This window comes from Trichosurus vulpecula, chromosome 8 (assembly GCF_011100635.1).
Source record: "Trichosurus vulpecula isolate mTriVul1 chromosome 8, mTriVul1.pri, whole genome shotgun sequence".
NCBI lineage: Eukaryota > Metazoa > Chordata > Mammalia > Diprotodontia > Phalangeridae > Trichosurus > Trichosurus vulpecula.
In genome coordinates this window covers 122,731,088-122,800,222 of record NC_050580.1, presented here as the reverse complement: position 1 = coordinate 122,800,222, position 69,135 = coordinate 122,731,088, and the positions used below count along the sequence as shown (strand labels likewise).

The window sequence follows — 69,135 nt, the reverse complement described above, 5'->3', positions numbered from 1 at the left end:
TACTTCGATCTCAGTGCATACATGCTTGTTCTGTCTTCTGAGGACCTGACCCTCATCCTTTCTTTTCCTTTTCTCCTATTACATCGCTGAAAGAGAAGAGAAGCTTTAAAAAGTGGATTACCCTGTACAGAGATCTAGATAACTAATTAATATTTACACTCATGTCCCAGAGGGAGCAGAGAAGTGGATCAGGCCCATTATAAATTAAGTCCACTCCATTTGTTATAGTAAAATAAACTCCCAAACAGCTATACAAAGCAGAGAGAGTGATGTGAATTTTGTGAAGGCAGCTGGTCACTGGGCTTGGGATGCCTGACTCTTCAAAGTCATAAAGGTACAGAAGCCAATGAGGGGCAGGTTAGCAACAAGCTTCATGATAAAATCAGCTGCTGCCCCAGAGAGTACCTTACTACTGAGGCTTGTGGTTATGTCCTTTCTGCAACCTGAATGGATCCAACCCCTTACTTAGGTCACAGATCACAAAATTTTAGGACTGGACCCACTGAAGGTATCCAGGGCAACTGGTTAATTTTTTATATGAGGCCCAGAGAGGTTAAATGATTTTCCCAAGACCAAGCAGCTAGTTGGCAGTAGAGCCAAGTCTAGAACCTAGATCTCCTGACATGCCAGTTCTTTTTTTTTTAAACTACATCTCTCCAGATAAAAAAGCATGCATCCTAGCCTCTGTCCCCCACACCTCATGGATCTTCTTACTGCCAACACAGCTGGATGGCTGGTGATACAATTATACAAATACCACACTCTTTTCTTCCTCCTTTGTACCAACCCTCCATGGGAAAAAGTCGTACCAGGCTGAGGATGTAGTTGGAGCCAATGAGGGAATACGTCCCATTAGTACTGTGCTAAGCCATAAACTGGCTAGAGCTGGTGCTGTTGGATGCTCCTTCCACCATAACATGAGCATGGCATGCGCACTCACCGTTGCTCAGGCTGGAGACTCCTAGGGCTTGAGCGGTGTGCAGGGTGAGGCGGCTCTGGCTATCCTGGATGTAGGCCATGGCTGGCATGGGGTAAAAGTTGGCCTGCAGTGGAAGCTTCTTCAGATACCGACGGGGCTGTATCTGGAGAAGACGGTAACACATGGCCCATGAGAGGCAGCCGGGTATTTTTCTGGACTTCAGACTATTTGGCTCCCCTGTGCCTTTTGTCACCTCTACAAGAGGCTTTCTTGGGTCATGGATCCCTCTGACAGTCTGGTGAAGCCTATGAACTCTTTCCAAGAATAATACATACAGTAAAATACAGAGAATTATAAAGGAAACCGATTATAGTGAAATAGCTGACTAGATTTTTGTCTAAAGCTATTGGCTGGCTAATACGGATGACTTCACAAGTATAACTGATATCATCTTCTTGTAGCCTTCTTAGTAGGTGGAGGAGGGGCTGGTGGAGAGAATTTGGAACTCAACATTTTAAAAAATGAATGCCAATAAATAAATAAATGATGGAAATAAAAGCTCACTGACCCCAGGTTAAGAACTCTTTGCTTGCCCCCTCCTCCTTAAACTAGGATTGACAACCAGTGCCTTCAAGAGGAGTAGGAGAGATGGACAGCCCTGTCTAGAAGGACTCCCAAAGCCCCATCCCAAGGCATCATACCTGGAAGCCATTGAGGTCTGTGAAGAAGGTGCCTTCACTTTCAATGTCTGTCTGGATACGAAGTGCCAACTCCTTATTTACATGATCTCGGATGTCCACGAGAGAGGAGATATCTAAGGAGAGGCCCTCGACCCCTGGGGGAGGTGAGGCGAGGCAAACAGCATGGGAAGAGGAAGGGAATGACCTTTCAGCCGTGAAAGAGGTGACCTGCCTGGCCACTGTGTGGATTCATTTTGCTTGACTTTGTTTATTTGTTACAAGGTTTGGTGTTGTTATGTTGCCCCCTCCACCACCTTTCTTTTCATTAAAGGACGAGGAAGGTATAGAAATAAGGATCCCCCCACCAAAAAAAAAAAGGCATTATAATACTTTCAGAATAAAATTCAGAAAAATTTTAGAAGCCATGTCCTGGTTGATATGACAACGTTAAAGGTAGGAGCATAGGCCTGGGAGCAGCGGGTCTCCCTTGGCGATGCCACCCCACCCTCCAAGGACTACTTCTAATCTCAGGGCAGACATTTGTCCCTTGGGACTCACCCGGCAGGTTGTAGAGCCGAACCACTTGCTGCATATGTTGGTAATAGGCAACGACCTCTGAGAAGAAGGGGCCTTCAGTGACCCGAAGCACGGGGGGCTCCTTGGAGACATAGGGCTAGGAACAGAGCAGGCAGGGGCTGAGCAACACAGCACAGTGAATAAACTAAGGGGAGTGGACCCCTTAACCTGGTTAATAGCAGTAACAGCAACTTACATTTATATAGTGCTTTACATGTTATCTAACTGCATCCTGAGGAGACCTCTGTGGGACAGTCAGCCCGCACATTATTACAGATAAGGAAATGGGCTCTGGGAATACGTAAGAGACTCGTGAAGTTAGTCAGGGGAAGGAGAGATTAGAACCCAGGTCTTATGATTAAAAATCCAGTGCTCTTTCCAACAGACCACACAATCTCTAGCTGTAATCAGTAAGACTGTTCTCCCACTTTACACAGGAGGAGACAGGCAGAGGAAGGTTAACTAAGTTATAGGTGCTACGTGGTTGGGCCTCACAGCAATCCTGGGAGTGAGGTACTATTTTTATCCCCATTTTACAGATGAGAAAACTGAGGTTGAGAAAGGATAAAATGACTGGTCCAGGGTCACACAGCTAGGAATTCTCTGAGGCAGGATTTGAATTCAGGTCTTCCTGATTCCAAGTCCAGTACTCTACGTACTGAGTCATTTAACTCTGGCCCTGTGACCGCCACCTGTGTTTTGCCTCTCCATGAATATTTCCTGATCAGATTACCCAGGGTCAAACTGAAGGTGTGGTGGTAAGCGTGGATTTTACTAGGGACTTGGTTTGAGCAAAGGGCTCAATATCTCACTGGCACAGCTCTAAGACTGCCGTGCACCTGTACCTTGGCCTCGCCATCAGGCAGGAAGAGGTAGGCGCCACTCTTGTCTTTGGAGGTTCGAGTGCCGTAGATGAGGAACTCAGTACTTAATCGATGCTCCTGTGCTTCATCCACCCTTTTGACGCTCTGCCAACAAACACAGCCCTGACCCCTGGCCCCATCCCAGAATATCAGACCTGCCCACCCAGGGATAGACTGACTAACATCTTAAAGGAATTGCATTCCAGGTATTCCCTAGCACACTGTGGTCATTCTATCCGCTTATGAGACCCACATCTCTCTTTCTCTATCAGTCAGGGGGCCCCTCTCTCCCCAGCCCTGGTTACCTTTAGAGCCTGGTGAAATCTCTGACTCACCCTTAGGGACCTACCTCCCCATTTAACTCTACTGGTCCTGGCCCCATTCTCCCCAGTTCTCCTTTCCCTCCCTTCACACCTTCCCCCAGCCCTCTCCTTTACCTTGAGGAGCCCAGTTTGGCCCGAGAACCAGACTTGCATGTAGCGATTGCTGAGGGCAAAGTCACTGGTCCCAGCCTCATCGACACGCACGGGGAAGATCTCATGCTTGCCGACAGACAGCTGGCGGCCATGCAGGTAGATACGCACAGAGGAGGGCAGAGTGCGGCGCCCATCTAGGCCTGGATGCAACTGCAGGATGCTGAGACCGAAGGCAGGTAAGCGGGCTGGCACAGATACCTGCTCAATGCAAGGTGAAAAGTAAGACCAGAGCAGCCTCCTCACAAGTTCAAACTCTAGGAGCTGATAAGCTCTCAGCCCATAGCCTATCCCCCAAAAAGGGATGAAGCAATGCAACAGAACAAAAGACGGATGAGTGAAGACAGGAAGACTCATGTTGACGGTACTGGTATAGGGAGAGGTTGAGAACTCCAGGAAGAGGCAAGTGTTCATCACAGAATCACAAGATTCAAACTTCAAATTACTCCATCCCAACTTGAAGCTTCCTTTCAGATCCCCCAGAGCCACTCTGGGTCCCTCCCTTGGCACCTACCTGGTAGACATCAGGTACAATGTCAGTGGCAGAGCTCCAGTGGGCACTGAGCTGCACGGCCAAGGGCTGGCCCTCCTCAGAGAGGACCCGGATCCGGGGAGAGTTAATAAGCAAAGAGACAACACTGAGCCTCTCCTGATCCAAAGGGTTGAACAGAACCACAAACCTGTCAGGCAGATGGGTAAAGCTAGACCAGAGAAGCTATACGTCCACAGGAAAAGGTGGAGAAGGGAAGGAGCTTTCCAAAGGGAGTTAAACATGAGAATGGGTCTTTGAAGATGGGAAAGGGCTGAACACCATGGGGTTGGGGTACTAAGAGTAAAAAGAATTCTGAGAGAAGCCTAGTCTAACTGCTCACCGAGGGGAAGAATCCAGCCGAATCACAGTCTGCTCAGGCAGGGCATCCTGGGTTAAGCGTGTGTCATCCTGGAATAAGGCTATGTATTTATTTCATATATAACTATATGTCTACAGGTCTTTCCCAATAGAATGTGAGTTTCTTGAGCGCAAGGCAAGGACTTTCATTTTTGTCTGTGCAACTCCACTAACTATCACAGTACCTGACACATAGTAGGCACTTCATAAATGCACACCAGTTAAATGACTAATGACAGTAAGGAAGAGAAAATAGCTATGGAGACAGAAAAGGCCAAGATCAGATCAGATTCCTGTATCTACCCTATGTCTAATTTCCTACCAGGCTTTGCTGTTCACTCAGGCAAAGGCAGATCGACCCAGGACACCTGCTCTATGCACAGAGCTCAAAACTCAGAGCAAATATGATGAGGGCAGGGCAGCTCTCCCATACTACTCTTAGGACAGGATTCCCAATGGCGGAAATAGGGAATGATAGCTCAGGGGCATCTCTCACCATGCTGAGGAAAGGTGTATTGGGATCAAAATGGTAGGCTCCTTTGTCCCCCAACACCAGGTAGTGAGCAGCATTGATGATAACCTGTTTCAGGCTCACAAGAGAACGCAGGAGCCTATAGAGCAGAGAAAGGCGAGGCAAAGAAGGAAAGAGAGAAGGAAAAGAAATCAGTTCAGGAAAATGTCTTGTTTCTCAAGCTTCCCACTTTTTCCCTGACTCTGCCTACTTCCCACCAAACCCATCTATTTAGTACTAAGTTTGCCCCCAAAGGGAAAGTATTGGGGTCCCACCTGACCCCGTAGTCCACCACCACTGCCTCCTTGGCAGTACCAGTGATGGCATCGTGATGCTGGAAGAGACCTAGGGTGCGACGGGCATCAGTCAGCAGAGTGTAGTCTGACAGTGGGTACTGACTGGTCATGCCAGAATGCCGGATGTGAGCAAGTGCCAGACTGTACAGGATCTCTGCGCCCCTGCCCCAGAGAGAGATGTTACCATCCCTTTCCTCCATACCACCCACACAATTGCCTGGTTTCTTCCACCTTCCCAATTAAACTGGACCCTCCTCCCCTCTGTAGCTCCAACCCTAGCCCTGCTTTTTCATATCCTTATGGAGCTTACTATTTAAATGGCCAATGAGATCCTTTCCAACTCAGATCCTATCCCATAGCATCTCATCCTACCTTAACCTCCTTCCTATTCCCTTCTAATTTCCAATGGTCCACCGGGCCCTCAGTCCTATCCCTTCTTTGAATCCCAGGCCCCAATCATTCCTTTATTGCTAAGCCTGGTCTCTCACCGCAGATGGGCCTCTAGGACCCGGTCCAGACTCTTGTAGAAAGGCCTGGAAGTGTAATAGCCTGTCCAGTAGTGATCCTCCCGGTCAGCGTAAGAGAAGAAATCCCCACTCAATACAGGAAAACCTGGAGGCTGGGCACCAGGTTCCACCCCTGTCTTCTTGTACAGGGCATCAAAATAGTCAGATAGCGTGCCAAACTGTGCCTGTGGAGACATATGATCCCAGCTCCCATTAGCATTGTAGGTAGCAAAGCTCCAGAGGAATTTTAGCCACCTGCAAATGGCTACAGGTAGGGAAGGTTAGTTTTTCCATTGCAGACAGACCAACTCAACCTATCCCAGCTGTTCCCAGGGAAACATTTGGGTATTTTGATATAAGTTGGGAAACCTACCACACGTAATGCCTTTCTGTTGAGTCAATAGTAAGGTGCGCTGTCCTTAACAGGGCTGTAGCAGCGCCAACTACCCCATATACTAATCCAAACCTTGCATTCTCCGAGTCAACCCTAACCCTCAGCTCTTTGTTGCAGCCATCACACCTGCACATGGAGGTCAGGCTGGCTATTGAGGAAGTCAAAGAGACGCTGGTAATTGAAGAACTGGGCATCCCATTCTTGGGGCTTATCATAACGGAAGTCATCACCAAGCGGCACCAGTAATACATTGCTTCGAAACAGCTTGGATTTCTTTCGGTATTGGTCCAGAAGCAAGGCTGCCCTGTGGGGAGGCAGAGATAATACTGTATAGGGCCAAGCACAGGCCCATTGTATAAGAGGAAAAGCAAGGCAACTTGGCAGGCTACGACTGGAGGAATTATGGAGTCACTAACGGATGCGTTACAGGAATCCTAAAATAAAAAGCTGAATAGCTGTTCAATTTGCTACATTCTACCGCGGTTCTTAACTTTTTGTGTGTCACAGATCCCTTTTGCAACCTGGTGAAGTCTAGGTACCCTTTCTCAGAATAATTCTTTTAAGTGCATAAAATAAAACATACAGGTTTACAAAGGAAATCAATTAGACTGAAATACAGTTATCAAAATATTTTTTAAAAACAAGTTCACAGAGCCCAGGTTAAGAACACTTATTCTAGTGACTGTTCTGGTTTTGGCAAAGACCACTTGGGTTTGAGTTTGGACCAGTCCCAATAAATTCCTCAAAAGGTCTGGTTCTATTAAAAAATGACTCTGGTCCCAAAGCTTTCCAAGTCCATCTCTGAAGAAATCCATTGTACGACTCCAATCCTAGAATAAATAAAACCCCTAGTTCTGTTGAACGCTGAGAACCCAATGATCCAGATTCCCTATGAGGAGGTTTGGGATAACTAGAAATTGATGGTTTATAAGGAAGCGTACCAGCTCTGGAAATGTTTTGCCTCAGAGTTAGCCAGCTTCTTAAGGACCCTCAGGGCTGCTAGCAGAAAAGCACTCTGGGAAAGGTCTGCTAGAGCTATTCCAGAGAACCTCAGCTAGGCTTTATAACAACAGATCCCCAGATCCCCAAGGGGTATAAGCAGCTATACCATATAAGGGAGGCCCTGAGGTTCAGAAAGGTACCTCTCAGCCACATTGGTCTCCGTGATGGCTCGGGGTGGCACCTTCCAGGGGCAGTTGATTCGCCCACCAGGTAAACGCTTGAAATCAAACTGGCAGCAGATCTTGGGGTCAGGGCCACAGGTGTGTGGCACATCATAGCTGTAGAAGGGCATCATGTGGCAAAAGATGTCTGTGCTAGCATCTGGGTCTGTAGAAGGCAAAACCAACAAGTGTTTACTAGGTATTTAATTAAATGACAAACACTGTACGTACTGGGGCATTCATAAGGTTGCTCATGGGCAAAGTAAGACCTGGAAGAAAGCAAGAAGCTTCCCAAGATGAGAAATCAATAAGAAGTAATGAGAATGTGGACCAGGAGTCAAGACAGTTAGTTAAAGCAACAGAGAAATGGAGACTGGTGAGCCATTATTCCCTAGGTTGCAGCAGACTACCTCAGGCAAGGAATCATTTGCAGTCCTTGATAAGATGATGCTTTAATTCACCACCTGGCAATTTACTTTCCAAAGTGGGACAGGTATGCCTGCCAAGGCTTATCTTTTGGAAAGAAGGTCATGGGATAGCTGGATGGCCTAGTGGATAAAACACTGGACTTGGAATCACGAAGGCCTGAGTGTGAATCCTGCTATACACACTACCTAGCTGTGTGACCTTGGGCAAGGCACTTAATTTCTCTTAGTCTCCATTTCCTTATCTGTCAAATGGTGAGCATAAATAGCACCTACTTCACAGTGCTGTTGTGAGGACCAAATGAAATAATATATGTAAGGCATAAATCTTAAAGCAATATACAAATGCTTTACATATAAATTATTTATTACATATTATATTACGTATAAATTATTATACATATACATACATATAAATGATTTAAATTCTCAGAAAATCAAGGATGGAAGGAGGACTATCTGGAGGCCAGGAAGGGGGGGGCTGAAGAAAAGCCAACATAATAAGCTCTTATGCAGAAGAAAACTGGTTCTAGTAACAGCCCTCCATGCTGCAGATGGTCTGATCCCAGGGAGAGCTGAGAGAGGGACTCAGACCTTTGTTGCCTTTTTCTCTCTGAACATGGCCTCTCTTTTTTTTTTTGCCACAGGAAAAAAAATGCCAGTGACACCCCTCTCTCAGGATTGAACTCCACACCAACACCTACCCCATGTCTGTCTCCACATAAACTCCAAGCTGTGGGTAGCAGCAAAGTGCTTCTTGACAGCATAATGCACTCTCTGAATTAACATACTGGTTAGGTTTGAGCGGCGGAGTAGGTAAGGCATGGTTGAGCTGTGTCCGAAAGGGTCCACGGCCCAGCCTGAGCGTGGGGTCACACCTGAGCAGGAAAAGGGGAAGAAGGCCAGAGGTGATGAGTACCTTTCAGAATTCTGTCTTTTCCATTTGGGACACCACCACCCCACTACTCTCGCCAAGTGTTAAATGAGACTGGAACCTCTGAAAATGTTCTGGGTGAATGCCACCCCAATTAAAGGAAACTGATGTCTACGAAAGGCACTCCTGACCCGGACACACTGTCCACCCTTAACCCCTTTCCATCAATACCCGTGACTAGCACCATCATGCTTTCCTCCAGCTCAGAAGGTGAAGTTGTCTCTGGAAAAACTTACTTCCACAGGACTGACAATGATTTATCCTACCCATGTCTCCTGACAGAGTGGTGATGGACTTGAGACGCAAAACGAGACACATATTTTTGGATATGGGCAATGTGGAAATTTGTTTTGCTAGATTATGCATATTCAGTTTAAGAATTTTGTTTTTCTTTTTTTTCCCAATGTATGTCTGTGATGGAGGTGGGAGAGGGTAGAGATGGGAGGAAGAAAAAATAAACTTTTAATTGAAAAAAGATTAATTTTTTTTAAAAAGTTAATACCCCAACCTGGCCTTACCAAGGTTTTTGTCCAGCCATTGGTGCCCTTCGATGAGCTGGTCAATTAATGCGAAGTAGTGGGAGTTGGCTTCATCAGGCATCACCCAGCCTCCAGTTGCTATCTCCAGCTGCCCATTTCCCACTAACCTGCGGGCCAAGGGCTCCCACTCAGGATGGTTCAAGGTCCCAGTGCCCATCCCTACTGTAACACTGTCTGCCAAAGCCAGAGAGAATGACCACCTTGGCCTAACAAAACCCTAGTCAGGCCAACTTCAGTTATGGACAACAGGGGGCAGGAAAGAGGAATTCACTCTTCAGTGGTACCAAGGTCACTCATTTTCTCCTTCCTCCCAACACTGGGCTTCTGCTCTCTACTCAAGGTTTCCTTCAACCTCCAACCCTATAGTTTCCACTACCTCTCCATAGTTCCTTGACGTCAACCTTTCTGATTCATTATTTTCCTTTACATTCATCGAACTCTGAATCCTCTCTTTCCATATGTGACACATACCTACTTGGCCAACTCTTCTTCTCTAAAAGTCTCCTTGGCCACCACTCTACCATCTCACTTTTCCTCTGGTACTCTTCCTTCCCCTGTCTTCTGCAGCACACGGTGTTTAGGGAAATCTCTTTCCATGTCCCCTCTCCCTTGGCCTTTTTCCAATCTGCTCCCCTCTCCTCTAGTTCTGTGCACTCTAGCCCCTTCCTCTGGCTACCAAGAGGCCCATGCACACTTGCCTTCGTACGGCTGCCCTCTTCTGAGCATTGATGTTCTCCCACCACTTGGCAAAGAAGGAGACCTCCGCCCAGAGGAAGCGTCGCCGTGGGTCCTCCTGCAGCTTGGGCACCATGCTGTTAAGGATGTGTTGTGTCTGTTCTGTGTAGTACTTGTCAAAGGTCTTGATCCAGCCTGGGAAAAACAACAGGAGAGATGCTCCAGGAGAGAGCCCTGTTGAAGACTACTCCCAAGGACTAGGGCTGCTATGCGGTAGTGGGAAGAAGAATGGACTTGGAGTTAGAAGATCTAGGTTTGAGTTATGACAATTACCAAGTGGGTAACCTTGGGTAAACCATTAATTTCCTCATTTGTAAAATAGAGATAATTACCCGCTCTCTCTAACTCACAGGGTGGTTGTGAAGATTAAATAAAAATAATGCATATAAAATGCTTTATAAAGTGTAAAATCCCACCCAAGTGTCAGCTACTATTACTATTATTATTATAAAAGAGATTCTCTATCTCAACCCAAGGAAGTGCTCCCTTCCAATCACTGAGCAGGGGGCAACTAGTGGAAGTCCAGTTATACAAAGCCTCAGACGAATAATCCCTTCTACCCTCCCTCACCCAGGGACTTCCCCTTTACCTGGGTCATTGTGGGAATGGGGCACCACAAACACCTGGAGGTTATCTGAGTCCCAGTCATGGGGGCTGTAGGGGATATCAAAGCCCTGCTTCCACACCCCACCATCCACATTGTCAAAGGGCAGCTCCTCTGACACCGTGAGCATCTGTGGGGTAAGCGAATGGCTAAGTATCTTTTATCTGTGATCGCTCCAGTCCCCAACTATCACACTACCTCCCTGATGCTCACCTGGAGCTCTGTCTTCTGTCCCTGCCCCCCTAGAGCAAACTGGCAGTCTTGGGGAGAAATGGAAAAGAAGCTAGGCCGGGGTTCGGGTGGTACCACCCAGGAGCCATTGGGGGTGTGGTAAGGGAGCAAAGCCGGAGGGCCATCCGCATTGGCTGTCAGCTCGAGCACTGAGTCCTTGATGTGGCTGATGATCTCATGATTCTCCTCCAGCAGCTGTTCCAGTTGTTCAATTCGGTTCTGCAGCACTGAGATCTGGCTCTGCCAATGAGTTACCATGGGCAATTAGTTACCATGTCCTAGGCCAGGAATGACAATTACTTCATGGCAACCACCTGAAATTTGGCCATGATCCTTTCTGCTCCAACTGGGGCACAGAAACACAAGGATACAGGGAAAGATGGACTCTACTCAAGATTAAGGGTGAATTCAAGATGAATCTTGGTTGAGGTTTACAAACCATGCAGTTCACAGAACTCCTTATTTTGGGATCTTCTGGCCTAACACCAGTATTGGATAGACAAGGTAGGGGTGATACTGCATATTAGGCTAGAGCCTTCTCTTGGGGACCTACCCCACAGACCTTGGACCTAAGCATGCCTCCTTTAATACCTTCCCTGCTATGAATATTCCCTCTACCAGTGTAAAAAGTCAGGAAAAAGTCAACACCCTGAACTTCAGAGAACTTCAGAGAAAACACAAACAGAAATTACAAGCAGAAATTATATAAACAGAGCAAATAACACAAATCAGCAGAGAATTACTGTGGCCTCAAAAAAAGTAATCAATGATCAATCTGGCATGAGGCTCTCCAAACTTAGCTTGGCTGGTCCTTGAACAACTGACATGGTCTATTAGCATTGCCACAGTTTGCGAGGACCTGTCAGAGCTTATTTTCCGCTGGCATGGCCTTCAAGGACCCAGAGTCACTTCTGAGAACCAGAAGAGGACATCAGGAAACCAGCCTGAGAGTCCTGGACTAGTGAGTGGTAGGGTCACTAGCTCTGGCAATTATATATGTATCCATATGTGTGAAAATTATTTGGACCCAGAGAATCTGGCCAATAAAGATCCTAGTCATCAGGGGGCAGGACTCACCCGGGGGAAGTTGCCACCATTCTGGTGCCGGGTGGGATCATGCTGCACTCGGTCTAGCATGAGGTAGAGGGAGAAGACCGCCACACAGAAGATGGCCGCCCCACACACTGTCACTTGCTTCTTCAACTTCATACCGGTCCCCCTGCACGAACCTGTACAAGGGGCAACACTGTCTATATATCCCAGTGGCTCCTGTCTTCCCATCAAGTGCCATGATGAGTAGATGAGAAATCAGACCAACAAAGTCAGTTCTGTTTTCCTGGCCCCAAGCAAAGCAGTTCTCAAGGCCAAGGAAGGCATCAGTTCCCAACTTGGCCTGGGAGCCTAGTTCTCAGCTGATTCTGTTCTCATGAACCAGAACCAAAACACAAGTGTGTGGCATCTTTCTTAGTGTAAGCCTAAGAAGGAACTCTTTGTTTTCTCCACCTAGGGGTGAGGAGCAGTCAGGGAAGGAGCTAAGTCTTTCCTGCAAGCTCAGCTCTAGTTAAGGTCAAGCAATTATTAAGTATTGGAGCTGGGATTCAATCCCAGGTCTTGCCTGTGCTCTTTACACTACTGGATACCACGCTGGCTCCCTTGAAAATACTGGACAAGCTGCTTGGTATACTGCCAGCACAAAGCATATCTATTGTCATCACTCTACACTGTGATGTTCGAAGCACAGAATAAAGTCTGACAATGCTAGAAAAAATCGCCGTGAGTCCTAGAAAGACTTCTCTGGCTTCCCAGGTCACCATCACTGAAACTGGAAGCAAATCTAGTCTCTGAGAAGTTTCAAGCTTCCTGGTGTGTGTGGGGGTGGAGGGGGAAGGGGAGGATAGGGTGAGCCAAGCACAACCTCTGTTTTGGAGTGAGAACATTTACATAGCAGGCCCCTCCCAGGGATTATGGGTGTTTTATTCTCTGGGTAGGAGGACAAAAATCTTGGCCTGTGTGCTGATATTGCACATAGGCTGGAACACTACACCATCAGGACTGGACCCGGAAGCTGGAAAGACTTGGAGCCGCCTTGATACAGAAAGAAGGAGCTGTGTCCTACTTAATATAATCCAGGCTTGGTGCCTCCAGGCATTATTTTTAGCCCTAGGAGGCTGGGCCCCGGCCCGGGCCAGTGACTGAGCTGTGGGGGGTAGGGGTAGGGGTGGGGGTGGGGGTGGGGGTGGGGGTGGGGGTGGAGCTGGGGGAATTGACTGATTACTGAGGCACCTGTAATCCCCCCCATCCCATAAGCTACCAGGTAAGAGCAGCAGGCCAATCACCCTCCTAGACCCAGGATCTGTTTGTCCAAGACCCCGAGGGTCCGTACTCTCATAGCTGTGTGGGTCTCAAAGCGCAACTGGAACGAGCAATGCCCAGGAAGCCCCCTGCCATGCAAACACTCACATTAGCTCGGGTGCCCCTGTTTCTGACCTCCACCACTCCGCCTGCCAATCATCTGAGCATCCCACCAGCACCTCCTCCAAACCTCCCTCCTGACGCCACAAACAGCTGGTTCGGCAGCCCCAGCCCCCAAGTGACTCTGAAGCTGCTGCAGCCAGCGAAAAGGTCTGGGCGCTGCGCCCCCGTCCTTTACCCCCGTGGCGCCCCTTCCCCGACCTCTGGGACTCCGGGCGCAAGCACCTTACCGTCCTGGGGCTCCGGCTTCCTCCTCCTCGGCGCCTCTCCGGGCCCCGGACCGGCCCGCTTCGCCGCCTTTCACATCCCCAGCGCCGGCCGGCCTCGCGTCCGGAGCGGGGAGCAGAAGGAAGGGAGGCAGAAGGAGGGAAGGGCGGGGGGCTGGCGGGGCCCGCCGGCCCTGGCGCCTCCGGGCTCCGCACAGCGGGCTCCGTACAACGCGCCCCGCTGCAGCCCCACTCCGCCGCGCCGCGCCGCGCTCCGCCCCGGCGCTTAGGCCGGACAGCGCTCCGCCTCTCCCAGGCTCCCGGAGCCGCCGCGGCCCGGGCAGCGAGCTGCGTGCGGGGCGGGGACAGCCGCGGCCCCACCCCCAGCCCCAGGCGGCCGGCAGGGCTTCCCCCGCCCCACTCCTGCGTCCAGGCCCTATCTGGCCCGGGCCAGCCTCGGCCCCTCGGCCTCTGTCCCTCCCCACGCCGTCCCACCAACGGGCCGCTGCTCCCCATTCTCAGTAGCTGCCTGGCCCCGATCTCCAGCCAGATACTGAATGCAAGATAATTAAACATACGTTTATTAAGCGCCTGCTACATTCGTGGCACTGGAAATAGATTAGAAATGAAACAGGCCCTGCCTGCCCCCAGGAAGCTTACATTTTACTGACCCCAAGGACCCCTTTCTCATCCTCTCCCCAAGGGCTGTGAGGTGTCCTCTGGGCGCGTCTGAGCTTCCCTCACCTAGATTCCGCTTCTCTAATGGCCAACCTGCCTGTCACCCCATTACCTTGCCCCTGCCCATCTCGAACAAATGGAAAATGAGGCTTAGGTGGATTTCGAAAACCACAGCGCAGTAAAATTTAAGGGCCTTTGGTCCAAAACTCACCCCCACCCCCAACTGCTGACAGATGCTTGAAATCCTAATTAGACCTTCAGTCCCCCAAACTTTGTAGCCCAATTAAAATGCAACTACAGTACTGCACAATCAATCATTAAAATATATTGTTTGTTTGTTATGTTGCACATGTTTGTGTTTGTATGTCTAATCCCTCCAGCTGAGCTGGAAATTTCTTGAAAGCAAGAATCAGCTCATTTTCCTCTTCTAAATCCTACAATACCTAAGACTGCTGAGTATATGGCAGATAATCAATAAGTAATCCTTAATTTTTGGATTGCTCTAGGAGGGATAATACTTTTAACCTATCAATCACCTGCATCTTAGCATAAATGCATTTCATATTCTTTTATGAGAGCTGGAATGAGGGGAGAGAAATAAGGGATTTAAGCAGCTGTTGGAGGGGGATGATGCAGCACAAAGGGAGAAAAGGGGGCAGAATGCAGATTGTTTCACTCCTGTCTTAGTTCTCCTACCTATCTGACTACTCCACCTCCTCTGCTGTACCACCCTTCTTCTCTGGTCTGTTGTGCTGGAGGTCCCCAAGACTATATCCTGGGCCATCTTCTCTACTTTCTTCATGCTCTGGTTTGTTGATCTCATTAGCCCTGAGGATTAAATTTCTATTTCAAAAACTCCTAGTTCTATGCATCTAGCCCTAACTCCTTTCCTGATATCCAGGCCCTGCATCACCAGCTGCAGAAATCTCCACCACAGGCATCTCAAACTCACCAGGTCCAAAATGGAACTCATTAGATTCCTCCCTCCCCCCACCCCATCCCTCCTCCAGGCTTCCTCATTTCTGTTGATGCCACCACTAGGCTTCCAGTCACCTAGGTTCACAACCTTGAAATCATCCTTGACTCTTCTTTCTACTTCAAACCCCATATATCCATTCAGTTACCAATCTTAATCAATTAAATCTTCACAACGTCTCTTGTATCCATCCCCTTCTCTTCATTCACTGTACTAATCTACTTCTGGTCCTCATCATTTTGTACCCCCTTAGATGGTATTCTTGTTTCTAGTCTGATTCATCCTTGATAGAGCTTCCAAATTAATATTCCTACAACACGTATCTGGACATATTAATCTCTCTTTCTCACTAAAAAAAACCCTAAATGACTTTCCATTGCTACCAGGATGTCATACAAATTTCCCAGTCTGGCATTTAAAGATCTCTATTGTATCCCACCAGTAGAACGGAAGCCCCTTGGGGCTAGGATTTAATTTTTGTCTCTGTATTCCTCCAACATTACATGTAGTCGGTGCTTAATAAATCTTTGTTAAACTGAAAAAGAAAACTTCACAATTTTGGCTATGGGTGTGTGTGTGTGTGTGTGTGTGTGTGTGTGTGTGTGTGTGTCTGTGTGTCTGTGTGTCTGTGTGTTGGTGCAGTGAGGGAGGGAGGTGTTATCACAGTCTGGATTCTGCTGCTAGTGTGCCAAATATAGAATAAAGTGAGATTCTTAGTAAATGCTATTCAATGATGATGAAATAATAGGGTGACTGAGGTTAGAGGCTCGTTCAGAGAATTATCCATATAGAGCTGGAGGCAGCCTTAGAGATCATTTAGTCTGGCCCCATCTGGTAGAAAGACCCCTGCACTTGGAGTCAAAGGCTGGTTTCACACTTGTCTCTGCAGCTTAGAACTGGAGCGTCCTTAGGAATATCATTTTACCTCTCCAGGTGATAGTTTCCTTATCTATATAATGAGGGGGTTTCACTAGATGACCACCAAGGTCCCATGTAGCTGTAAATCTCAAGGTCCCTCATGATTCTCTGATCATTCCCTACCTAAATCTCTGCAGCCATATTCAAAGTCCTGCAACCACTCAGTGTCCCTTCTGGAGTCATTCCCAGGGCTCCACTTCCACCTTTTCTTACTCTCTAAGTGAGGAGGTTGAGTCTGGGAGAGAGAGAACCAGGACCAGTGCTCTACCTACTGTACCATGCCCATTATATGGTAAACAAATTCAAGCTTCCTGAACTGGTACTATCTTTTCAGATGGAGGGTTCTGCTCCAGAGGGCAGAACCAGGGCTCTCTAGACTAGGAGAAGCTATAAGGAACCAGATTTTGGCTCAATATGAGGAAGAACTTCCTAAATATTAGAGCTATTTAAATCAACCAGACTGCTTCACTAAATGATGAAACTCTCTGTCACTGAAAGTGTTCAGTCAGGTGCTTGCTTTGAGAATATATACACTAAAATTGGAATAATACAGAGATTAGCATAGCCCCTGAGGAAGGATGACATACAAATTTATAAGGTTTTCCAGATATACTCTTCAAATGTCCACACCCTTTGATCCAGAGATCCCACTACTAGGAATATACTCCCAAGTAGGTCATTTATAAAAACAGAGTTCCCAAATAAACCAAAATACTTATCGGAACACTTTTTGTGGTAGCAAAGAACTGGATACAAAGTAAATGCCTATTGATTGGGGGGAGGTTGAACAAACTGTGGTAACATGAATAAAATGGAATATTACTATGCTGTAAGAAATGACAAATATGAGGAATCCAAAGAAATCATGGAAAGACTTGAGCAAAATGATGCAAAATGAAATGAGCAAAACCAAGAAACCAAAATACACGAGTACAACAATATAAGTGGAAAGAACAACAGTAAATACATCAAAAATGGATTTTTCAAAATTACACATAGAAAGCAGTGTTTTGAAGAAGAGGTATGAAAAAACACCTTCCCCATTCCTTTGTAGAGGTGGAAGGTCCAAGGGTGTGGATCATTGTGTATGGTTTCACAGTTGGTTTTTTTCCCCCAACATATTGATCGGTGCTGGTTGTTCCTTTCTCTTCTTCCTCCTTTTCTTTAAAAAAATTCTTTTATATCTATATATAAATATATGCAAGTTTAAATGTAGCCTTGCAGTTTGGGGAAGGAAGGAGGAAAAAGGAACAAAGCAGAGAACAAAAGAAAACTTTCCAGGGAGCCAAAGATAGATAGCTCTCGACATAACACAGAGTATTTATTACACGGGCTTTCTTGAAATGGAAATTTATTGCTATGTATTTTGAATCTTCTCTTACATTCTGCTGTGCACATGACATGTTTTTTCTTTTCTTATTTTGTGTTTAAGCTTTAATATTTAAGTTTATAATGTGTTTCTTTTTCCTTTCTTATTGTATATTTAAGTTTTAGAAAAATAAAATTTAAAAAATTCTGTTGTTATATAAGATGGCTTTCTGGGAGAGGGAGGAAGAATAACACTGGGGGAAATGTAGGCAATTTAGTAACAAAAGATATTGATAAAATAATTGTTGTTTTGGAAAGAAAGTTCTGAGAGGCACTTGCCGGGTACATTATATACAATGGATTCTTGTACTGGGTAAGAGGCTGGACTAAATGACCTCCAAGGTTCCTTTCAGTGCTAAGACTTTATCACTCTATTACCTATCCTGGGCTCAGTTTAACTTTCCGGGTAGGCAAATGTCTTTTGTTCTCTACTGTCTGTTGTTCAGACAGGGCCGCCTGCCAAATGGGCCCTAGACTCAGTGCTCTGACATCTCTCCTTTGTTCCCAGTGACTTGTAAAGGAGGCCTGGCTACTCCCACAGGATGCAGGGCCCTCTCCACCCTGCCCCCCCCCATACCTCAGAGTCCCTAAAGACACATTCTTTTCAATCCTGCAAGGTGCTGGAGCCCAGCCTCACCAAGTAAGCTGTATCCAAAGTATCCAGAGTAAGGATAAGTAGCTTTATTATTTCTCACAGAAGGAAGCAGCTTGTACCCTAGGAGCACATGAGGGTACAGAACAGACCCAGTGCAGAAACATGTCCCTGCACTGATTTTGGCAGTGAGAACTATGGGCCTGGAGGAATGGTTGGCTACAACCAGGAAGATTGAGGGCTCCTGCTGGCATCTGCCAGGCTCCCCAGCCCTGGGGCTTTGAAAAAGCTGAGGCTAAGGAGGAGGATCATGCTCCCCCAATTAGGGTATTGTCCTCGGGGGATAGGGGCAGAGAGGCAGAAATGGAGGTCCTTGTTCTTGGCATCACCTATGCCGTTTTCGGATCCCTTGTAGTTCCTGGTGGATGGCGCTGAAGCTGGGTCGCTGGCTTGGATCATAGGCCCAGCACTGCTCCATCAACCGGAACACAGCATCTGGGCATAGGTCTGGGCAGGGCAGGCGCCCCCCTGGGCATAAGAAGAACAGGTGAATAAGGAGAAAGTAGGAGACTGGATGCCCAGAAGAAACCCGGTAACAGTCAGTGGCTCCTCATCTTTCCCAAGGATTTCTCATTTCCTAATATAACACCTATCATCTTTGGATTAATTAGATCAGAGTTTCTTAATGTTCATGTGTGTTATGAACCTGTTTGGCATTCTAATGACACTTCAAAAGAACTCTTCTCAGAATAATGCTTTTAAATCCATAAAATAACCTATATAAAGTGCTTAGCATTCCTTAAGTGCTACATAAATGCTAGCTATGATTAAATGTAGAAAACAAAATTTATAGTATTACAGAGCAAACAAATTATATTAAATAAAGATGTAATTTTTTTCCTATCCAAGTTCAGGTATCACTTTGAAATCTGTTCATAGACCTTGTGGACCCTGAGTTAAAAAATCTCTGGCCTAGACAACTGCTAAAGTTCCTTCCAGCCCTAATCCTTTGAATTTTTGCTCAAGTAAAGAGTCTTAGGGATCAGTAAAAATCTAGCTGTCAAGAAGGCCTGAATTAAAATCCTGCCTCGGACACTTACTAGTTGTATGACCCTAGGAGGTCACTTAACTCTTCTCAACCTCAGTTTCCTCACCTGTAAAATGGGGATAATAATGACTCCTATCTTATAGGGCTATTAGGAGAACTGAATGAGATAACATGTCTAAATTGCTAAATAAAAGCTAGCTACTGAGGAGGGGAAGTGGATGCACAACTTCCCCAATAAAGTCGGAACCCGGAAGTTTACAGCCACTGAAAGGGAAGTCAGTCACCCTTCTCACCCTTTTCTACAAGCTCCCGAGTCTGCTGGTTGCTGAGGTTGGAGTAGGGAGACGCTCCCAGGCTGAAGGTCTCCCAGAGCAAGATCCCAAAGCTCCATACATCACTCTCAGAGGAGTAGCGCCCTGTGAGGAGAACCGAATTGGGAGGAAAGAGAAGCCAGTGAGCTGGTTTTTGGCCTCCTGAACAAACTAACGAGACAAGAAAGGAGCACCTGTTACCCTGGTGCCATGCTCTATACATTTGGCTGAGAGCATAACATCGACCTGGGGAGTGTAGCAGTAGATTAGGGTCTCTAAGCTGGGCTAGGCTAATTGTAGAAAGGGAAGAGGCTATAAGGGATATGTGTGTGTGTGTGTGTGTGTGTGTGTGTGTGTGAAGTTGGGTGACTGAGTGAAATCAGGAATGTTAGAAATAAACTCCAGCCCAACTCCACAATACAAGGTATGTAGACAGCCACTTCCAGGTTCAGATGGCTATCCACTAAAGAGGACACCTGTATTGACCTTGGTTAGGGAGCAGTAGCCACTCTGATTAGAGGAAAGGAATCAGTACCATAGTTAAGAGCTTCAGGTGCCGTCCATTTGACAGGGACCTGTCTGAGACCCCCTGAGGCTGCATAGATACCATCAGCCCCCTCTCTAGACATTCCGAAATCACTGATCTTCAGCACGTTCTTCTCTGTTACCAAGCAATTCCGAGCAGCCAAGTCCCTGGGGAAGGCAATAGCACAAGGAACTAAATCCATAAGACCTCCCAAGCCTGAACCGGTCCAAGGCCAGTCCTGATGACCCCAGCCCCTCAGCTTCAGCAAAGAGTCAGAGTGCCATCCGCCTTCATCTTGACCGAAGGGCATGATGTTCTCTTAGCACTCACCGATGGATACAGTGCTTGCTCTCTAGGTACTCCATGCCAGCGGCTGCATCTCCTACCATCTGCAGCAATAACTTAACTCGAAGCCGGGCACCCTCTGTCCGAAGAAAGGTCAGGAAGTCCCCGCCTGAGGAGGAGGTGAGAGGGACACAAAGGATTGGTGTGTCATTACCAGGTATTGGAAAAATCACCGGAGCCAGTCGGAAGACCTAGATTCAAGTCATGCCTTTGACACCTCTTATCGAATGAGATAATTTATGTAAAGTGCTTCTTAAACCTTAAAGTGCTAGATCAATCAATGAATTAATGAACATTTATTAAGCATGTAATAGGTGCCAGGTCTCCTCCTGGATCACTGCCTTGTCACTTGCATAACTCAATGGAACTATGAGCTGTGCTATGCAGGGTTACCCAAGGCAGGCAGGTCACAATAGAGAGTTCTGACAGAAGGTGATCCACCGGAGGATGAAACGTCAAATAGCTCTACTATCTCTGCCAAGAAAACCCCATGGATGACAGTATGGAGGACAGAAAGGCCTGGTGTTCTATGGCCCATGTAATCAAAAGAGTCAGCCATGACCGAACAACAACAAAAAGGGGCCAGAGGCAGTGTCAGATAAACATGAATTATTATTATTATTAATTACTGTTATCATTATTCCTAACTATGTGACTATTGGCAAGCTGAGGGCAAGTCTAAGTTATACCATGGACAAAGCTCTGGGCCTGCAGTCGAGAAGACCCGAGTTTGAAATCTAATTTCAGACCCCTAGCTGTGTGACCTGTTTCCCTCATCTGTAAAATAGGGACAACAGAACTACCTCCTATGGCTACTGTGAGGAAGAAATGAACTAATAATTGTAAAGCGCTTAGCACAGTGCCTGGTATACAGTAAGTGCTACATAAATGTTAGATATTATTAACTTAGTTTGCAGAAGGGCATGATGATACTTGTGCTAGGTTGTCGTGAGGAAAGCACTTTCTAAACACTGAAGTGCTATATAAGTATGTTATAATTATGATTATTTTCCCTCAATGCTTTTTATTTGTATTTTTAAGCCTTCAAAAATACAATCGGATATTCTTACTTCTAAGGGACTAGAAGCCTTGGAAATGAAAGACGGAAGGTATCCGGGTCTGAAGAAGGCAGCGGGGTGGTCTTGGCACTGCCACAGGAAGCCGCCTTGGCTAGACTGACTTCTCTAACCTGGAGACACTCACCTTGCACCAGCTCCATGACGATGTAGATGGGCTGTTTCTGGGTACAGACGCCAATGAGCCGCACAATATTGGGGTGACTGTACTGCTTCAAGATTCTGTGAGGGAATCACCAGGGGAGGGATCTGGTCATGGCCAGATTCATAACCCTACTTTAATACAGTACAATCTGTGTCCTCCCTTCCTCAGAAGTAGGGAGGTGGAGAGTGTACCAAGGCAAGGCTAGAACTAGGAGCAGACAATGTGGGCAGGGGTCTAACATAGTGGGGGCTACAAGGGGCCCTTTTTAATATTAATTTTTATAAATGTACATACTGTTAGTAAACTCTGCTCTCAGTGGCTTGGAGGTATTTATTTTGTTTTATCAAGTTACAGATACTACAGTGAAGATTTCAAACCAAAACAAATAATGGGTAACAGTAAAGAATAAAGGGTTCAATTTGCATATGCTGAGGAACACAATTTCCAAAATTTATTGAAAGATTCAACTGTCTTTTCTGGGCTCTGCTAGGATCTCCCTGTGACATGAGCCATGAGGGTAGGAACTACTATGTCTTGCCTAAACTTCATATCTCTCCCCAAGTGTACAATGTAGGTGTTAAAACAAGTAAATCGAACGAGAGTTAGCTTAAAAATGAGTTAGGGCAGACTAGGAGCTTGATGATGAGTCTATACTGCTACTACTACTCACCTTGCTTCCTGCAGAAACTTGGCCTTGAGGTCAGATGGGAGAGTTTCCCGACAGGACTTTACTGCCACCAGTGTGTTGTCGGCCCGGAGACGGCCACTGAACACCTCTCCAAAGTTCCCCTGAAACAATCTTAGATTCAAACCAGAGCCCTCACCATTCAGTCATTTTGTCTTCATCCTGTCCAGTTACCCTTTTCCCCTGGAACCACAGCATTATACCAGCCAATTCATCTTCCTTTTGCAAACTCTCTCTCCAAAAGATTGATCAAACCCAATGACTCTCAAGGAGTTTAAATCAAGTTGGGGAAACAACACAGGTACATATGTAATAAGAAAATAAGCTCCAGTTCTCTATGCTAATCGAGAGAAATGACATAGATAACCTTCTATTCGGATTTGAAATGCCTTATTTTTTGTGCATACCCTTTGACCCAGCAATACCACTTCCAGGGCTATATCCCAAAGAGATCATACAAATAGGAAAAGGACCCATAAGTACAAAAATATTTATAGCAGCTCTTTTTGTGGTGGCAAAGAATTGGAAATCAAGGGGATGCCCATCAATTGGGGAATGGTTAAACAAACTGGAGTATATGAATGTAATGGAATACTATTGTACTATAAGAAATGAGGAGCAGATGGACTCCATAAGAACCCGGAGAAACTTATATGATCTGATGATGAGTGAAGGGAGCAGAACCAGGAGAACATTGTACACAACCACAGACACATTGCTTTTGTGATGACTAACTTTATTAGACTTGGCTCTTCTCAGCAATGCAAGGTTCTAAGACAGCTCCAAAAGACTCATGATGGAAAAGCTACACACATCCAGAGAAAGAATTATGGAGTCTAAATGCAGATTGAGGCAAACTATTTGCTCTCTTTTTTTTGTTTCTTCTTTCTCAAGGTTCATTCCATTGGTTATAATTCTTTACAACATGACTAATGTGAAAATATGTTTAATGTGAAGGTATATGTAGAACCTATACAGGATTACATGTGGTCTTGGAGGAGGGGGGGAGGAGAGGAAGGAGGAGAAAATTTGGAACTCAAATGCTTGTGGAACTGAATGTTGTAAATTAAAAATAAATTAATTTAAAAGGGAAAAAAAGCCTTCTCTTTCAGCAGATTTATCCTCCTAATCCTATCAATCCTATCCTTTGGCTCCTTCTGAGACAATGTTAAAACTACATACCTTGTTACCACCTCACACCTATCAGATTGGCTAATATGACAGAAAAGGAAAATGACAAACGCTAAAAGGTATGCGGAAAAACAGGGACACCAATGCATTATAGTTGGAGTTATGAACTAGTCCAACCATTCTGGAGAACAATTTGGAACTATGCCCAAAGGCTACAAAACTCTGCATACTCTTTGACCCAGCAATACAGCTATTAAGCTGTTTCCCAAAGAGACCAAAGATAAAAGAAAAGTACCTATATGTAAAAAATATTTATAGCAGCTCTTTTTGTGGTGGTAAAAAATTGGAAATTGATGGGATGCCCATCAACTGGAGAATGGCCGAACAAGTTATGCTATAGATTGTAATGGAATGCTATTGGGCTATAAGAAAGGAGATAGTTTCAGAAAAACCTGGGAAGACTTATATGAACTGATGCAAAGTGAAATGAACAGAACCAGGAGAACATTGTACAAAGTAACAGCAATGTTGTAATAATGATAAGCTGTAAAAGACTTTGATACTCTGATCAATACAACGATCCAAGCCAATTATAAAGAACTTATGATGAAAAATGCTATCTACTGCTAGTGAGAGAAATGCATTCCAAAAGTGTAGACTGAAGCATATTTTTTTCACTTGATTTTTCTTTGCAACATGGTTAATACAGAAATATGTTTTGCATAACTTCACATGTATAAGGGGTATCATACATATTGCTTGCTTTCTTAATAGATGGGGAAGGGGCTGAGGGGAGAGAGAGAATTTGGAATTCAAAATTTAGAAATAGAATATTAAAAAGTTAAAAAATTATAAATTTTAAAAAAACCCTACATATTCTGAACATATACCAACTAACGACAAGTTACTTAACCTCCCTGGGCCTCAGTTTCCCAATCTGTAAAATGAGGGGGTAGGCCTAGAAGGATTCCAAGTTCCTTTCAAGCTCTAAAACTAGGCTCCTAAAATGGAAGTGGGTGTCATGAGGAAGTCACCTTTAAAGCGATCTACAAGCTGGCTAATAATTGAGGGTTTCCAGTATCCAAAGTATACCCGAGTACCTAGGACAAGCTAAAAGTATGATGACCAGTTTGTAACCAAACAAAGCTTTCTAGAAAGTGGACCTTAATAGGAGACAATTAGAAGACAAGCATATAGCTTAGGAGTTGAAAAAGGGGAGATGAGTACGGGAGAACAGGGGGAATAAGTTAGGAGACAAGTGTGACTCAGATAGAGGATACAAGTTGGCATAGTGCTGGCACTTACCCGTCCAATTCTTTCACCTAGCACCAGGTCTTCATGGTTCAGGGCCCACTTGTCCTGGGGAAGGAGTGAATTTGGGAAAGTTAGGCTGATGTTACACAGGAAAGTTACTGGGCTCTATGGGAGGACTACATGAGCTTTGGGCTGGTCAGGCCTATTGGAGAGGTCTTTTCCTACTTTGTGAGCTAAGGTGAGACAGGTAATTCTTGAAAGTCCCCTTCCCTCCTTTTCTCTTCTGTCCTCCAGGTTCTAGGACAAACCTCCTTTGGATAAGTAACAGGTACTGGATGCAAAAGGGGAAACGTAAGCCCACTAGGGTGAGAAGACGGACCAGTTTACCAGAGGATGGGGAGGGAAATCGAGAGGCTTGATTTGGGCAAATTACCTTGGGGATTGCCTTGTTCAGACTGATACCACTTTTTTTGGTGAGGGGCTGCTGGGAGCGGAGTAAATGATCAATGAGCAAGGGTATGCTGGGGAATCCATCCCCTTCTAGCCGGTACAGGTTCTGTGAGGTGGATCATAGCAGGAAATTAGCACTCCTAGATGAGGAGAGAGGCCTACCCCCTACAAGAAGCAGCTGCCTGACTTTTGCCTGGCCAGGCCTATGGGAACAGCTTGGCACTGGAAAAAGAGACCGTGGTCTTCTTGGCTTCGTTGTTAAGATATATGTCTTGTAAACAACAGATCAGATCCTAGTCATATCAGTTGGTCATACCATACCATCACTCACATGCTAATAAGGCCTCCCCTCTGTACCCTCAGATAGAGATACAGCATAGTTTAATGAAAAGAACAATGGATTAGAGTAGGAAACCTTGGTTCTATTCCATGCTTTGCCACTAATCAAATGTATGAGGTTAGACAGTCATTTAAGCTCTCTAAATCTCAATTTCCCTATGTGTAAATTGAATAGGCTAGACTGGATCACCTCTCAGGTTTCTTATAGCCGCAGAATTCTAAGATCCACTACCCCTTTTCTGCCTGTACTCTGTATTTTTCTGACTCAAGGGGCTTGCCTGAAAAGGGGATAATGGATACAATGCTCCCAGGGGCGTGGGCAAATGCATGCCCTTCATATGGCTCCCCTTGAACTCACGTCTGAAGACTGGATGATGAAATGCCGAGGCTGCCCATCCCACATCACGGATAGCACGTATTCTTGTTTTCCCTGGCTTTCTCGCACGAGAAAATCTCCAGAATTCACTAGTAACTCCTGCACTTCTGTTCGTGGGATGGCACCGTGATACCACACCTGATCCTGTAGAGGCTTCTGTATATCTGGGATGAGCTGTAGTGGTGGAGGGAGCTGGGGGGAGTGGGGGAACAGCCCAGATAAACACATGGAACACTTCCCACTGCCTCCTCCTCAATTCAGACTCGCATTATTTTTCCCCTGGACTATGGTAATAACCTCGTAACTGTCTCAAGAACTCCAATTTTTCACCTTCCAGTTTATTCTACACATATTGCCAGAAGAACAGCTTGGATTACGTAACTTTTCCCTTCCCCTCCCTATATGTCCCCCTACCTATGCCCATCGATAGAACCCTACTGCCTACCAAATTAAGTACAAAATTCTCAGTCTGACATTCAGAGCCCTTTACCATATGCCCCTCCATCTCTAGCCTTATCTCTCACTACTTAGCAAATGTTGCCTTTGCTTTAGCCAAAGCAGACTACCCGCTGTTCCCTGAACATGTTTCACACCTTTACCATGTCCATACCCTGGTTCTTTCTATTCCCTCCACTTAGAATACTCCTGCCCCCACCCCCATGCCTCCTGTCAAAATTCTCCCCTTCTTTGTTGGAAAGAAGGATCTGGTGTGGGGATGAAGTATTAAGGGAAAAAATGTTGGTGTAAAAACAAGAGGCAACGATAATTTTTTTTTAAATCCTACTTATCCTTCAAAGTCCAGACTGGATGCCAGCTCCTTAATCTTCTACTACACTCCCAATCAGATATGCTTTACTTTTATTCAAAACCCCTGAAGCACTTCTCTTATGGAACTTTTAAAATACTGTGTTAGGTTGTAGTTATTTATGGATGTGTCCCCCATTGTAAGTTCTCAAGGGCATGGAACATATCCAACTAATCTCTGATAACCTGTAGTGCCTACCACTGCATATGTTAGGCTCAATAAATGCTTGTTCCACCGAACCACATTCTTAGAGTAAGGAGCTAATGTATAACCAAAGTCAAGGCCTAGTTGGAGATACTGAGGTCATGTGGAGTGGGAGGTTGATGCTCAGCATTGTGGCTATGATTTCATAGGGGATATGTAGCTAACCCACTATAGGAAAAATAGCTGCTTCCAAGGATAGCACTTTTTTCCCATAAGTGAAGGTCTGGACCACCCTTCTTGACAGGACATGAAAAGTGATCATGGAGAAAAGGAGAAAAATAAAGTGGGAGGAATGTAGAGTGAATGGGTTTGGGACTTTAGCAGTCTAGACCTACTTACTGAGAACTTAGGGCGGAAGATTCCTGAGATATGGTTCTTCAGAATTTCCAAGGTGGGCGTCCTTCCGCCCTCACGCTCTTGCTCCTGTGATCAAGGATAGATTTCAGGGCATGGCTGAGTTTTCAAGAAAGGGGAAGAGGCATAATAAGGGTCTACTAAATGCTGAGAGAAGCAGAAATGAGTTAGGGAGACAATGTTGTCTCTGGCCAAGTCATGGGCCAAGCCTGGGGATCATGAGGTAGGAGAAACAGGCTTACTGTGGAGGAGGTGGAGTGCTGGTCATCTTGGAGCACGAGAACAGGGGGTGGCTCCCCAGGGCCCAGTTGCTCCAACTTGCTCTGTAGCAGGTCCTGTTGGGCTTTCAGTTTGGCTTGGCTACATAGGGCCATCTGGAAGTCTTGGAGTGCCTCCTGTAGGGCCTGGCGCTTCCCAAGAAGCTGTACTCTGTTGGGTAGAGCAGATGGCTGGATAGAGAAGTTCACCCCATTCTACCCTTTCTGTCCTTTCTCTCCCAAACTGTATCATCTATCCAGGAGGCCCTTTGACTCTGCTCCTTCACTCTCACCTCTCCCTTGGGTGAATGCTTTCTTCTTCCCTCTGAATCTCCTTCTGCATCTGGGTGACAACCTGTTGCCTGCTCATCACCATTTCTGTGGCCGCGGTCAGCTCCTCATTCACTGAAGTTAGGCTATGGTCCCCAAAACATGTCAGTAACAACCCCATCCCTTTCCTCCTCCAAGGACACAGCAGTTTCCAGTAAAGATGATAACCATCTTGCTTGTTACTGCCACCCCCTCAGAATAACTTTGTAATCTTCAACCCCCATGCTACATCTTGTGTGTTTAAAAGTCTCCAACCACCCTTCCCTCCCCGCCCCCCCACTGTATATCTGTACCCTGTAGTTCTCAGGCCATATCAGTACTCTTAGCACCAAATTGCCTACACAAACACAAACACAGTGGCAACCCCATGCCTCACACAAGTGCCACATTCCCACACGTACGCGTGCTGTACGCTCTCTATCGTCAGCTCATTCAACTGCAGCTCCCCTGGTTCCAGCTGTTCACCTTCCTCCAACAAGGTGTCATCAAAAGTCACACAGGGAGGGGTGCTCGGTGATGATCTGTGGAGGAGCGGGTAGTACCATAGGGGTCAGAGTTCAAGGGTGATTCCTGCACTGGGCAAGGAGAAAGTACTCAATAACGTGGCTTTAGTACTCGATGGGGACAGGGAGAAGGTAGGTGAACTCTTCACGTTTTCACTCGTAAGCTTACCCGTATTGCTGAAGAAAGCCTTCGTACTCAGTGTAGGGATTGATGCAGGCTGCAGCAGCAGCGATCTCCCGATGGATGGTTACCACTTCATCCTGTACCAGGCTGCTGATCTCAATGTATTCCTGTAGAATTTCTTTCCTGTTTGCCGCCCACCCCCAAGTACAGAGGATTTGTAGAAAACCCCTCTCACAGGATGGAGGGAGCTTTCTACACCCAAAATCCCCTACCCCATCTCATTCCAGTGTTCCACACCAGGCCCAGGACCTGATTAACCCTTCCTGAAATGTCACTCTGGATGCAGAGGCAGCTTGGTGATGCAGTGGACAGAGTGCCAGGCCTGAAGCCAGGAAGACCTAAGTTCAAATATGCGCTCAGATGCTTATTGTGTGACCCTGGGCAAGTCATTTAACCTCTGTCTGTCTCTGTGTCTTCAACTTTAAAAGGGGGATAATAACACCGCCTACTTCACAGGGTTGTTATAAGGATCAAATGATGTAATATCTGTAAAGCACTTACCACAGTGTCTGGTACATAACAGGTGGTTGAGAAATGTTTATTGTCTTTCCTCCCTTCCCATTCTGTCCCAGCCCCACCCCCGGACCCTGTCCTTGGTGCTATCTCCCTTTTTTCCTAATCCTTCCCCTTTTCATTTCTTCCTAAGGGGATTGGCCAATGGCCTGGGAAAGTTCTGCAGGCAAATTTGGAGTCTTTGGATAGGTGGGAAGAGGGATCATAGGATCATAGATTGAAGGCTATAAGGGACTTTAGAGATCATTGAGTATTATCTCTCCCTTTTACAGATGAGGCCCAGAGAAGTTAGGTGACTTGACCAAGGTTGCACGGACAGCAGAGTTAAAATTTGAACTCAGATCCTGGGACTCTAAATTTGGGGCTCCTACCATTGTACTGTGCTGCCAGAAAGTCTATCACGGGACAAACCAGTCTGGGGTTCTAGGGGATGCAGAGGACAAAGACTTGGGGAGCTACAGAGGGTGAGTGGGGAGGTCTTTACAGGATTAGGGCCATCTCCTGATGCAGGTCCTGCAGGGACTGCAGCAGGCCAGGCAGCAACAGCTGGTGGTGGTGCTGATGGTGCAGCTGGGCGGCCCGGATGCCCAGCACATAGCGGTTGTGATGCGCATAGAGTTTCCAGAGGCTCCGAACATACTTGTCCTTGGCCTTGTCCCGGTCCTTATCTGCATGGAGAAGGGGCCCAGGACATAGGCAGAGTTGATTAGATCCTCCCCAGCACTGAAGACAGCAATTCACTTTCCAGGGTGAACCTGACCCTCCAGGGCCATCCAGGAACTAGCCTAGCCTTTCAAGGCTCCTCTAGGTCAGGGGTGACCCAGGGCCGGGCTAGACCTCCAAATCAAGTGGATCACTCCCCCCCCTGCCAAGTCTATATGCAAAGGGCTTTTCTGGACCAAACCAGCCTCTAAAGGGAAGGAAAAAGGGGAAAATTGGTCCAGATCCAGCTTCCTCCCCAATGGCTCTTCTAGATTAGAGGATACTGAGGAGAGGGTTTGGTACTTAAAGTACCATCAATTCCAAGCCTAGGGTAATCTTTCTGTTACCATCTCTATTAGTAAGCAGCATTGCCTGAGTATCAATGTGCTTGGGACAACACTGGGGCCAATGGGGATGCCAAAAAGCTAAAATACAGTCCTTACCCTCAATGAACAAATCTGCATATCTTGGGTTAGGCCAAAGCCCAGAGACCAGTGAGGCATTAGTATGGCTAAGAATTGGGTTCTTTTCTGTTTGGCATCCTTACTCTAGGAAAGAAGGCTCCTTTCTCCCATGAGTTTGAAGCTGGACATGGCCCCCCATCGTAGATAGAGGCATCTGAAGAAAGTACCGCTGACCAGTGATGCTGCCTACCTTTGCTGGCTTCCTGGTATTTTCGCTTGGCCTGAGCACTGTCTCGTGCCAGCACCCGGTACTGACTTTTCAGCTTTTCGATATCGAGGCTGTGTATCTGGTAGAGCAAGAAAAAGTACTTAGTCAGCACTTGCTCTAAGCTCTGAGCCCCTCAAGCAGGGGCCGTTTTGGGATAGGGTTACCTCTGTTAGCAAGGAGACAGAATCCCTAGAAATGATGTGACTCTAGTAGAGTAATGCTGAAACCCAAGCTAAACAACACCCTATTCAGAAATGACCATCACATAAAGGCAGCTAGGTAGCCCAGTGGATGGAGGGCCAGGCCTAGAGTCAGGAAGACTGGAGTTCAAATCTGGCCTCAGACACTTACTAGCTGTGTGACCCCTGGCATGTCACTTAATTAACCCTGTTTGCCTCAGTTCCTCATCTGTTAAATGAGCTGGAGAAGGAAATGGCAAACCACTCCAGTACCTTTGCCAAGAAAATCCCAAATGGGGTCACAAAGAGTTGGATACTGGACGCAACTGAATAAAAAAGACTCAGCAACAGGTAATATAAAAACAAAAGACATTAACAAAAACCATTTATAGGTTAAGACAAAAGACTAAAGGAAAGGGGATTAAAAACAAGCAAATTTCTTTCTGTAGGGTCTGGCTAGTTTCCTCAAAGTTTGGGAGGTTATTTTGGACAAAAAGAAATCTAAATTCCTTGACTATTTGGAAGTGCAATGTACTACACTGATAGAGTACTGAGGCTGGGGTCAGGAGACTTAGGGTTCTAGTTTTAACTCTTCTAGCTGGGACAAGTTGCTTTAAGCCCTCTAGATCTTAGTTTTCTAATCGGTAGATGAAGCTATATCAGAAAGTCATACTCATGTAAAGGAATTTGGAACACATAACACTCCTTTTAGAAGGGCCTGGAATTTTTGTCATTGTGGAGGATGCCAGATGTGGACATTTCCTTCAATAAGTCTATCGCTTAATAGGGGTGGGGAACCTTCGGTCCCGAGGCCACATGTGGCCTTCTAGGTCCCTGGGCGCAACTTTTTGACCGAATCCAAGTTTTACAGAAGAAATCCTTTTATTAAGGGGATTTGTTCTGTGAAGTTTAGATTCAGTCACAGGGCTGCACTTGAGGGCCTAGAGGGCCACAAGTGGCCTTGAGGCCCAAGGTTCACCACACCTGATAAATTTTAGTGAGTAGCAGAAGGTACTTAGAGGTCAAAAGATTTTCCCAGGGTCACACAAATAGTGTTAGAGGTGGGATTTTCCAGGTCTTCTTGGCTCTAAGAACAACAACACTGCCTTTATTTAAGACCTCTTTCATCTCTTAAAAAGAAAAATGTTCTTATTCTAAACTCCATCCCAAAAGAAATGAGAAAGGCTGTAGGTCACATTTTGGCCACTAGGTGCCACCATTTCCAACCAAAGAACTAGAGAACTCATTGGTTATTCGGATGCTGGAATTTGAGCAGAGCAGGGCCAATGTAGTCTTGGAGAGGAATAAATCAGACAGGAAGAGAGGACCCTGGGGGACTGGAAACATATTCTTAGCATATGAAAATGAGGGGCCAAGTTAGTGCCACTGACTTGAAAGTGCTGAGTCGAGACTAGAACCTTAGTAGTCACCTAGAGCAGTCTCTGGTGACCTAGGGGTGGGGTTTAAGGATAAAATTTGGAAAGGAAGGAACCATGACGACTATAAAGATTCTAGAGTCTTGGACAAGGTCAGATAATCTTCTCTTTCCTTCATTACTTCCCTCAAACTTCTAACCATACACTGGATTACTTTTTGTGTGGGGGCAGGGGGAGTCCGGTAATCCATGATTCATTCCTAGGAGAGATTGGGTGTCACCGCTTTTGCAGGAAGGGAACTGGTCATACAAGAAAGAGAATTGTTTTCAGGTCAATGTGGACATCTGGAGGTGGGAGCAGAGTAGGAGCAGAGGATAGGCTTGGACAGAATGATGAAGAGAACTGGAAGTAGAGTACAGGCAGGCCCTTAAAGGAAAACTAACAGAAAAGAGGAACCAGAAGAAAAATACTTGTTAAGAAGGAAATGGTTAGAGTAACCAGACTAGCTAATTTTAGAAAAGGAAGGAGAACTGGTTATAACTAAGGGGCTTTTCTTTGAATTTTGAACCAAGAAATTCTTAGGAAAGCTCTGGAAAAGAACAAACTGGACAGGCAGATTCTCTAAACCTTTCATAGCCACTCTTTGCTACCCAAACTTTTATTCTACCAAGTAATCTAGAGAAAGGCTCTCCCAGCAATAACCCCCTTCCTGAACTCTCCCTACCCAGATTTGCTCTTTACTTTTTGGGAGGTAATAAAAGGATGACAGCCTGGGGTAGAGGGAGAAGAGGAGATGGTACCTTAGTGAGGTCTTGTTGGAGCTGCTGCCACTGTTCACTGTAGTTTTTCCGAAGCTGCTGCCGCTCACGGATCAGGATGCTCAGCTTGCTCAGGGGGCCTGAATTCAGATCTTCCGCATGCTGCCGAAGAAGCCGGCTTAGGCTTTCAGTCTGACGAGTTATTTCTGTCCAGGACTACAAATTGGAAAGGACAAGGTAGAAGATACTAGGAGAATTGAGACAGTGCAGTTGAGGGAGGCAGAGAAGTAGTTGGGAATAATAACAGTTAATAATAAGAATAACTAATTTATATAATACTTTAAGGTATTGACAAAAATACATACATTAATGTATTTGATAACATATGTGAAGAAAGGAAGAAGGGTGGTGGCAAAGTCCAATTGTTCATGTTGGCGATGCCAGGGTGGCACTGAATCGCCAACCCGTTTGTCCTTAGAGGGCTCTGCTGTGCCCTACTACCTAGGATGGTGAAATAACTTAGTGAGACTCTTTTAAGGATGAACTGATATCCAAAGGAGATATAAAAGAGGAAAAACATGGATAAAGGGCATTGCTTGTAAAGAGAGAAAGTGGTTAGTGCAGCAGTGAAGGAAATGAGGTAGGGAACAGAAAATAGAAACCCACCTGGCTGATCTGGCTGACATGGTCTAGGTTTCGGACCTGGCTGCCCGCCTCCTGTAAAGCCATGTGGTGTAGCAGCCCTGCATACTCTCGGTCACTCTTTACTCTCTGTGCCATCCACTTTCTCATACCCTCCAAGAGTCGAAGCTCAGCCTCCTGCAACTTTTGCAGTGCTCCATGCCCCTGAGGGCTACATAATTCAGAGGAGAAGCCCATGGTGTTGCCCTGGAAGCAAAGATATGTTTTCATTTCCAGTTGGAATCAAGGCATGGGTTCTGCAGGAGTCCCTGAGTAGGTGTGAGTTGGGCAGAGATGGGGACCCAACCAAGCAGATTCTTGGGGGTATGGTTGTAGGAATACCCATAAGATATAGCTGCCCTGGAGGCCTACAAAGGAAGGAGACCTTGAAACACTCAATTTCAACTAAGCAAAACAAGATGTCATTTCATTTAGAAAAAAAAATTGGGGGGGGGGGTTGTTCTCAGAGCACCTTCTTTAAAGTCTTAGAGAAAGGCCATTCAGGATGTGTCAAGAACAACTCACTATTACACATCTTCACAAAGCCCAGTGAGGCCACAAAGAGGAACAGGAACTTGCGGTTTAAGCCCTCTGCTTTCTTTTATGGGCACCACTAGCCCCAGGTCAGAGTTTTGTTTTCTCTTGCCACCCCACCCCAGCCCCAATTCCCAAGGTTTTCCTATTCCTGCTCCCCCACCCCTGGCAGAGGAGGACAGCAACTCGCAGTCTCCTTAAAATTCATACGGGGGCGTTTCTGATACTAGTAGATGATCCTGGATTTACAGGTGGCTTTATCATGTGCATTCTTTTCATACCGTGTCACTGGAAGGTCGCACCTTTCCGGTGCCAGTCCCTAGACCTCGAGGGCCATTTGGGAACCCTTACTCTAAGGGGATGAATGCTGTACCTCTGGTCCCCCAAATCCTCCCAATTCTTCCAGAATTGCCCGCCCCCTGAGCTACAGGAATCACCACCATGGAATCCTACCCCCGCTTCCTCTCCCAGCTCAGGATCTTTGGGATACTCGCTCCTATCTTCCTCCTCAATCCCACCCAGCCCCGCCTGGGCTCCTCAAGACCCTTCTAAAAATCCTCCTTCTCTTCTCTTCCCCCGCCGTTTCCCCCGCCCAGAGATCCAAGTAGCCTCCAGCTCTCCACTGTCCCCGGCCCCCGGTCTTCGAGTCCTCTCCCGTACCCTGCCCGCCGCGGAGCCTGCTCTCCTCCCCGGGGACCCGCTAAGATGCTACGGCGCCGCGGCTGCGCGGCTGGGGGTGGGGGGTTACCGGCGCTGGGAGCTGCTCCTGGCGGCGGCCGCGCTGCCCCCACTCCGGCCCCTGCCCCCGCTGTCTCTCCGGCCAGTTCCTGATTCTGTCGCTTCCTCCTCCCGCCGTTTCACGTGGCCCCGGCCTTAGGGCGGGTCGGAAGAAGGGGAGACGGGAGGAGGGGTGGGGGGGAGTGAGGCGGGGGCTGCTCTGAGACCCTCAGTGTGCAGGAGGATCTCTTCACGTCGGCCTAGGGTTGGTGGGACAGCTTGGGCGCAACCTTTCTCCCAAAGGGGAGAGCTGGTCATCTTTATTTAGCAGCCTGGCAAGCTTCTAAAAACTGCGAACCCCTCGCCCCTCACTCCCAGCCCAGGCCGCCCCCTCTCCCTAGGCTTCGGATTCTAGGATTCTGCAAAGCCGTGGAGCTGAGGCTTGCGGCCCAGAGCAGTCCACGAGAGGTTCAGAGGGTTGCAGCTTGTGGGTTCGTGGCAGGTGAGAATGAGTCAGGTTTGGATGGGGACAGGGAGTGGTGGATCAAATAGGCTGACCTTCCTGAGACTACCCTCCCCCGCCTCCCCAGTCGCTTAGAGACCAGGGAAAAGGAGGGAGGGGCAGTGAGGAAGAAGAAAGGGTGAAGTACAGAATGCTGACCAAACCAGCGACCAAGCCCGCCTTCAAATGACTGATGATGAAACATACCTTTCACCTCTCGGCAGAGAAAGGTGATGGGCTAGGGGTGCAGAATGAGATCTGAATTATCAGAGCCAGCCAATATGCTGATTTCTTTTGTTTGACTCTACATGTTTGTCAAGGGAAAGCTTCTACTTGGTGAAGGAAGGTAGATTAGTGGGTAAGGACAGACATAAAAAAGAGCACCTACAAAACATTTTTTAGAACACCAAGAGCAAAAAGAGTATAAAGGGGAAACAGAGCATTTTTGTTACTACATTGTTATACTTCATATATATTTCTTTAAAAAGCTGCAACAGAAATTCACAATTTCTTATATAATCTTTCCTGTTTTTTTTTGGGGGGGGGTAACTTGAGATTTTTGTGTTCATTAAGTTCACAATACAAAAGAAAAAAATTTTTTAAAAAGATTGAGTCTGGTAGGGGTGGCAAAAACCATGGGAAAGCCAGGCTCTGAGTTGGGGAAAGGGTGAAAAGATTATGAGGTTCTTGGACAGATTTTTTTTTTCTTGATTCCTTCTTTCCCAGAGGATGGGGCTTGAAGAAAGTACATCAGAAATCAAGGAGGTGGATGGACTAAATGACTTGTAAGGTAGCTTTCGACTCTAAATCCATAATCCTTGGATTGACATAAGAATAAGAGGCTAGAGAAAAAGTGCAGCCCAGGATAAGGGAAGTTTGGGAGGAACATGGTAACCACCTTGAAGTGTTTGAATGGTTGTCACATAGAAGAGAGCCTAGATTTGTTCTGCTAGGCCTCAAGGGCGATAGTAAGTGGGATCTGAAGAAGCAAATCTAAGCTTGATTTGAGCAAGACCTCCTAAACAATTAGAGAAAACCAAAAATGGAATTGCCTTGAGAAATAGTGAGTTTTCTTTCCCAGAAGGTCTTTGAGCAAAGGTTGGACAACCACTTATTGAAAATACAGAGAGAATTCTTTTTCAGATGTGTTCGACTAGATGGCCTTTGGGGTTTCTTCCACTTCTTGACATTCTGTGATTCTGAGGCTTGAGCACTTATGAAGAAGGGACACAAGGCTATTAGAACTTTTCCTAGTGTTAAAAATGAGTGACCACACCTCTGCCAGGGCAATAGGATGGTGAACCCTGGGGAGAAGTCAAGTTGGAGACCCTTGGATGATATCATACATATGCCTCATCAGTCAACAAGCAACCAGCACCTAGAGGGATCCTTATAGTATGGTAGGGATAGAGAAGTGGACTGAGATAGGACACCAGTAAAGTATGTATGAATGATGACCATAATAATACAAAGGAGAATAATTATGAAAGATTTCAGATGTGATCACAGGAGTAACACATAATACTGATAATGAAGTATGGCTCCTACCTCTTCCGCAAGAAGTTGTGGAATACTGATGCAGAAACATGAATTTTTAAATGTGGTCAATGAGTCTTCCAAAAATATATTTACATAGAACATTTATTAAGCACTTACTATGTGTCAGGTATTAGGCTAATCGATGGGAATACAAATACATCCAAGGCAATGCTTGCACTCAAGAGGAATGGCAACGCATAAAGGGAGTTCGTAAAGGAGTGGGGAGCGCTCATCATTACAAAGAGTGGAGATGGGAAATGGAGTGGAGGTGTAGTTTAGGACAAGATAAGGTGAAAGCTCACCTCACCTATCAAAAGTTCCCGTTTTCTAAGGGAAGACTCCAAAGTTCCTATGGGAGAGAGATAGGGATGACTTACTTGGTATTTGGTGAAGGGTAAATTAATGGGAAATAATAGGAAGAAATCAAGAAAGAAAGCATTGATTCTGGGTATTGTAGTGCCTGCCTGTAATGTCTTTCACTGGGGGTGTTTGAGGCTGGTCTTCATTCGAATTCTGGGACTGTGAGCTGCAGCAGGGCTGAAGAGAACTGATGTTTGCATTATGTGGCACAAATATGGTAGATGCTTGGGAGTAGAGGGCCACTAGGCCCAAGTCAGAAAAACCAAGTCGGTTAAAACTTCTTTGTCCATCAGTGATGGGATGATACCTATGAGTGGGTACACTTTCAGCCCGGGAGAATGGGGACCCAGTGTTCCAAAAATAGTGACTTTGTTGTTGTTTCAGTCATGTCCGACTCTTTGTGACCCCATTTGGGTTTGGGTTTTTTTTGGGGGGGTGGCAAAGATACTAGTGTGGTTTGCCATTTACTTCTTCAGCTCATTTTACAGATGAGGAACTGAGGTAAGTAGGGTTAAGTGACTTGCCCAGGGTCACACAAGTAGTGTCTGATTTGAACTCATGAGGATGAGTTTTCCTGATTCCAAGCCCAGTGCTCTACCCACTGTACCACCTAGTATCTCTTTTAAAAAACTGTAACGGAGGTTCTGTTTCACATACAATTCCTCTTTTTTTTGTATACTGAAATGTTGATTCAATTTGCAATTTAAAAAAAAACACATAAACATGTTTAAAAATATTTTAACAGTTTAAAAGTTAAAAAAAAAAACTGTGAGACTAAGCGGGGAATTCTGATCTGAGCTCATGAAGTATCATAAAGTATCTAAATACCTCCTTGGCTCACTCAGGAATAATAGTCCACATTTACCAAACTTTGTACCAGGTTATCACTAAAGACATTTAGGCAGAGTTGTCTACCTTCCATCGACAGTAACACCATCTTCTGTGACTCTTTGACACAGAAGTTGAGGTAAGCAAGCAGAATGATGTCACTAGCCATTTTTTCATATCATGAAAAGGGTGTGCTCTGAACCCCACCCAAGTTCACGTTTGGGATCCAATCAAGTGGATCTGGCTCTCTGATTTGTTTGTCCCAGTTGCTTCTTCTGAAACCTTTTCTGGTAGGGCCATAGAGCTAGAGCTGGAAGGGACCTCAGAGGTCATCTAATCCAACCCTCTCATTTTACAGATGAGGCTAAGGGAAAGGCAGGTGCACCTCGTGTCACATTGATAGGGTCAGAGGGGAATTTGAATCCAGGTCCTATCACTCCTCTTTGCCTTGTACTATACTAGGAGAGCCTACTATGTTAACCACTCTCAGGGAAGGGGATCTCAAACTCAAATAATGACATTTCTCCCTGCCAGTTTCATAATAGCAGCCTCAGTTTTGCCTCATCCTCCCTTTCAAACCCCATGTTTAGGTCAATGGGGCAAGAGTCACTACTTGCTTAATAGGAAGTGTATTTAAGGGTTAGAGTGGGGGCAGCTGGAATCAATATTGTGAAATTGAGGCAGTCATTATGTATGTTAATATATTAACTCCCTGATACCTAATTGATTCTGAGTTTTCTTGCAAATGTGGGTGCTTCACTTGATTTACCTGGGACAGCCTAGAGTGATTCTGTGCCTATGCTAGGCTCTTTCAACAACCTCACTCAGAACTCAAGATTCTACATTACTACATGCTTTAGGGAGGGAAGGTAGGTACTGCATGGTCTTCAAATACCACTATCTCTGATCCTAACTCTGTGGAAACCCAACGAGGGGAAGCACCCATGGTGAAGTGCACATACGATTCCCAGATACAATGTAACAGAAGACAGCACTGAAAAGGTTGTACAAATATGGCCTCCAACTCATACATGTATACTTAAGAACTCTGATTATGGCAAAGTGAAATGACAATTTCCGAGGACTAACACTGATGTCAGCATATGTTCTGCCTCCCTGCAGAGAGGTGGTGGACTATAGATTTGGAATATATTTTCAGACATGCCCAAGGCATTGATATGTTTTGCTTAATTTATCATAGGGGAGGGTTCTACTGCTGGTCATGGAGGTGAGTGATTGGGAAGTACAATGATATATATTTTTTTGAAAAGCCATAAAATATTTAAAAAGGAAAAAGGCAGATTTAGACTTGATATAAGAACACTTCCTAACAACTGTAACTATGTGGAAGTGAAAACAGGCTGGCTTGGGTGGGAGTGGGTTATCCTTCACTGGAGGTCTTTAAGCAAAGGCTAGATGATTTTTTAGACTGTGTTGTAAAGGGAAAACAGGTTGGACTGGATGACCTCTGAAGTCCCTTATGACTCATTCTGTGAGTCCAAGTTTCTCTAGGGAGCTGTTCGAAGTGAGAATTAACTACCTCAGAGATGATGGCAGACACAGGAACACAACACACAGGCAGTTGAAGATAAACTGAAGGCCAAGTTGAGCCAGGTAGGACATGAAACTCACAGGCAGGTCTAAATGTCCTTATTTCAAGGACTTCACTTATGGTACAGAGCTAATTTGAAGCCAGGAAGATCTGGTCTCTGATATAAGTTCATTATGTGGCTCTAAGTCAGGACTGTCAAACTCAATGAACTATCTGTATAGGAGTGGCATATCAACTTAGTTTTAAGATATAATTTTATCTAAGCTTTATTGTATTTTAAAAAATTTCCCAATTACATGCACACTTGGGAGTCAGTGTTTGACATCTCTTCTCTAAACACCTCTTTAGGACTGTTAAGTTGCAGAGGCGCTGACCAGCACTAGCAGGAGTTTCCTATTCCAATCACAAATCCAATCCCTGGCCCTATTCTTACTCCCCCAAACTTTCGTAGCTAGAAGGTGGTGGATGTCCCTAAATTAAATACCTCCTAGTTCTTCTGTTCTAATTCTCCTGATTAGAACTGGCCTTAATCCTCAGGAAGAGTTCTTACTCAAAGCACAGGATGGCAGAAAACCAGAGCACAGCAGCATCAAGCAGGATCACAGAACTTAGAATTGGAAGAAACTTTAAAGACCATTTGGTCCAGTAGCCTCATGGTACAGATGAGGTAAATTAGGTGAAGGAATTTGCCAAAGATGATGAATCTATTAAGTGGAGGTAGAATTTGAATGCAGGTCCTTGACTCCAGATTCCATCTCCTCCTCAGGCAGCGAAGACAGAAACTAGGAAGGAGTGGATAGAAACCAAGAGGTAGAAAAGCTGGGCAGACAAAGCCCAGGGGCAGGTGCCACAGTAGCAGTCAGCTATAAATTAAGGGACTGCATGCAGACAGGTTAGCTGCCCTGCAATAAAAAAGGAAAGGAAAAAGGTCCTTTAATGAAATGGGCATTGAGTGGAGGTGGGGGAGAAAAAAGAAGAGGACTGGGGAATTTAGAGAAATTCGGGAAGGCTCACTTATACTGATGCAGAATGAAGCAAGTAGAAGGAAGAGAACAGAGTACACTATTGCAATAAAGGAAAGCACTCAGAAGAGATCAGAATCCAGGTTGGTGCAATGACGAATCTTGATTCCAGAGAACTGATGGTGAAACATACCTCTTTCCTTTTGTTAGAAGTGGCAGACTACAGGTTAAACAAGGGAGTAAAAGAAAACTAGATTGTCTGACCGTTGGCCAGCTTCCCTGCCCCACTGACAGAAGTCTGGACTGATGACTAAGTGCTGGGAAGAAACCTGGGTCAGAACATAAATGAAGAACAGCCAGTTTTGCATAGTCTGCACATTTAATCACTTAAAAACCTCTAACATCATCTCGCGTCCATTAAATAGAACCCACCACACTGGGCCTGTTTAAATTACAAGAAAAATCACTGTGCACCAAACCCGGTATCATACAAAACCAGCCCGGGCTGGCCATGGGAGGACAATGGAGAGGGAGATGGAAATACCAGGCATGTTCCTGGCGGGGAGAGATGAGTGCCTCTCACCCTGGTGGCTGGTTAACTCCTAAGGGATTGGGGAGAAAGAAAGGACTCCCAGGTGGGAGATGATTCTGATTGTCCTAATGGCGGGAGGAGAGGGAGGTGCAAAAGGCACATCAGAAGAGGGAGATTGGGATGTATGGGTGGGGGGAAGAAACTCAATAGGTCAGTGCTTTTTCCCATTAGGCACAGTGTGGGGAGGGGGTTGGCAAACCTTATGCCACTGCCTACCGACCCCCTCACTTTTCAGCCCTGGCACAAGGAGAAATGAATGACCCATGAGCCCTTGGCACTACCAACCATTGTTCTTAACACAAAAAAAAAAATACTCCTTTCTCTCCTTCCACCCCATATGACCCCCTATCATCAATTCTCCCCCTGACCAATGCCCTGTTCTGAGCTCAATAACTCAGTTTTCCCACCAGGGCCAGGGAGGTGGGGAGGGGAACAGCAGGACAGACGGTGTGGGTGTTCCGGCTGCTACCCCAAGTTAAAAATACAAAAAAATCAGCATCTAAAGTGAAATCACAGAGTGAAAATATATCCTCGAACGGCCCCTGAGATCCCCACAGGGGAAAGCAGCATTGGTGGGGTGGGGAAAAACAGGTAGGATGGGGGGGAGGGTTCTGGGGATGATCTCCCTCCCCTCCACCCAGGGGCTCCAGAGCTGTGAGGGGGAACAGCCCAGAAAGCCCCGGGCTCAGAAAACAAGGAAAAAGTCCCTGGCTGTACAAGGGGCCTCTGGTCTCCCTGCACAGCAGGAGCGCAGGAAGAGGGATGGAACCGGACACAACCAGCTCTGCTCATTGCTGGAGCTGTGCCCTGGCACCTGCTGCCAGCCTGGCTGAGTGGACGGTACTGAGCTCGCCTGGGCTTCTGGGAAGCAGTGCTGGAGGCACAAGGTGCAGAGATGTGTGCGGGAGGGATGGGGTGGTCCAGGAACACACATAGAGGCAGGGGTAAGGGAAGGTACATACATACATACATACATACACACACATACAAACACACACTCTTGAAAGCACCTGCCCTTCCTTGGTCCCTTCCTAGGACAATCACTTCTATGGCACAGGCCACCAAAGCCTGTGGCTTTGTGGGGAAGGACACAGGCTGGGATGGAAAATTGGAGGGGACAAGAACCCTTGGAGAGGTATCCTCCAGTTACCCCCAGACTCCCAGGCAGATGCCAGATAGCTGCCCAGTGCCTCCTGCTGGCTGGATTGGGACCATTATTGCTTTAGAAGGAACTGGAGCAGCTGGAAAGAGCCTAGAGGGAAGCAGGAGGTACCCAAAGAATTATAAAAGGGAGGGTTGTGACAAAGAATCTACTTTCCCTCCCTTCTCTCCCCACACAAACCACCCTGTCACAGCAGCCTTATCCTAAGTACATCTGGAAACTGAAAGGAGGGCAGTCACTGCCCCAATGTCTCATTTCCTTCTCCAACAAAGGTGGGTTTGGGGGTAGGGGAGAGATGTGGCATAATCCCCTAGGTGGTAGGAAATGCCTTGAAGACTGACTTTGCTCCTGTTGACTAAGACCACCCTTGTCCCCTGCCTCTTCTGCCTCAGAGCTTGTCCCACAAAAAAGCTGGTATGTGTCCCAGCCCTCTACCCCACTTTGGAGGCGGCAGGTTAGGATCTCAGAGCTCCCCAGCTAGCATGAGAGGGGAGTGGGCAGACCCTACCACTCCGTACCCTCCCCTGGGCTGGGGGACCTGACCCAAGTCCCGATATAAAAAAATACTTTGGTGAATTAAAAAGTGCCCGAGGAGGAAGGTGGAAGGTGTGACCAGGAGAGTCAGATAGGGGAAGGGGAAGGTCTGGTGCTCATCAAAGGGCACTCTGGTCCTTGATGAAAGCAGTCCTCTCTCCCCGGACCTCGTCCTCATCAGACTCAGAAGGGCATTCCTCCTGCCAGGCGTCAGGGGGCAGCCCTTTGTAGGATATGATGCCACTGTCCAATGAGTACACTTTGACCCCCCGAAAGCTGAAGCCAGAGCGTAGCTGAAGGATTAGGAAGACAATGATGAAGACCAAAACAATGAAGGCGCAGCTCAGGCCTGCAACAACTACGGGGAGGTGGGAAGGCAGCAGCCCTTCATTATGAGGGAGCCCTGGAGACTTGAAGGTGGCCTGCCTCTGTTGGGTGCAAGTCAACTCCACCAGGTCGTAGTCAGAGAAGATGGGGCAGCTGAGGCAGTCTGTGGACTCGATCCCCTTGCAAGTGGCACAGGAAGGGTGGCAAGGGGAACAGACATTGGCGTGAATGGGCTCCATACTGTTCTCTATGCCATACTGTGTGTTGACAACTTGTGAGATGAATCCTTGGGGACAATGCCGCACACAGTTCTTCTGATGCAGGGAAAATCCTTCTTCACACACTGGCAGAGAGGACAGAGAATGGTTAGATCACCTTAGGGCATGGGCTAGGTGAGTTCTATACCCAAAGAGTGCCAAATCAAATCAAGAGGCCCTTATTAAATGCTATGTGCAAGACACCATGCAAGGTGCTGGACACTTAGTCCTGGGGAGCCAAGTTTTCCCTTTTGAAAAGGGCCTCACCTTTTGATGTAACACAAAGCCCCAGTGGACTTTCTGTTATAGGATTAAAAACAGGTGCCCCTCCTCACACACCCCTCAAGAGGGTTCAGTGTCAAGTTGGCCAGAGTGCCTACCCTGATTTTACCAGAGCTTCCCTGAGGGCCTGCTGCCTCTCAGAGGCTGCTGTTTTTACATGGTATCAACACTGCTGGAACAGAGATTCAAGCCCATAAGCTAAGAGTTGAGCGGCTCCTTCTCCGGCCCCCAGACTCACCCACGCAGGTTTGGCTGGATGCTAAGGTCTTGCAGCCAATGCTCTCAGATGGCGTAGAGAGATCGGGATCCTCAGCAGCAGTCCCATACAGCACGAGGGTGAATTTGGTCAGCGTTCCTGTTTTCAGGATGGAAAAGGTTAATTCTTCCCCACTACCAGTCACCGCCCCCTCCCTGTTTCCCAACCCTCACAGACATGCGGCCACTCCCACAGTTTTCCCCTGCTCCTGCTCAGTGCTCCAAGAAGCTGTTGCCTCTGTCACCGAGCCACTCCATACCGTAGTTGTTTGCTTCACTGGTGTTTTCGATTTCTAGGACCCAGTCCCCGGCAGGGTCCTCATCCCAGGAATGGGTAGTCATAAAGGCCCAGTCATTAAACCCATCAGCTGAGTAGTCATGAGGTCTTGGAGGTGAGGGACAACAAAAGAAATCAGGCTTCCTCTGGGGTGCGACAGGGGTCCCTAATGTCTCTCGGGAGTAAGGAGTTATTCTTCATTTGAAGCCTTATGATGACAGGATCACAGAACAGCCACACCTCTCATTTTACATAAGGAATCAGAGGCCCTGAAGTTGTATGATTTGCCCAAGGAAACACAGGTAGTAAAGGGAAGAGCTAGAATTTGAACCAAGGTTTTCCAATTCCAAAATCCTAGCACCCTTCCTCCACTTCTAGGGGTCTGAGCAGGAGGTTGCTGAGAGGGAGGAAGGGGAGCAGCAGCCACTTTCCACCTACACTCCTCTCCTCTTGCCTCCCCTGCTGGAGTTATGGCCTGCAGTCAATTAGGAATGTCTCAATTGATCTGTTAAGGTCCACCAAGGGTAAGGGATACCCTCCCCAAATCCTAAGGGAAGCCATGGGCTAAGAACCAGACACAAGAGTTCTTTAGATATGAAATAAAGTTGTGTCCTAAGGAGGGAAATAGTACCTACCTGGAAGCCAGCAAGGTAGAGCGAGTGCCCATGGGGCTGACGAGGTAAATGGCCAAGTCCCCACGTCGGTTGTAGGACAGGGTGAGTCGGGCCTGGGCATGTTCTAGCCGGGTGATATGGTTAGCCTCTCCCTGGCAGGCAGTCACCTTCCTCCGCACCTCCAACCGTTTCCCTATGTCCCTGGCCGAAAGAGACAACCCAAATTTCCTTTTTATCAAAGCCTCTTATTCTTCTCCTAGCCCAAGAGGATCTAGAGATATCCTTGTTGGGGTAGAGAGGATGAGGTCATAAAAGGAGTAGTTTGGGAAAAAGAAATCTTCCCAAGGGGTTTATACAAAGACAAAATAATCTGAGTGTTGGCTGTTCTCAATACTCTCTACCTGTCCTATTCCTATGAGGGGAGATACCCGCCCCCTCTCACGGCCCCATCTGTCACTCCCACCCCCTCCTTTCAACCTCCTGGGTCCCAGGCCACCCCCTCATGCCCTACTCCCTCACGTAGGCTCGGTGAGGATGTCGATGAGGCACTTTCGCTGTGGGCCTACTGTGGTCCAGTTCCGGGCCAATGACACCATGGCTCCTGCATCTAGAAGTCCATAACCATATGAATGGCTAACTGCAGAAAGAGAGGAGAGATATGTTTCATTGAAGTGGGATAGTGCTGGGTTAGCCTGAGAAAAACCAGATCCCGTCTTTCTTCTCCCAGTGCTCTAGGACTTTCCCCCCACCTCACCTCTGCGCCCTACACCATTCGTAGCCCAGTCATTGGCATTGAGGTGAGCAGGCTTGGAGGTCTGGACCACCAGATGCTGCATGTCACGCCATGTCAGGTTCTTACTGCAGAGGGAGGGGGGAAGAGGGAGAAGCAGGGAGAAGACAGGACTGAGACATTCTTTGAGGACATTTAGACATTTTCAGGACATGCTGGGAGGGAACAGAGAGCTGTAACCTATAGCTCTCCCCAACATGAACAAGGCATCTGAGGCTCAGCCAGACCATGGAGAAAACTCTAAGGCTAGGCTGAATAAGCATATGGGACCTCCTGCACTTAGAGGGTTAACTGACCCAAGACTAAACCAAGGACCAGCTGTGGGGAGTAAACCCACCCTCCCCTTTCTCAGCTCCATCCTTACTTGGCCTCCAGGGTGAGGGCAATGATGCCGGCTGCCAGGGGGGCAGAGGCAGAGGTGCCAGTGTGGGAATCCGTGCATTTTTGCCTCAGGTCTGTTGTGACCTATAGAGAGAAGGAAGGGGGCCTGATTCCAGACAGTGTCAGGAGAGGAAAGAACCCCAGGCTGTCTAGGAGATTTTGTGGCATATAAGCTAGGAAGCGGGTCACTAGGTCCTGTCTTAGCCACTATTCTGCTGTGTGGACCCAGGGAAGTTATTTAGCCTCTCTGGGCCTCAGTTTTTCTGTGGAATGAGAGGAACAGACAAGACAGAAGACTGCCAAGTTCGACTCTTGGTTCTATGGTTTATGCTTTCTGAGCTATTCCCACTCACCTGGTCTTAAGCTCTGACTTTCATTTGTAAAGCCTAAGCTAAAAGAAGAGTGGGGAAAAGTACTAGGGAGGGGGAATACATGGCAGGAGAACCCTTTCACTGGCATTCTGAGGGGAAGTAAAGATGGAGCCCACAGGGTGTCTTCAGCCCCTAAAAGGTGCTGTGATGTCCCTAGGGTTTGGCCACCTCAACTGTGCCTTTTCAACCCACTGCAGAGAGTAAGGGCTCTGCCTCTTGGGGAAAGGAGTTAAGAGGGGCCAAAGAGCTCCCCATGATCTAGGTGCTCCTGGGAGACTTCCAGACCTCCTGGGCTCTCCCAGATCCTCTGTGCCCAGAGCCCAGAACTCACAATTTGCTTCTCATTCTGGTTGCCGCTGCTGTAGGTGGTGGCGAGGGTGGAGGAGCATGCTTCACTGTACCAGGGCACATTACCAAACTGGGTTGTGCTGCTGATGGACAGGGTATAAATGCTGTTGGTGTAGCCATCACAGTTGCAGCTATCATGCTCCCGGCCCCCGTTGCCCGAGGCCCAGACGAAAATTGATCCTAGGCCCCCACGGCCCTGTGAGAAATGAAGAGATGGGTGAAGGGTAATCCCCCCAGGAAGGTCCATGAGGGGTGAGAGATATAGATAAGGGCAGGCAGATGGGAAGGCCACATGAAAGAAAGTACTAGACAGATCAACAAGTCTCCAATCTTCCCCTTGGTGATCATATGGCCCATATTTCTCCTTGTCCCTTATCATCATGTGCGTTCTGTAACCCTTACCTGGTTGACTCCCCGGGAGAAGGCCTCCTCAGCCAAGCGGGCTGGCCCATCTACGGTTTTTCCATCATCCTCAGGGCCCCAGCTGGCACTGTAGATGTGGATGTGGTTGGGATTCAGTCCTAGAGAGCGCGCCTCCACTGCATCAGTCACCTCTCCATCGAGCATGCGCACACCTAGATGGCCAAGGGGTTAGGACAAGATATAACATCTGCCCATTCTCTGTCACAAGGTAATGCCATCCAGGAACCTCACATGCCCTTTCTGGCACATGTCCATCCCTAGTGGCTCCAAGGCCTGGCTCAGGCCTGAACTTGGGCTTAAAGGCAGCTAAGATGAGGCCAGCAGTCCCAGGAGGATTTAGAGGTAGAAGGGACCTTAGATATTGCCTAGTCCAAATGCTTCATTTAGAAATGAGGAAACTGAGGCCCCGAGAGGTATCTGGTTAGATCATGAATTTAGAGCTTCTTTCAGCTTGGAAGTCAGCTGGTTCAACCCTCCATTTTACAGATGTCACAGCTGAGACCCAGGGAGGTTAGGCAACTTCTCCAATGTCACAAGAGTGGTCACAGTGATGGCACAACCAGCTTTTCTGATGCAGGAAATGTTTAATGAAGAAGCCTGACAAAACACTGTTGGGTGGCAGGTAGCAGAGGACATTTATCAGGGTTTTCCTACCAAGTAATAACACTCTATCTTAGAAGTGAGCCATCTAGGAGACATAAGAACGAGTACAATAAAGGCCATTCATTCTCTCTTACGCCAACAGAAGCTGTACAGGCCCAAGATGGCCCAGTACTCAGAAGCTAAGGACAAGTTAAGGTGGCTGTCTGGGCTCCACTGCCCGGAAGACTCCTAGACCCACCTCCAATTCGGGCATTGTAGGCAACACCAACACCACAGATTCCATTATTGGCCACGGCAGCCACCTCACCAGCACATCGGGTGCCATGCCTGCAGGTGCCAAGGGGAAGTGTTAGGGAAAGAGTACAGAGTAGGGCAAATCACAATCTTATCTTCTTTCTCAGAAGGGCTTGGTCTGTGGACTAAGAAGGAAACCCCTAACTTCAGACAAATTCCTCTAATCTTTCTTCCCAACTTCTCTACATTCTGAGAACTTCCCTATTATTTCCCTTCCTCTGCCTGGGGACAGATCTATTTTTAACTAATAATAAACTCCTTTCTGTAGTCCTTCATTTGGCTCTTTGGTCCATGAAGTCAAACGATGCTTTCATGGTCTGATCTGGTGGTATGCCTTACCACAACTAATGGAAGGTATCAAGCCCACTTTAGCTGCATAGACTATAAAGATTTGTTCTGATTGACCCAATATTGCCCAAGGTTAAAGACCTATGCATTCCCAGCCATTAGTCCCAACTTCAGCCTCCTGAGATAGCTGCCGGGCATGTTTCTGGCTCAGGTTGGAAGAGTAGAGAAAGGAATAGCAGTATTGTGGGTGGGGTTATGGACTATCACAAAATAAGCTAGTTCTCTGACCCCTACCTAAAGAAAGGTACCTGCTTTCTATCTCCTCCCATTTAACCAGGCCTATTCCCTTCCTGTCCTTGGGAGTTCTGAACCCCATCCCTTGGACCTCAGTGTTACCTGTTGTCATTCATCTGTGTGTAACGAGGCTGGGGGTCTGGGTCCTGGTCATTGACATCAAAGCTGGCGCCAGGATCCTGGGAGGAAACAAGCCTTTCAGAGGCTACACTAGGAAGGGACAGCTCCTGGCCTTGCCCAGGGGGCACCCAGTGGTGGCTCATGCACAAATTCTGGGCTCCTGAATGGAACCCCTAACATCTTCAGCTCCCAGAAATGGACCTCACCACATACCCTGGTAGGTAGAGCCCTGTTTAGATTGTTGAGTGGCTACATGTGTTGTGCCAGGCCTTCCCCAGAATTCATGGGCCCTGGTCATCTCTGTCTCCAAGGTGCCTCCCTACTTCTAAGGGTAACTTACATAGTTGCCCTCTAGATCAGGGTGGTTCTTCTCAATGCCATCATCCAAGATGGAAACCACGATGCCACGGCCAGTGTAGCCTTGGGACCAGGCCCCTCGAACATTCAAGTCCCGCTGATTCATACCAGACTGCAGAGACACCCAGAATGGATAAGCTCATATCCAGACATCTATCAGAAGTCACTCACTACCACCCCAGACCCCATATCTGAGACCTCTAGGGACCCTGCAGAGCTCACCGACACTCTCCCAGCCTCCCTGTGGGGATGGTGAGCAGGGCCAACCTTACGTGGAGAAGGAATAGGTGCTGTGATTTGAGGGGCTCCTGAAGAGTTCCCACCTTCCCCGATTATTCCCCAATAGCTATTATTGTGCCCCAAATTCTGCCATTAGTATTGCCTTTCTGGGTCTTTTAAGAATCCCTTAATAAAATACAAATGCCCTTGGGAAGGTTAATATTTTAAGCCTTTAAAACCTGTTATCAAGTTACAAGAATCAGCAAGGGTTAGTTAACAATTACTGGAGACTGAGATGAGGGAGCATTGGGGGGGCCTGAGGAGGGAAGAGAAGGGCAGTGGGAAAAGCACCAAAGAAACAATTTTGTTGAGGCTAAGCCCCATAGGTGAAGGATTACTATGGCCAAAACCTTAGCCAGGCCAGAACAGTGAGCCAAAGGCGGCAAAAAGGAGCTAAGGATGAGGATGGAGGGGGAACCTAAGGGCATGGCAAAGGAGGAAAGGTTTACAGGTGACAGGCTTGTCCCAAAACTCCCCCAGATAGGGTGCTGGAGGTCAGAGCCTGCACAAAATCCCCAAAACTCTACATACCAGGTACCACTGCTGGGGAAACTTGGGGTCAGTGGGCTCCATGAATATATCCCGCTTCTTCCGACGCTTTGCCACCTGTTGCTCCAGCCACTGCACCTGGAACATAGAGTTAAGGGGGAGAAGACATGGTGTGGGTTGAGGGGGGAAGGCTAGGAACGAAGGGAAAAGGTGAAGGAAAGGCCACCTCATTAAGGTGTTAGGCACAATGGTAGATAAGCTCCCAATGTAAGTTCAAGATTCCCTGACCATATGATCTCCGCTTGTACTGAGCGCACATACATCCATCCCACAAAGGTGTCAAATATTTTCACATCTGTAGTGCATTAGATTAGTATTTTGTTTTTTGAAATTTGCAATATCCTTTGAGATAAGTGGAGACAACTTGGAGTGCAATTAAATCAATATAAGGAATTATGTCCCTAGAGTCCAAGTTTCCTGCCTCATACAACACAGACTCCTTCCTTCTAACCCCCTCCAATTTCCTTTTCCCCTCCCCCCCAACAAAGACCCAAGTTTTTGCCATAAAGCTACAGACTCTGCTGCAAGCATCCTGAGCCAGGCTTAAATGCTACATCAGTAATGATCCATCTAAAGTTTATGCAACTGGGCCAAAGACTCCCGAATTATGCAGAAAGGAAGTTACTACAGGAGCAGAGGCAGGTTGGACCCCAGGGCCCTCTCATCTTCCTATCAGATATAACCCCTGGCTCAAGCATCAAGGAAAAGCCTCTCCCTCAAAGGGAAAAAGAAAGGGCTGCACTTACTTTGGGTTCCCTCTGTAGTCGGCTGTGACGGGAACGGTGGGGTGACAGCGATCGTTTCACTACTGCCCGATGCCAGAAATGATAATAGTCCCCAAAAATCTGAAATCAGGCAAGAGTGACTGAGTTAGCATTCCACCGGAGGGAGACATGAGCTTTTGACCTATCTATCTTCAGGAATGGGTAGAAGGCAATCAACCTGAGGCAACTGCAAGCATGTAGAGTATGGCCAGTTAAGAGGTCCAGATAAGCTCTCTGGTTCTTTCCTTCCCTCTCAGAGCCAACTCTCAACGTTGCTTTTCAACCTTCAGGCAGGTAAGGCTACTCTAGAGTGTCTTTTTCATTTCACTTGTACCACCACATGCACAGAAATGTTTACTTTTTCCCTTGGAGCAATCTAGGATTAAAGGAAAACAAGTCTTCACTCTTTCTCTGCTGCTGCTCCTGGGCACAGTTTAGCCCTCTACCAAAGGGCACCGAGATTAAGAGATCATCTTAGTGCTCCCTGGGATGACCTGGGAAACTCACTTAGAAATGGTTTTGTTCTGCAGCCCAGATGAAGGAAATCCAGGGAACCGGGGCATGAGGAGCCCACCGCCTCACTGCCCAGAGATAAATACAGGGCAAATCCCATTACCATAACAACCAAAAATGTTTACATTCTTTTTACTGAAATTTCATCGTACCTAATATCGTTTGAACTGAGCTTGAAAGTCTCAATCATACAGAAGTTGTAAGGTGATGGGTCTATGCTTGGCTCTTCTGAAGTTTGAGTCTCGTCTCATACTAAGTTCCCTTTCCCTGACCTATTTGTTCTTAAAAACTCTCTTACGCTTCCAGCAGCAGCCCTCCTAGCAAAGCAATCAGGAGAGGCAGGGGTGATACAGCAGAGGCAGACTTGGACTCAGTAGATTTGGGTCCAAATCTTAGCTCCAACAATTGCTGGTGGTGTGTAAACATGAGCAAGTGACTTCACCTCAGCTTCCTCATCTATACAACGGGCATGATATTTATACTCCTTCTCTCCAGGGTAACTGGATAAATAACTGTGCAAACCTTAAAGTGCCACACAAAAGTGAGCCCTTGTTCTGTTTTGACACTGGTCCCATTCCTAGATAACTCCTGTGGCCTGAGAGCTAAAGGATGTAAGTTCTTCTGTTCTGGCCTCAGGACACTATAAGCCTTTGCGCTCTGTCTTGGCTTGTGGTGCTAGTCCAGGAAACATGGGCCACCCTGATTTTGGCTCATTGGGTGCCCTGAAGCATCTGAGAGACCTGGAACACTCTACTATCCAAAAGGGCAATTAGCAAAAGAGGCCATATGATGCCAGGCTAAGGAAAGGACAGCTACAGCTAATTTTCACAAAAACGCTAAACAAAAGTCACACCACTCCTACTCTGAAGGCCAAACAGGAACTGGGACTTCCTGCCACATGGGCAAGGGTCAGAGTCTTGCTGACCATCCCAAAGCAAGGAACTCTGCCCAGCCCCTGGAGAGAAGTGCCTACCTTCCTCTGCTCCCAGGCCACTGTTTCCTACATTGCCCAGGGTCCCCTGAAGCTCTATGCCTGTTTCACCCTGAGCTCCCCCTCTTCTACTTATTTTCCCAAATATCAGTACCATGATTTTGCACAGGAAGAAAATAACAATCTCTCCCTCAGTGAAGTCTGATAAGTAGGTACTGGAGAACCTAGCTTGGTTGGTCATTCTTCTGACCTGTGCGCTGAAAGAACCTTGGAGAAACACAACCTTCCCTCTCTCCCCTCTACCCTCCAAGAACGCTCTTCCCAGGGTTGACCCTACTGAAGTGGAGCAAAGGAGCTACAGACTCACCGGTCCCAGGTTGAGGAATCCATGCTTTTGGGCCACTCTGTTTGCTTCAGTTAGGCCCCCTGGGATAGACACAGCCCAGGTATTGGTGTAAACTTTCTGGGTGAGGACCTCTCCAACCAACAGAATCAAAGCTGCCACTACCGTCCACTGCAACCAGGGCCTCAGCTCCATGGGGTGGGCGGGCAGAGCCCGGGGAATCCCACTTCCCTCTTATATGTTCAATGCCTGTGCCTGGTCAGAATGGCTTTGGTCCCAGGCTCTTGCTCGGTGTGCTGAGCCCTGGGGTAGGTGGGTGGGGGCATGTGGCCAAGCCAAGGAGGGCCAGATGGAGCAGGACTCAGGGCCACTAGCTCTGTTAAACAATGGAAAAGAAGGAAATTAATTCATTTGAGCTGTCTCTTCCAAGCCAGAGTTACTCCCTCCCTCACCATAATTTTGCCCTAAAAAGTGCTTTTGCAAAAAAAATTGCCTCCTCCAGAGAAACTTGGCAATCTATTTCCATCCCTCCAGCACCAAGGTCTCTTGTGGGACAGCACATGACTGACCCCACCACATGACAACACAAACCCTCAGTTCTTACACTCAGTATACTGCGCAACAGAAGTGTGTGTGGAAAAAAAAATCCAGACTGACTCACTCAAGATTGGTTCCCACCAGGAAGAAGTCAATATGGGCCCAACAAGCTCAATTCTCGAACCCTTCTTTGTCTGGTCTATATATAGTTCAAGTGAATTGTGAAAAGACAAACATCAGAGGACAGGATTAATCTAGTTTGGTTCTAGGACTTTTTGCCACTTGTGTCAAATGGACACACAAGAGTTTTATTTCTGCTAGTGTAAATATGGACAGAGTTCCCTAAAGTGGGAGTATCCCTTTCCCTCTGGGCTAAATCCAGGGACATTCAACGGCTAGCCTAGAAATGAAGAATGCTGGGGTCTCTTCTGCTAAATGATCATCCTGTGGTTTCCCTTTAGGGTACCACCTTCTTGAATTGTCCCTGATTAGCTTGGGGGGGGGGAGGGGAATACTGTCTCAGCAGTGCCCACAATGGGAGACTTGCCAGCATGCGAAAGCTGGGTGGCATCAGCACCCCCACGCACAAGAGTACATACACCATGTCTTACGTAACCTAAGCCACGGGCTGCCCAGGCAAACACAGCCTGCTAAGCCAGGGAGCTAAGGTGAGGCAAGAAATCAATAGGCTATGTGTTGCCTCTCCTCCTCCCTCAGCAAACAAACAACGGGACCGTTCTGCCCACATTCACATAACTGTCCCTTACATGGGCCCCCAACCCCTACAAGAAACCACACTAAGCCAATTCCTGAGCTAAAAATGTACCCATGGAAGTCTGGAGGAAATGCAGAGTTGTGACACCACTTAGGACTCAGCATGCTGGCCTAAGGAAGGCTGGGGTGTGTGTTATGTGTGTGTGTTTATGTGTAGTTACTCCAGGTGAAAACTGTTACCTTTTGAGGCTCCTGGTTATGTCTCTCCCTAGCGTGGGACTCCACATTCATAGCACCACTTATGTACAAGAAGTAAGACTTTTAATGGTGGGCCCAAGCTTTGAAAGTGATGCCCTAACCCAGCAAAAAGAAAACCAGAGAGCATCTTATCTGTGAAACACACTTCTGCCTGGCACTCCAAGACATAAAGCGAGCAGGTGGTTCAGTGGAGAGAGCACTAGGCTGACAGTCGAGAAGACCTGAGTTCAAATTAGCCCTTAGACATTTGTGTGACTGTGGGCAATTCGCTTAACCCACCTGCCTCAGTTTCCTCATTTGTAAAATGAGGAGAATAAGAGTACCTACCTCACAAGGTTGTGGTAAGGGTCAAATGAGATATCTGTAAAGCACTTAGTAAGCCAAATGGAAAATAAGGGGGCATATGTCAATACTGGGTACAATTATGTCCGGGGTCGGCCACACCCCTTTGCCAATCCAGTCCACAGTGTCCAAGCAGGAAGTGGCACCCTCCCCCTCATCCATATAGCCAGAATTCTACATACCACACTCCAGACTCTAGTGGGCTGCCATGCACACATACAACCACCACCTGTACTTCCCAGGATATTTTCAGTTTATACTAAAATAACTTGACAGCTGATAGTTGCATTCATCCACTGTCTTCCCCCTCTCAACCCTCCCCCAACCCCAAGATGAGCACAATCTTTTCACAGGGAGGGGCTGAGAGAGGAATTGCCCCCAAGATACCACAGGATGGCTGGAAGTGAGAAGTCAGACTTTTTCACATCTATTTACTCAAGGATCTCGGTCTTTACAAAAATGCCAGGAACCTGCAGGAGCTAAACCATAGCCCAAGCATAAAACTGGCTCAATAAAGCTGGTTTCAGATCTCTGTGGGATCAAGCAGCAGCTGCCTGATGTTAGAGGTGATTAACCAACTATTTAATTACCCTGCACAGTCCTCGCAGCTCCGAGGGAAAGCAGGTCTGAAGCTGAACTAAACATTATTCCTCTTTCCCAGTCCACGTACCCTCTTCCTCCTTCCCCTAAAGCATTTGCCTCCCCTAGTAGGTGAGTAAGGATGTCACCTGCCCCTGGTCAAAAGGAACACTCCTTACAAAGACCTCTGCCTTAAGAAAGACCATCATGTTTGCATCTTAGTTGGCCTGAATGGAAGCTGAGGGAGCCAAAACTTTAAACAATGGGCTTCCCCACCACCCCCACCCTAGACTCTGACTCACCCACCAAGTTCTAACTCGTCTACAACTGAGGCTGTTTCTCCATTGAGATACAAATGAGCCCCTCATACACACGACTTGGCACCCAGACTCTCACCACTTCAAGGAGGCTGTTTGTGCTGGGGTCTAAAAGGTTTGTGGGGATTACTAGTCAAAGTCCCCGGTCCTTTCTAATCCTGATTACTAAAGTGGCCCAGTGAAAACCTGGAATTGCAAACACACTCAGTGATTTTCCAAGAGAGGATCCCTCTAAGGTAGGGTTCCTCCCAGCCACATCATAGTGTGGGTGAGACACCGACAAAGCAGTGTGACAAAACTCAGTATCATCCTGGAAACTTGATCCATGTCTTCTTTTCAGCTAGGTAAAGGCAAGCCAGGCACACTTAGGAGAGCTGAAGGTGGGTGTTATCATGGACTCTGGACTACACAAAGCTGTCCAACAAAATCCAGACCCCTTCCTCCCTCCCCTCCCCCTCACCCCCCCCTAGTCCTTGATCCTCAGTCCACGACATCCATCCTGACCAGTTTCAGGTGCTTTCCCCAGAAACCACTTTTCCTCCTCTCTTCAGTGGGGAGGGGGAGGGGGAGAGGCTGCAAGCGGGGGCTGGAGAAGGAAATTTCAACTACCTTATGTGCTCTCTTCCCATCTGCCCGACATTTGTAAATGTTGGAGAATGCAGCAAGCTTCTAGCTCTGCAACTGGCCTAGCTCAAAGATGCCAGCCACTGAGGGGGTGGGGATCCCTAGCTTGAGGTCTGGCCTCCTATACCGAAGAACTGCCTAGGTTCGTGCTCAGAGCTGTCCAGCCCTACAATCTCAATTTCCTCACCTCCTGTCCTCCCCAAGCCTCTCAAGGGTCACGAGTGCCAAACATTTTCAAAGAGGCAGAGGAGGGTAGGCCTCTACTAGGTAGCGCAGGAGATCGGGTCTCAAAAGGCAGGAGCCCAAGCTCCTACCGCCAAACCACACAGAAGCACCACCTTGATTCTCCCCCCCCCCCCCACAGGTAGGGGAGTTAGAGTGGGGGCCCTGGGCTAAGAACAATGCATTCAATATCCAAAGCCGCTCTCTCTCTCCCACGATTGGTAAACCCTGTCCCTTCCTGGTTGGGGAGTGGGAGCGAGAGCAATCATCCCCAGGGAGGGTGGAGGCTGGAGGAACCCAAGCTTCTTCTGGACTCAGCCCCCTGAATCCAGTAACCAGTAGGGGCCAGACATGCACTTCCTGGGGTCAGAGTTGGTCTATATGGTCCTTAGTGGAAAAGTACTAGAGTGGGCAGCAGCTGAGGGGGACCCCTCCCCAGGAAGGCTTTTTCACCGTAGGCAGGGCTTAGGGGTGCCTTTCTCCCTCACCCCAGCCCACCCACTCCCAATCCCTCTTCTCTAGGCGAAGAGGAAGGTCTGGACGTGGCTCATCGACAAAAGACTGGGCAAGGGTCACCTAGTGCGGACTACTGGAACCAAGCAACGTCCCTGCTTGTCTCCTGACGTCCCAGGATCTAGGGGCTCCCGTTCGAGCCGCCCCCAGACCCAACCTGCTGCCTCCTCTCCGCCCCTGCTCTGGCCATGGCCGGAGTCCGGGGGCCCACTCCCAGGGTCCCCTTGAGCCCCCTCCCCACACTCGACCTCGCGCAACCCCGAGCGCCCAGCCCCGGGAGAGGTGGCCCGGGCCCGGCTCGGGGCCGGGCCCCGGCTCTCGGGCGCCGGACACGCTTCGCGGCTTACCCCAGGGAGCTCGGGCTGCGGAAACTTTTCCGGGTGGCAGCGCGGACGCAGGGCCCCGGCCCGCCGTGCACGAAGCCCCGGGCGGCGGCGGCGGCGGCCTCGGCTCGGGCTCCGGCGCCCGGGTCCGTCTCGGCGGCGCTGGAGCAGCGGCGCCTCGCGGGGAAGCTCAGCGCCTCGGCGGCGGCGGCAGCGTTGGCGGCTCCAGCCCGCGGCGCTGGCTCCGGGCTCGGCCCGAGCAGCGGCCGGGCTCGCAGGCAGGGAGGACTGCAAGGGCCGCCCGGCCGCGGCAGCCGCGCTTGTTTACTCGGGCCGCTGTCAGCAGCGGCGGCAGCGGCGGCGGCTCCGGCTCCGGCTCGAGCTCCTCCTCCTCCGCTGGGCCGCCGCGCCCGCCCCTCCCCCTGCGCCCCGCGACGCCTCCGCTCCGCGCAGCGGCGCGCAGCTCCGGCCCGGCCCGGCCCGGCCTGCGGGCCCTCTGTGCTCCCCGGCCCAGCCCGGCCTGCCCCCTGCGCCCGGTCAGAGCCCGCGGGGGGAGGGGGTCCGGCCGCCCAACCCAAAGGGAGGGCTTCCGCCCGGGTCTGAGCACGCAGCCGGAGAGGGCATTCCGGAGGTCTTCCCGGCAATCTGGGGTGGGGGGACCCCTTCAACAATATCTCTACCAGAGCCTCCTTCCATCCCGCCTCCCACTCGCAGTCGCCACAAGGTTAACATGTGCCTGCCTTGGCAATACACAAAAGAGTTTAAAAAAACAACCGGTTCCTGTTCTCAGGGAGCTTACTTTCTAATGGGGAAAGACTACGTTTATGGACCGATGGTCAATAGGTAGGACTATTAGCTGGCGACTTCTGTAACCTCCTTAAAAAACAACAAAAAACCCCACCACCCCTTACTCTACCAGATGTCTAGGATCTTCTGGGCCCAGCCGGCCTCACCTTTGCCCCTTAGAGGCTGGTTTGCAGCGCCCTGGAGGCCTAAGGTGAGTTTGTCTTAGATAAGGCCGGGCACGTCTACACCCCTCGCCTCACCTCGCCCATCTTGTAGCCAGGCAGCCACCCTGTGCTGGAGCCTGGTGGGAGCTCCCTTTTCTATCGTGCTGGGAGGCATGGGTTCTTAACGCTTTGTGACCTGGACCCACTCTGGCACTGGGGTAATGCCTCTTCTTGTCATCTTTGAAAATGAGTTAAAATGAACGACCAGGGGTTGGAATACAATGGTCAGATTTTTTTTTTTTTAATTTTTGCTTTTCCTCTTTGCTTGAGGATGAGACGCTGTGAAGAAGTAGTGTGACGGATCTCATCCTGGTATCGTCTGGAAACGATCCATATTATCTTTTCTGCAAGGTAAAGACTGTGTAGATCTTGGAGGCATTTGGATAATTGTTTGCCAAATAAAATTCGTGGTCTGTTTCTCTCTGTATTTGGTTACCTCCTTCCTTCGTGTTCCTACTCCTTTCCTGCTCAGGAAGGATGACCTCTCCCAAGTAACTACTTGGGTGGTGAACCACACCTACCCAGGCCCCAGGCACAGGTGGCCAGATGGTCCTTGCAGACTCTTGGAACTGCATCTTAACCCTATCCCTTCCAGAGAATAGGGAGAAAAGCTATGTGAGCTGGAATGGTAGACTTGGTGCCCACACCACCCTCTCTCCCAGTCCTCAAAATGACGGACCAGCAGAAGTTAGAGGTGGTAGGCCTGGTGTAGTCCTCCCCAGGGGTAGCTCAGGCCCTGTGCCAGGACCCAGTTGGGAGAACAATACCAGTGTGTCAAGCATGGTCAGGAAATGATGCAAGACTCTTCCTCCGTCAGGCTTGAGAACCTGGGTAAAGGGAAATTGGGAAATCAGGCCAGCCCCACCTAAGCAGGAAGGTCAGAGACCACCCAGACCCGAAGACCTAGGAGTCCTTCATTGTTGTCGTGTGGTGAAGCAGAAAGTCAAATTGCGATAAAAATAATGAGGCAGATAAATGCCCTTTGAGTCTAAGGTTTGAAAAAGCATCGTCCCAATGACAATGCTGTGAGGTAGAACGAGAGTACAAATACTGAGCCTGTTTCACAGATGAGAATATGGGCTCTGACTTGCTAGTGGTTAGTACAATCACTAATATCCGAAGTGGGATTCAGTCACAACTCTGGAGGCCAATCCAACTCCAGCCTGGCATTAAACCTTCGGAGATTCTCCTCCGGTCTGCAGGACCCTTTGGATTGTAAACGTAGGGCCAGCTCATTCTCTGAGTCAGCAGGTAACTGGTATTAGAGATGGGAGTAATGCCTTCTTGTCCCCCAAAATTTCCCCACCAGCTTCCTCATAAGTCAGTCAACATACATTTTATATGCTGCTAAATATATATATATGTATATGTATATATGTACACACACACATTTGTGTGTGTATATATATATATATATACATATATACACACACACACACACACATATATATATAGGGCTAGGTAAGCCTTTACAAAGGTAAAAAACAAAATAATCTCTGTCCTTGAGGAACTTATATTCTATCAGGAGAAATAACATAACATATATGTTAGGAAAAAAAATACCAAACTATAGACAGTAAATACTAGGTAATATGATGGAAGGGGTGGGAATGGAAGGCACTAGCAGTTTGGGGGATTTGGAAAGGCCTTCAGTAAGAGGGAGTGCTTAAGCTGACCTTTAAAAGAAATCAAGAGATTCTTTAGAGGCAAAGATGAAGAAGGAATGCATTCCAGGCATGGGAAACAGCTTATGCGAAGACCTGGAGACTAGAAGGACAAGTAGGTCAGTTTGGCTGGATGGTAGAGTGCATGATGGGGAGTAACCTGTAATAAACCTTATAAAAGGTAGGTTTGGAAGGCTTTAAGTGCCAGAGGAGTTTTGTTTGTGTTCTTGAAGAAACAGGGTGCCATGAATTTTTTGAGCAAAGGATCAACATGTGCCTTAGGAACATTCCCTGGGCCAGTATTTGGAGGATGACTTAGAAAAGGAAGAGTGTGTAGGCAGCTGCTGCAATGGTCTTGAGGGTCTCATCTAGGGTGGTGGCAGTGTGAGTAAAGAGAAGGTAACAGATTCAAGAGGTTGGTGCCATGCTTAAAGTGACCCAAAAGGCATTTTCTGCAGAAAGGCCCCTGCTAAACTGAAATGCTAACAGCTGACTCTACTACTCACCATTATCATTAATAATAACAACAACAATAATAAATGACATTTATATAGCACTTTAAGGTTTGCAAAGCATTTTAGAAATAATATCTCATTTTATCCTCACAACAACCCTCAGGGATAAGCGCTGGTATTATCCCTAGCAAACTGAGGCAAACATCGACACCCAGCCACTAAGTATCTGAGGCTGTGTTTGAACCCTGATCATCCTGAGCTCTGAGTCCAGATCTCTATCCCCTGCCTAGCTTCATTTATCAGATTACCTTTAGATGGGGGTGGGAGAAAGGTAACAGGAATTAGCTAACTCCGGAGTGTGTTCTATTAGAACAGGCTTTGGCAGGTAAAAATTCATGGGTCCCAGGTAAATTGTTGAGTAACCTGAGAGCACTGGGTACCAAGAAAACAGGGATGAGGGGAGAGGACGGTGCTAAAAGAGAAAACATCTTCTTCCCAGTTATGCCTTGGACCGGCACTGCAGAGCTGAGGAGGAGGGAGTCTAACTTGCCCCAGTTTTTCTCTGGTTTTCAGAATCATAGAAAGACCTGGATTATTCTAGGACTGATCTGGGATTTGGGACTAATAAAATCCAGGATCCCAGAGGACTGCCCCAGGCTTATTCAAAAGCAAATTTAGACTCCTAAATTGACCCTGTAGTTAGCATGGTTTCTTTTAGTTGTTCCTATAGAGCATTTCGAAAAGAACAGAGATAAGAATCAGTCTGGCACAGAGGTCATAGTTGGCCCCAGAATCAGGAAGATCACCTGGGTTCAAATTCTGCCTCTTGACACATATTGGCTGTGTGACCCTGAGCAAGTCACGTAAGCTCTTAGTGCTCCAGTGAAATCATAGGCTTGACCACCTTGTCCACCCCTCAAAAAAAATTATCATAGACTGTCACAATTGGAAGGGACTTCAGATATCTCGCTCAGTCCCCCTCATTTTTACAGATAAGAAAATTGAGGCTCAGAAATGCATTGTAAATTATTCAGGGTCACACAGTGGGAGAGCTGAAACAAATACCTAGATCTCTTGACTTCCTTTGGTGTCCTTTCCATAACACTTAAGGGGAGGAGGACCCTGATTTCTGATTAGCAGGTATCCTTCTCACTCCCAATCACCTAACCAAAGGCTTTGGTAAAGACACAATCCTCTTTCTAAAAAGCATATAAAACTTTAGATAACATCACCAACTGGATTCAGATCTGGTGGTTTCCCATCCTGATAGTTGCTTCTATTTCCTTCTGGCTGATTGAATGTATAAAAGGAGGATTCTTCCAGACCAGTTTTATTCCAGAAAGTTCCTGGGGTAATTCCTGGGGGCATTCTAGGTAAGATGCTTTGGAAAATTTCCTTTATTTCCCTTATATAAAGGGTATAAACCAGGCTTCTGGGGGTGGTGGGGAGGAGTTGGGTCTGATTTGTGGCTGGTGACACATCTCCCATGGGGACTTGCTGCTGGGAATGACAGGCCCTTCTCATGTTCCCATTTATTAGGGTGGGTGGGTCTTCTCTTCTTAATGTGCATTTACCTTGCTGTAAGATACACTGTATGTAGTAGGCACATAATAAATGCTTGTGGAATGAATGTACTTTATAGTAATTTTTTTTTGCTTAATGTTTTCCTTCTGTTGAACATATGTTCGTATATTCCATTGTCCTCATTCATCATTGTTGTGTACAATCAAGCCCTTAATAAATGCCTTTTGATTTACTAAGTTCTGCCCAAATTAGAGAAATACCTTGTGCTTACATAACACTTCTTATATAGTATCCAATTTGGCCTTCACAAAAGCCTTTCCAGGTGGATAGAATGGTGTCATCCTTATGTTATGGATGAGGAAGCTTTGGCTTACTGAAGGTCTTATGGCTAGTGAGTGGGGGGAGGCTAGGGCTTTGGGTCTTTCACCAAACCACAGAATTTCAAAGTTAGAAGAATCCTGAAAAGTCATACCTACATGCTACTGGGAGAATTCCTTCCCATCACCTTTGACAAGTTGTCATCCAGCCTTCATTTGAAGATCTCAAGTGATAAATAGGGAGCCCACCACCTTCAGAGGCAGCCCATTCTACCTTTGTGTGACTCTTGATTGTTAGGAAGTTTTTTTCTGATGACCAGCCTAAAACCTCCATTCTGAAATTTATACCCATTACTGCTAGTTCTGGCCTCTAATGCAAATCTTAGCCCTCTTCCATATGACAGCACTTTGGGTACTGGAAGTAATTATCATCTCCCTTTCCCCAATCAACTCTTCCCTTTTCTAGGCTTAACATCTTCAGTTCCTTCATCCAAATCCTAATAAATGGGAATATGAAAAAGGCCTGTCATTCCCAGCAGCAAGTCCCTGTGGGAGATGTATTATCAGCCAAAAATCATATCGCATGGCATCTAGTATCCTTACGATGCAAGTTTTCCTCCTCTGCATGATCTTAGCTTGTCGATGTCCTTCCTAAAACATGGTACCCTTCAGAATACTCCAGAAGTGGTCTAACCAGAATTCCTCCTGCAGCTACCATTTTGTGGAGGGCCCAGGCTGGCCTTCATTCTCCTCCTAGCCTTGTTCTTGATTTACCAGCTTCAAAAGCATGTTCCCAACTGGGTACCTTCCCTCCTCCTCCCCACCCCCAACCTTTTCAGTTTCCTCTTATGTGTTGTCTTTCCCCCTTTAGAATGTGGTCAGGGTTTATCTTTCTTTTCGCTTGTATTTGTAACCTCAGCACTTAGTCTGAGGAGGAGCTTGATGAGACTGGGGTGAGGTCAGACTCCAGGAACCAAGAGAATGGGATTAAGGGTGGGAAGTAGCTGAAGGCTACCAGGAGATAACAGACAATGTAGGGCTAGGCTAGTTTAAAGGGAACATATTTGAGCATAGATATTTTGATTGGATCTAGGATGGAAACTGGCCAGAAAATGGAGGGCTAGGCTGGGTTAAGAGTAACCTAGCCTAGAGATTTGGGCCTAGCGATAATGAAAGGCTCATGGCCTCAGGCAAACACTTCATTTGGTGGGAAGATTCAAGGAGAATTCAAGGGGACTCTCAGATCCTGTACCCCATCAGAAGGAGATTTATAAGGCCAGAAAAAGCAGAAGAAAGTCCAGAGCTCTACATAATGAAGATAATTGGCAAATGCTTTTTTGTTGGCTGATTTTATGAGCAGTAGTTCTGGTAAAAGAAGTTTGGTGAGACAGGAGGGAAATCGCAATTATATGGTTTTATTTTGTTCATTGATTTCACTTACCTGTGCTGCTCCTATCCCATTACTCTGGGTAACTATTTGCCTAAACCTTAAAAAAAAAACAAAAAACGCCTGGTGTAGGAATGCTAAGCAGTTTTTGTACCAACTTTCAAGATTCAGCTCAAGTAACACCTCCTATGGGAAAATCTTTGATGCCTCCGATTGGAAGTAACTTGTTCTTCCTTAAACCCATAGCATTCTATCTTCTTCTCCTGTACTTACAGTCTAATTTGTATTGCATTTATGTGTGCATACCATATTTCACATCACTGGGTTATAAGCTCCTTGAGGTCTCAGGGACTGAGTCTTTTTTATCGTTATAACTCTCTTAGTGCCTGGAAATAGTACACCTCATTTGTGGTAGATACTGATGAATGTTTGTTGAATGCTTTGGTGTTGAATGAACAGAGTCAGGGAATAGCTTCACTTCCTCTTGTAAGGAATCTAAAGGTTTATTAATAGCACAGTAGGCCCATAAATTGTTAGTGCTGGAAGGAACCATAGAGATCATTTTACAGATGAGGAAATTAAGGCCCAGGGAAGGGGAAGTGATTTGACCCAAGTCACTGACTGAAACAATGGCAAAGCTGGGACCAGAATCCAGGTCTCCTGAGTCTCAAGCCCAATGCTCTTGCCCCCTACACCACACTTACATCCTGGCTAGATTTCAGCAAGCTAACCATCTGGAACAGTGGATTCCAAAGTCTTTGGATCATGAATCCTTATCAATAAAAATATTTTGAGAACATATTTGTACAGCTAATTAAAATTATATACATGGACTACTATACTAGGAATGATGTGTTGTACTAATAATCATAATAAAACTTTCATAAAAATAGAAATTTTAAAAGGATGAGATAAGAATAAAATAATATTTGATCCTAGGATAAATAGAGAGCTGCTGGAGTTAATTGAGTGATGTAGTTAGATCAGGCCTGTAGGAAAATCACTTTGGCAGATGTGTGGGAAGTGGGAGAGGGAGAGTCTTGAGACTGGGAAACCAAATGACAAAGCAATGAACAAAGTTAGAGATTTAACAAATTTGGTCTAATATTTCCCTTGGTAACCTGTAGTTTTTTTATGGGTTACAGAAATAACAGCACATGAGAAGGAGGGCCAGAGAACAATGGAACAACCAATAGCAGTCTAGAGTAATTCAGTGTGGAGGAATGTAATCCTAAATCTTTAGTAGTCCTAAGAATATTACTTATAGCACAGGACAGAATAATTTATTTCTTTTTGTTCCCATTTGTGGGCTCTCCATTCCAATGAAACTAGCCCCACAGCTATTTCCCAAACTCAACATTCCCATCTCCCACCTTAGTGCTTTTTCATGGATGCTCCTACCCTTTATCAGCCTTCCTTCATCTTCTGATCTAGAATCCCAGTTAACTTCAAAGCACAGCTAATGTCCTCCAACTTGAGGCCCTTTCTGAGTCTCCATTCTCTGGCTCCCTTTCTACCCCTCTTCCTTAGACCTCTGTACCCCTAGAAATTACTTTGTATTAATTTACATTTACTTTTCTGTGTACATAATGTCCCTGTCCCCCACCCCACCCACCCTGCCCCCAGTAAGGCAAGGACTGTTTTTGTCTTTGTATCTCCAGGGCCTGGCCCAGAACTTAGCACAGAGTAGGCACTTGGTTAAATGTTTGTTGAATGGAATCTCTTAATTGAATAATGAGTGTTCATAAAAATGACTCAACCATTAAGAAAAGATTAAATTATGTTGATTATATCCTGCTTATTAAGGCAGGGAAATATGTAATGCATTTTATGAAAATTTTCATCTAAAATGTTAAGATTGTGCTCAAAGGAGTGTTTCAGTTTGAAACATTATTAGTCTTTGTTTAAAGTAAAAGAAAGGAAAAGGAAGGGGGCGGGGTGGGGGGGTGGAGAGGGGGATGAGTAGAAAGACAGTCCTGAAAGGTAGTTTGAGAATACTGGAGAAAACTAGAGTGAAGATAAGCCAATATATGCCCTGGGGCTTGGACAGGAATTAGCTAATCACAGCATTCTAAGATTTGGGATATGACAATCAACCTCTAGTCCTGGAATGGTTTTATCAGTAGGACTGGGAAAATAAAATAACAACTGTGGTACCTTCTGCCAGAAAAGGAACAATGATCTTGGGAATTATAGGCTCCTACATTTAACTTTAATCCCTAAGACAAACATTGAAGGGAAAAATCAGTTAGCTGCCCAGTGGACACATCTAGATAGCTTTCACTGTGGTATTGCAAACACCGTAGAGCAGGCTGTGTTTACATAATGCCAGTCCTGCTGAGAAGACTTGTTAGCCTCGTTTTGGCAAAGTGCATCAAGATGTTATGGCTGTAAGAAGAGACATAGTTGATTAGAAGAGATACCAAGAGACCTGAAGAAGAGAGAGCCATTGGCAGAAAATAATGATAGGGCTCTTTAGTAGCCTTCCCTAATCTTAACTGAGATTCCTACCAACTCGATTGTAGTAGTAGTAGCAGCAGCAGCAGCAGTAATTACTGGCATTTATATAACACTTTTTAGGTTTTCAAAGTGCTTTACATATGTTATTTCATCTGATCCCCACAACTATCTTCTCTCCATTTTATCAGTGAGGAAACAGGGTCACATAGCTAGTAAGTGTCAGAGGCAGGACATTTAGGTCTTCCTGACTTCAAGCCTAGTGCTCTATCCACTGTGTTTGCAGAGCTTGGGGAATATGACGGTACCCTAAGGTTCTGGTAGCACATTCTTGGGGAGAATAACTCATATATATACTCATAGAATATTAGGGCTGAAATAGACCTTAAAGGTCATCTAGTCTAATCTCATTTCACAGATGAGGAAAATGAGGCCCATAGATATGAAGTAATAATAAAGGTTTACAAATGTTATCTTATTTTATCCTCACAGCAATGGAGGAAGGTAGGTACTGCAATTATCCCTATTTTGTGTTTTTAAAATATTATTTTGTTTTTTCCCCAATTACATGTAAAAATAAATTTTAACATTCCTTAATATTTTTAAAGTTTTGAGTTCCAAGTCTATCCTTTTCCCTGAGATAGTAAGCAATCTGACATAGATTACACATGATATAGATTATACATTTTGTGTAAGAAAACTCAAAAAACAAAAGAGAGAAACAGAGAGGAAGGAAGGAAGGAAGGAAGGAAGGGAAAAATAGTATGCTTTAGTCTGTATTTAGATGACATCAGTTCTTTCTCTGGAGGCAGATAGCATTTTGCATCGTGAGTCCTTTGGGATTATCTTGGATCATTGTATTACTGAGAATAACTAAAGTCATTCACAGTTTTTCATTGTACAATATTGCCATCACTGTTTTACAGTGTTCTCCTGGTTTTGCTCACTTCACTTTGTATCAGTTCATGTAATTCTCTGCAGTTTTTCCTGAAATTGTCCTGCTTGACATTTCTTATAGCACAGTAATATTCCATTACAATCATATACCACAACTTATCCAGCCATTCCCCTCTTGATGGACATCCCCTAAATTTCCAATTCTTAGCCACTACAAAAAGAGCTGCTATAGATATTTTTGTGCAAATGGGTTCTTTTCCCTTTTTTAAAAAAAATATCTTTGGATAGTATCCCTATTTTACCAATAAGGAAACTGAGGCAGGCAGATCAAGCGACTTCCCCAAGGTCATATAGGTAGTAGTCTTTGAATTCACATTTTTTGACTCCAGGCCCAGTGTTCTATCCATTGTACCACTAGATGCTTTTAGGGCATTGATTCCCAAGGTCTTAGGGTCTTAAAATCTTGGAAATAAGGGCTGAGGTGAAAGCAGTGAATATTTCTGTGTCATTCTGATACGGAACCAGGATATTCTAGAGATGAGGAGAGAGCTGGAGAGTTGAAACATAGAAGAATCATGTCATAGTGGACTTTAAATTGGAAATCAGAATTTCATAGCATTTTAGAGCTGGGAGGGACAGATTTTAAGATTACAGGATTTAGAAACTAGAAGAGACTTTAGAGATTTCCTAGTCCAATCTCTTTATATTTTATAAGTTAAGGAGCAACCTGAATGAAGCACAGAGAGGCAGTGACTTAGACAAGGTTAGAATTTGGATTTGAACCCAAGTCCTAACTCTAGAGCCCTTTCTTTCCATGTAGGCTTTTTCCTTCTCCTTTGCCCCCAGAATAACAGACAACCCTTTTCAGTGTTTTTAAGGATCGCTTTGCTTATAACAACAAGTCAAGAGAAAAGTTTACAAGATTATAGAAATCTTATCAGTTAATCCTGGTCCTGCATGTAGATAAATGTACAGGGAAGTAAGTTAGGCTTTTTCCTCTTTCTTTTTTGTTACTCCCTCTAAACAGAAGACTGTACCTCATAATTTGAGAGAATTGTGGGAATTGAATGAACCATACTGACACCATCTTGTGACAATTCTGGATCTAGCTCAGTTCTCTTTCTATTCAATTATGGGTCTAGTCCAATTTCTGTCTTGTGAGAAAACTTTACTCAATTATGGAAATTGCGAGAAAACTTTATTGCATTGTTTGAACCTAGTCCTGCATGACCGAGAAGCTGGACCACCTCTACTTGTTGCTTAGATACCCAGTCGGATATGAAGATTGACAAAGGAAGTTTTCTTACAATTATGCATCTCAAGCAACCCATATGTCTTATCTGAAAACTGGCTCCATACTGGTCAATCAGTTACTGTTTTTTTGTCCCTTTGAATACAGACAGTTGGGGTGAATAGGACATCTCTTTTTCTGATTTCAGGGAATTGCACCTGTTTACTGCCTGCCCCGCCCCACCCCCCCAACTCAGAAAGCACTTAATGTTTCCTCCAGTTAGAAATCAGATTACCTAATCATGTATCCTAGTTTATATCCTATTGTTTTCCTTTAGTGCAAAAAATCTGTCTCCCCCTGTATTCGAGGTCCTGTGCCAAGCCTAGGAGGCCTGGTCCCAATTCGTTATGCAATTGGCATGCATTGCTTAATAAATCGATATGCTTAGAAGCTTGAATCTTTGTTTCCTTAGTTATTTCAGATTTCACTTGCCACATAGTTCACTGAGGAAACAGGAGGGGATCTAATCTGAATTTCCTCATCTCTCTTCTTCTGCATGCCAAAACACCTGGATATCTCTCATTCTTTTTCCCTTTTCTATACTCTGTGATGAAGAGTGAGTCCTTCTCTTCAACAAGACAGACTTTATGCATTTATATTAGGATAATTTGGCTCCCCTTCCCCCATCGAGTTTATGTAATCATAGAAAGTAAGGGGCAGATAATGAGGTATTAATTTTGTTAACGATGTATAACACAAAGTGTGAAAAAGCTCTCATTGAATTGGAAAGAGAGCTAGCTCATTGTCTGGGAAAAGGCTGCCTACAACCCTTGGAAGGCCCTTAGAAATTCTTTGTAATAAAGAATGGCTCTCTGGGATGGGGGAGGAGCAAGAATACATAGGAAAATTTAAAGGATGTAAAAAACCCGAAATATATCAATATAAATTTATTTAAAAAAAAAGAAAAAGCTCTGATTAAATTGAAAGGGGAGCCTAGCTATTGACTAATAAAAGATTGGTCACATCCCTAGAAGGCCCTTAAAAAGCTAGCTTGACAAAATCTTTATTATAATGGATGACTCTGTGGGGGTGGGGAGATATTCTGGAAGAAACATAGGTGAGTAAAAACAAACAAAATGTATCACCAATTAATTTGCCAACTCTATTGTCAGTTTGTGTAGGAGGCCACAGAAAGAACAACTTAGCCCATGGGAGTAGGGGGCTGATTTTTCTGCCCTCTCCCCCCGCCCCAGGCAATCTGTCTTAAAAGTTCTGTCTTACAATAGACCTACTTGCCTAGTGGGAAATATAGTTAATATGCATCCAGCATAAAGCAGAGGCACACTGTCTATGGAGACACAGACATAGAAGGGAATATCATAGTCAGGAAGCAGATTCCAGGAACAAGACCTATGGCAGCATAGAAGAGAGCTGACCAGATTCAAGAGAAAACTAGCTTAGGCATTTGAGAGTCAAATTGCTGAAAAGGGCAGATTCTGGGATCCCAGCCAGAAAGTTCACTCAGTGGAGATGCTATGCCTGGGAGAAGTAGAGTGAGGACTCCACAAGGAGAGAAAGAATATTGGGGCCCTGGAGAACCGTAAGCATGAGTTGCCTTGGGCACATGGGTTCCTTATGTGTGTGTTTCACTATGCTGAGTTTGTGTACAC

The 69,135-nt window shown here is 46.6% G+C and overlaps 3 protein-coding genes and 1 non-coding gene across 7 annotated transcripts in view; 1 reads left to right on the top strand and 3 right to left on the bottom strand.

Annotated features, from left to right (window-relative positions):
• Positions 1–13,677, bottom strand: part of MAN2A2 (mannosidase alpha class 2A member 2) — a 21,775-nt gene extending 8,098 nt beyond the window's left edge. The window contains exons 1-19 of one of the 2 annotated variants that reach the window (XM_036735045.1): positions 13,441–13,677; positions 11,816–11,967; positions 10,721–10,978; positions 10,493–10,637; positions 9,867–10,038; positions 9,148–9,275; positions 8,400–8,573; positions 7,250–7,436; positions 6,234–6,411; positions 5,696–5,898; positions 5,187–5,369; positions 4,897–5,011; positions 4,384–4,451; positions 4,026–4,191; positions 3,476–3,712; positions 3,021–3,143; positions 2,158–2,272; positions 1,621–1,754; positions 941–1,082 (exon numbers count right to left, since the gene is read on the bottom strand). In XM_036735045.1, coding sequence (XP_036590940.1) covers positions 941–1,082; positions 1,621–1,754; positions 2,158–2,272; positions 3,021–3,143; positions 3,476–3,712; positions 4,026–4,191; positions 4,384–4,451; positions 4,897–5,011; positions 5,187–5,369; positions 5,696–5,898; positions 6,234–6,411; positions 7,250–7,436; positions 8,400–8,573; positions 9,148–9,275; positions 9,867–10,038; positions 10,493–10,637; positions 10,721–10,978; positions 11,816–11,947 — 2,860 coding nt within the window. In that variant the 5' untranslated portion in view covers positions 11,948–11,967; positions 13,441–13,677. The remainder of the gene's footprint in view (positions 1–940; positions 1,083–1,620; positions 1,755–2,157; positions 2,273–3,020; positions 3,144–3,475; positions 3,713–4,025; positions 4,192–4,383; positions 4,452–4,896; positions 5,012–5,186; positions 5,370–5,695; positions 5,899–6,233; positions 6,412–7,249; positions 7,437–8,399; positions 8,574–9,147; positions 9,276–9,866; positions 10,039–10,492; positions 10,638–10,720; positions 10,979–11,815; positions 11,968–13,440) is intronic. The other variant, XM_036735046.1, reaches the window with a different exon arrangement.
• Positions 13,678–16,497: 2,820 nt separating this feature from the next.
• LOC118830359 lies at positions 16,498–16,601 on the top strand. Its single transcript, XR_005009010.1, has one exon. It is a non-coding gene; the product is annotated as a U6 spliceosomal RNA (small nuclear RNA).
• A 966-nt stretch (positions 16,602–17,567) lies between these two features.
• FES (FES proto-oncogene, tyrosine kinase) lies at positions 17,568–34,549 on the bottom strand. Of its 2 annotated transcripts, none has more exons than XM_036737112.1 (19): positions 34,435–34,549; positions 33,138–33,359; positions 32,514–32,687; positions 30,141–30,237; positions 29,269–29,452; positions 28,257–28,394; positions 27,986–28,105; positions 27,548–27,670; positions 27,240–27,426; positions 26,983–27,066; positions 25,617–25,826; positions 24,903–25,025; positions 24,521–24,574; positions 22,070–22,188; positions 21,382–21,476; positions 20,164–20,287; positions 19,843–20,000; positions 19,290–19,412; positions 17,568–18,476 (listed from the first exon to the last, which is right to left on the bottom strand). In XM_036737112.1, exons 2-19 carry the CDS (start codon positions 33,348–33,350, stop codon positions 18,334–18,336), a joined length of 2,469 nt encoding a protein of 822 aa, XP_036593007.1. In that variant the 5' UTR covers positions 33,351–33,359; positions 34,435–34,549; the 3' UTR covers positions 17,568–18,333. The 2 variants fall into 2 exon arrangements, with proteins under 2 accessions (XP_036593007.1, XP_036593008.1); XM_036737113.1 differs by lacking the exon at positions 34,435–34,549 and adding an exon at positions 34,347–34,371.
• A 5,957-nt stretch (positions 34,550–40,506) lies between these two features.
• Positions 40,507–56,775, bottom strand: FURIN (furin, paired basic amino acid cleaving enzyme). 2 transcript variants are annotated; one of them, XM_036734979.1, is made up of 16 exons: positions 56,548–56,775; positions 52,119–52,470; positions 50,290–50,388; positions 49,526–49,621; positions 48,699–48,827; positions 48,341–48,417; positions 47,601–47,689; positions 46,739–46,911; positions 46,320–46,532; positions 45,601–45,701; positions 45,201–45,304; positions 44,966–45,083; positions 44,468–44,647; positions 43,816–43,940; positions 43,539–43,655; positions 40,507–43,104 (listed from the first exon to the last, which is right to left on the bottom strand). In XM_036734979.1, the coding sequence occupies exons 2-16, from the start codon at positions 52,287–52,289 to the stop codon at positions 42,554–42,556; spliced, it is 2,343 nt and encodes a 780-aa protein (XP_036590874.1). In that variant the 5' UTR covers positions 52,290–52,470; positions 56,548–56,775; the 3' UTR covers positions 40,507–42,553. The 2 variants fall into 2 exon arrangements, with proteins under 2 accessions (XP_036590874.1, XP_036590875.1); XM_036734980.1 differs by lacking the exon at positions 56,548–56,775 and adding an exon at positions 52,756–52,772.
• Between the last annotated feature and the right edge of the window lie 12,360 nt (positions 56,776–69,135).

Coding starts and splice junctions, on each gene's coding strand:
- FES (XM_036737112.1), bottom strand. CDS start 33,350: ATGGGCTTCTCCTCTGAATTATGTAGCCCTCAGGGGCATGGAGCACTG. Junction 32,688..33,137: donor ATGTCAGCCAGATCAGCCAG/GTGGGTTTCTAT, acceptor TCCAATTTGTAG/TCCTGGACAGAAATAACTCG. Junction 24,575..24,902: donor TGAACAAGGCAATCCCCAAG/GTAATTTGCCCA, acceptor CTCCTTCCCCAG/GACAAGTGGGCCCTGAACCA.
- FURIN (XM_036734979.1), bottom strand. CDS start 52,289: ATGGAGCTGAGGCCCTGGTTGCAGTGGACGGTAGTGGCAGCTTTGATT. Junction 45,702..46,319: donor ACCAGAATGAGAAGCAAATT/GTGAGTTCTGGG, acceptor TTCTCTCTATAG/GTCACAACAGACCTGAGGCA. Junction 45,084..45,200: donor GAATGGTGTAGGGCGCAGAG/GTGAGGTGGGGG, acceptor CTCTTTCTGCAG/TTAGCCATTCATATGGTTAT.